General features: G+C 44.4%; 1 long non-coding RNA gene across 1 annotated transcript; it reads right to left on the reverse strand.

The window, feature by feature from the left end:
- Window positions 1-22,555: 22,555 nt before the first annotated feature.
- On the reverse strand, window positions 22,556-50,209 carry LOC142070768 (uncharacterized). The gene is made up of 3 exons (XR_012666710.1): window positions 50,097-50,209; window positions 26,979-27,019; window positions 22,556-22,974 (listed from the first exon to the last, which is right to left on the reverse strand). It is a non-coding gene; the product is annotated as an uncharacterized LOC142070768 (long non-coding RNA).
- Window positions 50,210-72,089: the final 21,880 nt, after the last annotated feature.

Here is a 72,089-nt window from a genome sequence, read left to right on the forward strand (position 1 = left end):
AGCTACACATCAGTGTTCTCATGTTTCCTCTTCCTTTTCCTGAGACGTCACTGTGAATCATCTGCTTGAACGGACAGAATCCTCAGAGATTCTGAGCAAACCAGACAAGTTACAATAATAGTTCAGAGTTTCTTTTACTAATTTATTTTTCTTGATCTTTAAGGCTGTCTGTGTCCAGAATGCATAAATACATTCTCTCCACCTGTATCTGTTATCCGAGTGTATTAACATATAAACCAAAAGCACATTGGAAGCCTTTTTAGAATTAGAAGAGTTATTAAAAGGGGACTAAGAAATCCTACTTAAATGGAACAATTACAGGAAGTTGACACAGCCATTATGATGTTTAGAAGAATGAATACAGATGAAAGTGGTTTTGGGATGGTGCCATATCACATAAGGAAAAGGCTTGTGAGTAGAGATGGTTTTAAAGAAAGAAACAAAGCAAAACAGCAAAAATGGAAAAACTGATTTCACTGAAAGCAGCCTTGCATGATTAAAAATTATCACGTTTGTGTCCTGTTCTGTGACCCACTCTGGTACATCACTAGAAATGGAAAATGGCCACATCTTTCCCAATAGGGATTCCCTCAGGACTGTGAAGTCCCCAGCAGTCAGAGAGCTGGCATAATCTACATCACACCTCTGCCATCAATCCCCAGATTAAGATATGTTTTAGGCTGGTGAGAGGGCGTGTCCAGGATAGCACCATGGCTATCCCCAGATGGGAAATACACAACTGGGATTTGGAGCCTTTACCATCTGGCATATTTTAGAGCAGCTCCCAAGGCTGCCCTGGCTTGAAAAAAAAATTAAGGAAGCACAAGTGGTTTCATGCCCTTTTCCTCCCACCCTTGCTGCCATTTCTGCTGCACCCTGCAGAGAATATGGGCCTTTCTTCCTATTTTGGGGTAGGACAGTGCAGTAGCCAGTTCTTTGGATTCTTGTGCAAGACCCAAAACTAATAAATTCTCACACCAGCTTGGGTTTATTGAACCATGCAGCTAAATGAAAGCAACCTGTATTTTTTCCCCACTCATAGAGAGAAAAATTGAGGAGGAATACAAAAGCAATATGTTAAATTAGGCTGTATTTTAAAGAATCCTTATTGAGATTACAGGGACAAACCATCCCGATGTGTAGAAAGAATAGTAAATATGGCAGGCGACCAGCTTGGCTTAACAGTGAAATCCTTGCTGATCTTAAACACAAAAAAAAAAGCTTACAAGAAGTGGAAGATTGGACAAATGACCAGGGAAGAGGATAAAAATATTGCTCGGGCATGCAGGAGTGAAATTAGGAAGGCCAAATCACACCTGGAGATGCAGCTAGCAAGAGATGTTAAGAGTAACAAGAAGGGTTTCTTCAGGTATGTTAGCAATAAGAAGAAAGTCAAGGAAAGTGTGGGCCCCTTACTAAATGAGGGAGGCAACCTAGTGACAGAGGATGTGGAAAAAGCTAATGTACTTAATGCTTTTTTTGCCTCTGCCTTCACGAACAAGGGCAGCTCCCAGCCTACTGCACTGGGTAGCACAGCATGGGGAGGAGGTGACCAGCCCTCTGTGGAGAAAGAAGTGGTTCGGGACGATTTAGAAAAGCTGGACGAGCACAAGTCCATGGGGCCGGATGCGCTGCATCCGAGAGTGCTAAAGAAGTTGGCAGATGTGATTCCAGAGCCATTGGCCATTATCTTTGAAAACACATGGCGATCGGGGGAGGTACCGGACGACTGGAAAAAGGCTAATGTAGTGCCCATCTTTAAAAAAGAGAAGAAGGAGGATCCTGGGAACTACAGGCCAGTCAGCTTCACCTCAGTCCCTGGAAAAATCATGGAGCAGGTCCTCAAGGAATCAATTCTGAAGCACTTAGAGGAGAGGAAAGTGATCAGGAACAGTCATCATGGATTCACGAAGGGCAAGTCATGCCTGACTCATCTAATTGCCTTCTATGTCAAGATAACTGGCTCTGTGGATGAGGGGAAAGCAGTGGATGTGTTGTTCCTTGACTTTAGCAAAGCTTTTGACACAGTCTCCCACAGTATTCTTGCCAGCAAGTTAAAGAAGTATGAGCTCAATGAATGGACTATAAGGTGGATAGAAAGCTGGCTAGATTGTCGGGCTCAACGGGTAGAGATCAGTGGCTCCATGTCTTGGCAGCTGGTATCAAGTGGAGTGCCCCAAGGGTCGGTCCTTGGACCGGTTTTGTTCATCTTCATAAATGATCTGGAGGATGGTGTGGATTGCACCCTCAGCAAGTTTGCAGATGACACTCTACCTCTCCTCCCAGTTTATATGCTGGAGGGTAGGGATAGGATACAGAGGGCCCTAGACAAATTAGAGGATTGGGCCAAAAGAAATCTGATAAGGTTCAACAAGGACAAATGCAGAGTCCTGCACTTAGGACGGAAGAATCCCATGCACCGCTACAGACTAGGGACCGAATGGCTAGGCAGCAGTTCTGCAGAGAAGGACCTAGGGGTTACAGTGGACGAGAAGCTGGATATGAGTCAACAGTGTGCCCTTGTTGCCAAGAAGGCCAATGGCATTTTGGGATGTATAAGTAGGGGCATTGCCAGAAGATCAAGGGACGTGATCGTTCCCCTCTATTCGACATTGGTGAGGCCTCATCTGGAGTACTGTGTCCAGTTTTGGGCCCCAAACTACAAGAAGGATGTGGAAAAATTGGAAAGAGTCCAGCGGAGGGCAACAAAAATGATTAGGGGACTGGAAGACATGACTTATGAGGAGAGGCTGAGGGAACTGGGATTGTTTAGTCTGCGGAAGAGAAGAATGAGGGGGGATTTGATAGCTGCTTTCAACTACCTGAAAGGGGGTTCCAAAAAGGATGGATCTAGACTGTTCTCAGTGGTAGTAGATGACAGAATGAGGAGTAATGGTCTCAAGTTGCAGTGGGGGAGGTTTACGTTGGATATTAAGAAAAACTTTTTCACTACGAGGGTGGTGAAGCATTGGAATGCCTTACCAAGGGAGGTGGTGGAATATCCTTCCTTAGAAGTTTTTAAGGTCAGGCTTGACAAAGCCCTGGCTGGGATGATTTAGTTGGGGATTGGTCCTGCTTTGAGCAGGGGGTTGGACTAGATGACCTTCTGAGATCCTTTCCAACCCTGATATTCTGATTCTATGATAAATATTTGTGAGCAAGCCACGCCAGTTATACAAGACGACTGAAGTTTGTTAATGAAAGAGACCAAAGAAGGCATATAAATCATAGACCTATCAGCCTTAAATGATTTTGGTCCTGGGTATCACACATTTCCTCTCTTTCTCCATGTGTTCACATACAATGGAGATTGTCCAAGGCACTCAAGAGTCACCCCTGACAGCCTGCAGGCAGTGACTTGTCAATGAGTGACCCTCCCATATGGAATTCACTTCCTCTTTCACTTTGTTCTGGTATGAACATGATGTCATTGCAAGGCACTACTGTTCTCCAAGACTTTTCCTGATAAAAATGTTAAGCTATTGAGTAAGAATAAAAGGAGAATTGATGGGGGTTTTGAGAGTAATAGGAAAGGTATTAATTGCCTTTGTGATTCTCTTTGAATTATTGTTTAATATTTACACATTGTATCTTAAATGTGTGGTTTATAGTCCTGTAATTGATATCAAAATATATAATTTTCAGATGCTTTATTAAGGATCTGATGGTGGTTAAATTTGCAAGTGATACAAAATCATTTGCATTACTCAGGTTAGAGAAACCTCCTGGAGCTTCAGAGGGACCTAACAAAGCAAAGTGAATGGATAGAAAAAAAAAGTATAAAAAATTCAGTGCTGGCAAATGCAGCGTAATGCACATTGGAGGGAATAATATGATTTAGTGATATACATTGATGGATTCTAAATTAACTGCAATCACTCAGGAATACGACCATGGTGTTACTTCAGACCAATCAATTAAATCTCTGCTCAATGTGTAGTAGCAATCATAAAAGTAAATAAAATGTTAGATTATATTAAGAAAGGGGCAGACAACACTGAAAAATATTATAATGGCATTATATAAATCAATGGGACGCCCTCGTCTGGATTATTGTGTTGTGTTATAGTCACCCCCCACATCAAAACAGTGGAAACAGAACAGGTTCGGAGATACGTGATGAAAATTATTACAGACATAGAACTGTGAAGTGAGATGGAAAAGACTGAGACTTTATTTTAGAGAGGAGATGTATAAGAAGGGGCCAGGATAGATGGATAAAAAATAGTGACTGATATGGAGAAAGTAAACTAGGTGTTTCTTTTTACCCCTTTCATAACACAAGAATAAAAGGACAGTCAATGAAATTGTAAGGCAGTACAGTTAATATTCTTAAAACAATATATTTTTTATACAACACATCATTAGCCTGTGAAATTCATTGCTTCAAGATAACATTGAAGTCAATGGCTTAGTAGGCTTCAAAAAGGCTTAGGCAATAATATGGATAACAGAAGCATTCGGTTTATATACACACTCACACACATCTATATATGTGCATCTGCATGATGATACAACCTTTAATTATAAAATCACATATGATTTTTCCACAGGATACCTGCCTCATTCAGCAATAGTACTCTTTCCTGAGTACAGATATTTCTTCATTGTCCTGAGGCCAGATTTTTATTTAATTAAATTTTTAAAATAATTTTAAGGGATTATCCTTTGAGACTGAAACTTGGCAGCGTTCTTTTAAAAGTAAATATTCTTATTATATGCTCTTTTACTAGATTCATTACACAAGTAAATCCAGGGTGGATATTGACATTAGTGTATAGCAAATACAGCATTTGGGCCTTTGATTTTTTGTATCTTTGATTACATTTTTGAATTGTTTATTTTATGTTTTTAAATAATCTGTTGCCATGGCAATGATATTTGGACACAGAACTTCTGAAATAGCTGTTAATAGCACAAGGAGGCCAGTGAGGTCATATGAGACAACATAGAATGATACAACATAATAAAATACCTCCCCTAGCTTCCTTTCTTGCCCTCACTTTTTTACCCCAGAAGCCATTTGGATGAAAGGTCGCACTCAAGGGCTGGTTCATGAATTGCAAAATATCTGGCCAGCCACAGAGTGTGAGTGCCTCTATGTTCTGCAATACAGCCTTGTAAGTGGTTTTACTCACCGCCATAGCACTCCCTGGTATCAAAGTATGGCATTAGAGGGGCCTTCGTCTTCAGCCTCCCTGTTGCCCACATTTTTGGCCCTGTGATGGCCTAGTCTGGCAACATCTTCTGTGGCCTGGCCCTCCAGCCAAGTCACCTATTTCCGGTTCTATTCCCTTCTGGGGTAACAAAAGTCTGACTAAAGTCCCAACAAGAGATCCTTTCACCCCTTCCAGGCCACTCCTTAACCCATATTCTGGGCTCTTTCCTCAGCCTCACCCTGGGATCAACAGTCCTTGTGTTCAGTCTCTAATACTCCTTCCTGGGGGCCGGTAGGAGAACTCAGCCCCATCTGCTGTGCTGGCTTCCAGCCCAGGGACCCTGTGTTAGCAGCTAGGTCCGCTCCTTTAGATGGGCTGCTGCTTCTGTGGGAGACTTCTTGTCTCCAACTGTGCTGTTTCCCAGTATCCTCTTAATACAGCCTCTCCTCTGGTTCCCAGGCCTCACAGACTTCTCTCTAGGTCCTCCCAGCTCCTTGTTCCCCCTGGAATGCCAAGACACAGGACTGTCTCACTGTACCTTGCCCCTTTTCCAGGACACATTGCAGGGACTAACTCCACCCCTAAAGCCCCCTCTTCAATCTTCCTTCACCAGATCCTTCTCAGAGAGAGGCACCAGCCCACCTCCTTTCTCCTTCTTCTCCTAAAGGACTTCTCCCCTCTCTCTGTGTAGTCTATGTAGTATTGCAACTCAGTCCAGATCAGGATCAGCTGGGAGTTAACTACTAGGTTAGCCCAACTCCTCTTAAAGGGGTAGCCAGTCTGTTACAAGTCTATAAGGAAAACAGCACTTTTTTTTTTCTGAAATCGTTCATCCAACTCTAATCCTTTTGTTGCTCCACTGGAGAATACCTTTAACAGGTCTTATCTAAACAAAAAGAAATGTACTGTGGTCTTCCCCCTTTCACAGCTTGCCTTGAGTGCTAAATTGCCTTGACAGGTCAAAAATGGCTAAGAACACTGAATGAAAATTAAAGAAAGGATATTAATGTTCCTGAACTAAAATATCATCTGCTCTTGGTTTTTAATAGAACTTGCAATTTCTCTCTCTTCTGTTAATGAGTAGTTAGGGACTACTAGCGTGAGTGTGGGGTTGCAGAATGAGGCCCTTAGAAGGTCACAGCTGTGTAGTTTAGAAAGCACAGTTTAAAATCACCTTCTGTCTTAGGGTCTTGGCTATTAGTGACACCTGTGCGCGAAACAAGTTATTTTGTAGAAGGTATAGAATTATCATCCAAACCAAACTGATGTCATTTAGGTCTTATCTGCACAGGAAAGCTTTACCAGTTCTACTGATATAGTTGTGGAGGTATAACACCCCCCAATACATCCCCCTGCCCCCCCATACTCTCATTCAGTATAAAAATGGTGGTGCTCTTTGGTTTAGCAGAAGCTCCTCTGCAAGTGACACAAGCTAAACTGAAAAAAAACCTACTTTAAAGTATCTGCATGATTTTTTTTTACCAGTATAATTATAATAGCTCAAATTCATACTTTCGGTATACCTGTATAACTTTCCCATGTAGACATTAAAGGAAATTTCTCTATTATCACAGTCTGGCATGTTCAGACTTTCCACACTGCTGCTTTCACTGAGGGCCTTAAAATAATGGAAAGAGATAAAACCACGCAAACAACAGATAATTACTCTATGTGACGGTGCCCTTCACTTGCCTCAAAGCATGAGCATAGCAGTTGACAATGCATTTATTTGCAGAGGCATTAAATTTCAGAGAGACTATTTTTAATTCTTTTGTAGTAAATTGAAGCAATCAGCCCAAAGATGGAGGAGAAAAGTTTGTTTTCTTTAAAGCAGGTTTAGTTAGTGAAACCGGGGTTTCTCAAGGCAACTGCCTCAAAGTTACTTGCAATAAGGACTGAAATTTAATGGGACAGATTGTGAAATCTGCGTTCCCACTGGTAATTCATACAAGTCATCCCAATTGATTTGTGTGGCTCAGCAGTGGGAGTGAGGCATTCATAGTCTGACCCAATGTCATTCAGAAGCCAAATGGTGCCTCCATGATTGAAGAATGAGCATATTTTATAGAAATAAAGATTTAAATGAATGAAAAATGGCTGTTCCTTTAGCTATGACATGCCTGAAAATTCCCCCCACCCAGCCATAGGTAAGTGTTTGGTTTAACACACATAAATAGAAGTTTATCACTAGTTATCAGAAACAGAAAGGTAAAATAAAGGTACAGTACATAGTAGGTGCTCTATAGATCAAATAAGTAGACATGACAGAGCAAGTGGAAGTCTAAGGGTAATACAAATAAGATCAGAGTGTTACTGTGCATGTCTCAATGACTCCATTAAACTCTTTGTTGGCATGTCTAAATTAACTCACTTCTTGTGGAAAACACAGAAGCAGTGAGTGTTTAGGAAGGATTTGAATAGGAAGAAAACAGCTTGGTAACAGGGACTGACATGAGACAAACACAGAAAAGGTCAAGAAGAAGGGACTAAGAGGAGGATTTGGAGCAGGGACTTGAACCTAGATCTTCTGCATCTCAAGTGAGTGCCCTAGACACCAGGCCAGTGGATATTCTGAAGGAGAGAACTGCCAGTCAGTTCCTGAAATTCCCACTCTGCTTACCGCTGGTTGTCTTTTGTACAGATTAGGTATGCTCTGAGCTTCTGAATCAGGATCCACAGGAAAGATAGGTGAGGAATACCTAGTTCATAGAATCATAGGGTTAGAAGGGACTGCAAGGGTCATTTAGTCTAACCCCCTGCCAAGATGCAGGATTAGTGTATTGGTGTATCTAAACCATCCAAGACAGATGGCTATCCAGCTGCCTTTTGAAAACTTCTAGCAAAGGAGCTTCCACAACCTCCCCAGGCATTGTCTTACTTTGTTCTTACATTGTTCCATTGTCTTACTGTTCTTACAGTTAGGAAGTTGTTCCTGAGATTTAATATAAATCTGCTATGCTGTAGTTTGAACCCATTGCCTCTTGCTCTGCCCTCTGTGGCAAGACAGAACAACTTTCCTCCATCTTTTTTATGGCAGCCTTTTAAGTACTTGAAGACCGCGATCATGTCCCCTGTTAGGAGTGCTAGTGATAAGGTAGGATTCAGGCCTGTATTTTCACCTGAGATAGAATTTTGGGCCTTGTTTGCCCATTTGATTTTTGATACACTTATATCCTAAAGGGATGGCTAGGTGCTTAAATCCCGTTTGTGAAGCTAGTCCTCTGAATGTAAAATGGCATTTCTGAAAAAAACATTTTTCATGGTTAAGTGAAGTGCAAAAAACTGCAAAGTGGAGGGGAGGAGAACAAGCAGAGCAGCTCCATGCTGCAAACAACCTGCTTGCCATAGTAGCAATGGCATAGTTCAACTTAGGGTCTCATGCATAGGACAGGTGGTATCTTTAAGAGGTTCCCATTAGCCAGCAAAAGGAGCATTGTTGCCACCTACTGTCATGGGGCAAAAGTAACAAGTGCCCCTAAAAGTCCTTTCACATAGAGTCCCATAGTTCCAAGAATGATGTTTCAGCATCAGATAAACTGATTAGCAAGCAATGATCTATCCTGGGATGAATGAGCAGAGATCATTCAGAAAAAGGCATCACAATGTATTGTATTTGCTTGCGATGCAGGTATTTTGGGAACACCTCTGGATGCTAACAGATATATTGCAATCTCTTAAAGTATATTTCATAACAAATAAAAGAGGCATGTTTTATCATATATTGCAGAGTCTGGCAGCAGTTTCAAAGCCAGAGCTGAGTGCCAAGAGGGGAATCTGAGAAAGACAAGTAGTAACAAGTTTCAGAGTAACAGCCTTGCTAGTCTGTATTTGCAAAAAGGAGTACTTGTGGCATCTTAGAGACTAAATAAATTGGTTAGTCTCTAAGGTTCCACAAGTACTCCTTTTCTTTTTGCAAGTAGTAACAAGTTTGAGAAAACAATGTTACTCATTTAATTTCTTCTGCAAACAAACATTCTTAAGCCAGAGAGCTTAGAAATACTGTACACTCTGTGACAGAGCTCTGTCCTTGCCTCCGTGGGTCCTGCATTTCCTGGCAGATTTCGCTAGCCTCAGAGGCTCACTGTGACCCTCCACATAACCCTTCTCTCTCTAAAGACAAGGGTCACAGTCTACTGAGCCATTTTCATCATAAGCCAGCGGGGGAGGTGAGGAGAAGTTATCTTTCCTTGCACAGTCTCTGTTGTCTGGGCCCACCCTCCACTCCGGGCTCCAGCTCAGGGACCCTAATAGTATCAGCTATGGTAGCTGACCTTTTAGAAACATGACATGTACAATTCCCTGGGCTACTTCCCCCACAGCAGCCCTCACTTCCTCAAGCTCCACTTCACCCTTACCTCAGGGCCTCCTTCCTTGTGCCTGATATGGTGTGTACTACTCAGCCTCTCCAACAGCACAACTTCCTCCCACAACTCCTGACATGCACACCCACCTGACTAACTGGGAGGCTTTTGACCAGCCCCTGATGGGCTTCAGGTGTCCCAATTAACCTAGCCTTCTCCCTGCCTTCTGGAAAGTTCTTAATTGGCCCCAGGTGTCTTAATTGAGCTGGAGCAGCTGCCATTTCACTTATCCTGGTACCAGGGATTTGTTTAACTTGGAGCTAATATATCTATCTCCCACTACTTTTCTATAGCCATCTGGCCTTGCCCCGTCACAACTCTTAAACTAAGTATTTCCCAAGAAGTTTTGACTTTTGTATAACCCTCTTTCTTAATAGTACTCCTAGCAGTCTGCGGTTTCTGTGGGCAGCTCCTAAACCAGTAGGACAATATGTCATCAGATTGCAGCCCATAATCCAGCTACCCTTATGTTTTGGTTCATTTCAGTTGTGAACATGAATCTTTAGGATTCAGAGTCCATCCTGTCATAAACTGGAGGGAATGGAGCAGCTTTACACTGGAAATGCCTAGGTAGGACCCTATCAATCACCTGTGACTATTGCAGCATGTGGCTACCAAAAAGTAATGAGACATTCATCAATGACTTACAGCCTCTACAATTGCATTGACTTCACTTTTATTGATATCAGTTGCCCAGGGATACCAACTTGTAATGACTCTGCAACTCCACCCCCGTCTATTACCATCAGCAAGTGGCATTCTATCCCAGGAGGAGGAGTAGGTATGACTAGTCAGTCAAGGAGTCTGGCTCCCACAGAAAACCGGCAGCAAAAGAGATGAATGGAGAGGACCTACCAGTCCTTCCTTCCCTATAACTCCCAATTGTTTCAGTGAGACACAACACCAGCTAATTAGGGGACTAGGGCTAGAGCCACAAAGGTACTTAGGTGTCTAAATCCAATATTCAGGCACCACTGACATTCTTAAACCCCCTGCCCAGATGTCCCCTAACTCTGTAAGCACCTAAATCCCCATAGATACCTAAGTTTCCATCCACAGGCATACACACAGCTGCCCAAGTCCTGATGCCACCCCAGAGGTTAATGGACTGCTAAGAGCTCTTGCACATGTCTCTGTCCAGGGAATTATTCTCAGACTAGGCAACCCACTTCCTATCTTGCCTGTGGGACCTGATCTGGTAGGTGTTCTCACACAAGAAATACCTAGGGGCAAGCCGGTCAGAATTCTTGGGGGGATGGCTAGTGTGTCCATCCCACAAAATGCTCAGTAGCCCAAGGACTAGGGCACTCACCTGGATGTGAGAGACCTGTGCCCCACTCCCTGCTCCATAATTGCTAGAGGAAGGATTTTAACCTAGGTCTCCCACATCTCAGGGGAGTGGCCTAATTATTGGGCTATGGGTAAAAGGGGGCATCACCACTTCCTCCTTAGTTTTTCTTGACATAGGGCTGACCTGGTTTAGGCATCCAATTCCAGGAGAGGGGTCATGGCTCTGAATTCCAAGTGGAGATAGGGGCCTACTTCTGACCAGAGTTATATACCTAACTACCGTTGAAGAGCTGGCCTTAAGCCACACCCCTTTGCTTGGCATTTCCTATTGGCTAGCTTAGGTGGCTCCCTGCTCAACTTGCTGTCTTTTGTGAATCCCCTTTTTAGGCACCTAACTCTCCCCATGCATTGTGTGGGTAGCCGGGGCACCTAACTTGGGGCTGTGAATTCCACTAGGCGGCCGGGCATCTCAAAGTTAGGTACATCAACATGTGGCTATGCCACACTTACATCCCTACTTGTGAATCCAGCCTAAAGAACCTATAGACTTTTCTGCTGGTTGGAAAGCAATGCAGTAATGACCGGTGACTCACATCCTCATGTAGGGAGGGAAATTCCAATATCAGGGCTGCTACTTTTCTTTAATCCAATATGGTGCAGATTTACTGTGTATCATCCAAGCGAAGGGAAGTAAAATGGTCACTTTGTGTTACATGGCAGTATGCCGTGAGAGCTCAGAGAGGCCCATGCAGCTGCTCCTTGAGATAATTTAGCCACAGGTTTTATAACCTGTGATTGGAAATCCCCATAATGTCCTTTGCAGTACATTAATCTACTACAGTAACCTGTGTTTGGTACATTACTGTACAGTACTATACTTTGGAATGCTCTCCTTAAGGGACCCATTATTGACCTAGGGGATCTTGCCCAAGCTCTGAAAAAACTGAATGGCCTGTACAATCTTGCCGTGAATGCTAATATTCATGGAAATGCTGTTGGAATGCCGAGCTCTGCTGTGAGAGGCTCTCCAAGTTTTCTATTGCTATTTTAAATGCCTGGCATTTTGCTGTAAATTATCTAGGATAAGAGTATGCTTTGTATGAAGGTCAGAGCTAAGCTTGGTGAGTTTGTTAACTGGAGATTTACACAGCTCATTATTGATAAGGTCTGGGATTTTCAAGGGAGTCAAATACCCAGATCCCAGTGAATTTTAATAGGAATTGGACACCTAACTCTCTTAAGCGCCTTTCAAAATACCATCCAAAGTCATATTGAAGCCCATGTTAATGCTTTGCCGTGTTCCCCTGAGATATGCTGAACTGCGTACTGTGATCATGGTATCCACTTATTGCTATTTCTGCTCCTGTGCCATTGCTTATTTTAACTACTAGACTGTACTCCGGCACTTTCAGTAAACACTTACTGCATCAGTATCCCAGTGTTTTTATTTTAAAATAAAGTACAAGATGGGGAAGAGCAGGTGAGGAATCAGGACAATAGTAGGAATTGAGTACTCGTGGAGATATCAACACTCCCAACCACATAGGCCCACTTGGACTCTCTCCTTTCTTGCGGGGTGTTCTTAGGGTGCCACACTGATCATAGTACATTGAGGATAGCTATGCAAATGTTTCTGGGAAGTGGGATATGAATTAGGGCTCAGCCTGATCTGTCTTGGGCACCAATTGGCAGGAGCTGAGCATGAATGGAACTATCTGAAAGCCATTTTGGGTATGTCTACACTGTCACAGGGTTCACTCACCACTGCAGAGCCCCCAGCTGGCTGTCACAGGGATTAGTGCTGCTAGCTGGTGCACCCTCTCCTGGTGTTGCCTCGCTCGTCATTGTCACTGTCTGCAGACCCGCCTGAGTCCAAGTACTGGAGCATCCTCTTCATGACTCAGCCCTCCAGCCATATCACTGTTCATGTTTTCACCTTCTGGGGAAACAGTTCTATAACTTAGCCACTTCCCCAGTGATGATCAGGGGAGACCCAGGCCCACTCACTACTCCACGTCCCAGCCCAAGGACCCTGTAGCTAGCATCCTCCTACTGCCTCTTAATTTCTCACCAGTGCTGCTTTAATTCCCTGAACCACTTCCCCATGGCCCCATAACCTTTTCCACCCTCTTCTCAGGACTCCCTGTGAGTCCAAGTAGTCCAGTCCCTCTGTCCCTTATGAAGTTTGTCAGGGGTCCCCAGCCCCCACACTGCAATTCTTAGAAGGTTCATCAGGGCATCACACCTCTTGTGAACATTAGGATGCTCATTGGGCGCCCAACCAATCCCCCTTATGAGTCTTAGGGATGTCTACACTACACACCCCATACAGCGGTGTGCAGTGTACATCACTGCCCCTTCCCCACACCCCAGCAGAGCTATAGATAGCAGTGTAGATGGTGAGGCACTGCTTAGGGGACTAAACACTGCAGAACCTTAGGCTGCAGGAAGGGCGGCCACCATGTCTCTTGGCCAGCGCCTCTTCCCGCAGACCCCATTGGCCTGGAGCGGCGAACTGCAGCCAGTGGGAGCCACGATCAGCCAAACCTGCGGATGCGGCAAGTAAACAAACCGGTCCAGCCCACCAGGGGCTTTCCCTGAACAAATGGCAGACCGGCTTAGAGAACCACTGCTCTACATGACTTTCCACATGCCCAAGCAGTGCCTCCCCCATCTACACTGCTTTGTTTAATAGTGTAGTGTCCCTCCCACTGCCTCACCACTGCCGGAGCATTTCACTGATGTGTGTAGTTACATACCGCAGTGTGGACACAGCCTGCTTTTCACTGCAGTGCATAACTACACCTGCCCCACACGTCACTGCCAGCAGTGTGCAGTGTAGACATAGCATTAGCTTGTTTTCCAGGTCCCCTCCATTCCCTAGCATCAGGGGGTTCCTATACCCCATGAACCAAAAGTCAGTTTTAGTCAAAATTGGTTCATCAGGCCCCCAAGGATCCAGCATACACTCATCAGTTCCCCAAAATTATGAGGGGGCTAACAAGCTCCTTGGGGTTTTGGGAGAGCCCGTATTGACATGCCTAAGACTCAGAGGGGGTGGTGAACTCCCAGTGGCTTGATGGGATTTCTCCCCTTCTGCTGATCTCAGGAAGTCCACAAGGAGTAGCTGAATTCCATCGTGATCCCCTGTATTTATTTTTTTAAATGAATAGCATAGCAAAAAATGCCACTGAAGTGATTTGGAAGCAGAACTAGCTGCAGAGGGAAATTAATTGGTGGTCAGATTGCCCTAAACTCCTCAGTTCCTCTAGAATCCACAGGAAACCAGGGCCATTCCATGCCAGCTCTGAGGCCCCTGAGTGCCCAGCAGCACACCCCTCCAGGAGTCACACACTAACCAAGTTCCTCTGTGCCGAAGGTGCACCTCTGAAAAGACAGATACAACCCCCAACCTCTTTCCCAGGTAACGCCCTTGGGGCCATTTAGGGATTTGATGCGTCTTCCCTTTAGTCCTGTTCCCATCCCCAGACCAAACCAAAGTGGGCCCACTCCTAGTGTTACTCTTTGGCTGCAGCTGAGTCTCAGAGGACAGACAGGGAGAGCAAGAGGAGAGAGTGAAGACAAGAAAAAGGAAAATAGATTTTTAAAAAGTGCTTAAAATTAACAGCACTCCTAATTCCTACCATGCTGATTCCAATATATTATTTATATATCTAATCAGGTCTCCAGTCCATTACTTCAAATGGACAAGAAATGAATATAACTGCAACCTGCAAAGCCTCAAGCAACCAGTGAACTAGTGTATTATATATATAAGAAGAGTAGGTATTGACAAAGGCTTTGCTCCTGGACTGTGCTGGAGGACTTAGCATTCCACAGACCAGATACTCTCCCACAAGGGCTATTCAAAATATGTAAAGTACAGTTTCAAAATTATTCTGCGGTTTTGGGACATGAACACATGCCCACTGAGTACAAGGTTGATTCCCACCAAATACATTTTACTTGTGATCTGGTTCAGATTTTAACTTAGTTATCTTGACCTCCAAAATCTAGTTAGTACCTTACAAGGACACCGTCAATTTAGTAATTTAGAAAATTGAGAAAAACTCTTTGTTGTTCCAGTTTGTTTCCTCTGTACATGTGACAGAACTTTGTATATAGTAGTTAAGCACTGATCCTGCAGAATGATGCAGGTGAACCCCTGAGTCTGTGCAGAGGCCCATCAACTTCACCTTACAAGATCAGGGTCCTTGTTAGTTAACTACCCATATTGTTTGTGTCGGTCTTTCACACAACAACAGGAGTGCGAAAGACATTTTTAATAGGAGAATGTGATTATAAAACCACAGAAAAATTGGCCTGGGGAATTAAGAGCAGAGGTAGTATCTGAAAATACTTGTAACTCATATTTTGAAACTGACTAGTTGTCAAATTGCACCATCCCTTTAATATCTCATAGCAGCACCTAACTAACATGATTTATGTATCCTGCACATATTAACCATCATTCAAGAGAAACTGGCCAATGATTTAAGAAAGGCTTTCTTATGGGAAGTAGATCTCCCAGACATTGCAAAACTAATGAGAGACTTGGATTTCAAGGTCTTAGAAGATAGTGCCTTATCCAGAACTAATGCCATATTTAAATATTTTCTTCTAGGTGGTCAGGGACTAAAGGAACTGTCATTACAGTAACAAATGGCATCCTCTGGGTGTATTACCACATTCATAATAGGATAGAGTATGAGCTATTTGCTTCCAAAATTGACTCAGATACCCAAGTACAATCTGTTTAGAGGAAAATGAGCCAATTTAACTTTCAAATTGAGTTTCACTGTATGATTTATTGTGATGTTTATTCCTTTAGTAGTCTTGCACACTCGCCCATAGCTCCCAAGAAGTTCAGATGAACTCATTGCCTCCAAGATCTAGAGTGCATTGTGTATTAAGGGTTACACTTTACTTGACAATATATATAAACAATGGTTGCCCTTTCATGGGTACATTAATGGGGACGCTGGAAGGAACTTCTCTCTTCAGCACTTCATAACAGTAGACAGGCATAATGTCATCTCAGAGGCTCCTGTGACAGCTCCCATCTTGGCCAACATACTGGAACTTTAGGTCTGGAGGTCCCTGGTTCAAAGCATAAATTGCTACAGCTTGAGTTAAAGTGAGATAGCCCAGTGGAGAAGGGGCTGTAATAATTCTTAACCTCTGTAGATCTGCACAGGGTGGTCGGTGGGGGCAACTCTCACACTCACACAGAGTTACGCTGCTTCAGAATAAGAGGGCCTAATAATGCTGCTGGCAGTTTGTTTGGGTAGGCTGAGTCCAACCTTCTTCCACCCTGCATTCCAGCTGTTGCCTGGAGGCCAGCTTTGGGAACAGCCTTACCTTCGGAGTATATCTTCTGATGTTGACACGGGTTCATTCCAGCACTTCTGGAAGCACTATGTTTGCCTCTGCCTCACACAAGAATAATGCCTCTCCTCCCCTTGAGTGGCTTCACTCAAGTTTTATGGCTACTCTCTCCCACTTGTGTACCAATGGCTCCAAGGGCCATAAATTAGCCTCTCTTAGTTTTCCAATTAGGTAATGCAGGATAAATTGTTCCATGGAAAAACCCACTGGAGCTTGCAGCCCTTTTCCACTGACCCAGTCCTTTCCCCCTCCCCTCACATACTCTCTCATGGAGGAAAATTAATCTTAGGAGTAGCAAAGATCCCAGTGTTTTTTCTTTAAAAGGTTTTCATAATGTCTGCATCTTATAAATTTCCCCTGCTGTCACTGCCAATACACCTGAAGCAAGAAGCTGAGGGAGCTGTACCAGACACAGGGCCTCCTCTCAGCTGCAGAGGAAAGGTTGCATGCTGTGGGGCAGGCACATTGTGTGTAGGAAAGGCAGGTTGGTGTTGGAGGGAGGATGTCTTCCACTTAAATGAGATCTTTAAATATTTGCCCTGTGTGTATTTCAATTGAGTGAAGTACAGAGGAGAGGAGGGTAGAAAAGAGTAAGTGGCAGGAAGGACTGGGAGAAGATAGTAAAGGGTGGCCCGCTACGTTGCATGTTGTGGATGCCAGTGTCACAGCCTAGAGGAGTCTTCTTGTGCCATTTGTACAACACCTGAAGACTGTTTAGTACTTTCACCCACCAGCAACCCCACTATAATCACCTCCTGCTCCTGCGACTCGTAGTAAATGTTACACTATTTTTACTTCATATTTGAACATTCAGGCCCAGATCTTCAAATGGTATTTAGGCACCTAGCTCCCATCAATTTCAAGGGTGTTAGGCACCTAAAAACCTTTGGGAATCTGGGCGCCAGTGATTGGGGTGTTCCTTGAAGAGATCAGTGTGTTCATAATTGTGGCTGGTGTGCATTCCTTCTGGAGGCCAGACACAGCAGACTTGTCAGACGTAATCCCTATTGTGGGGGGTTTGTCTTGCTGTGTGACATGCACCCAGCTTCAGTTATGACTTAAACATAATCCCTTCTGGTGTGCAGGCAGCAGTCCTAATAAGATTCCTAATAGGAAAACTCCCTTTAATTCAACAGGTAACAGCTGAGGTAGAGAGGTCCCCATTAGGGAAGTCTTTCTTACATGCATCAGACTAGCATAACTGGCAGCATACATTGTGCACCATATTTTTAACCCTTGAAGTTGCCTGCATACAAACGAGGACACCAGGGGTGCAACTGCATTTTCTTATGAAAGGGGCCTAGAGCTCTCTCTCCCCTGTGCTGCACCCAGCCCCAAGCTCTCCCCCTCGCAGTCTCACGTTGCGCTCAGCTCCACACTCTCCATCCCCTTCCTGCCCCTGCACCCACCCATGAGGTCTCCCCTGCTGCCTCCCCCGCTGCCTCCCCCACACCCACTCCTGACCTCTTTCATGCTGTCTTACCACCCAGTCCCGCATTGTCCCCTCTGCACCCAGCTCTACACACCCTCACCTCCTATCCCACTCTCCTCCCCCTACACCCAGCCCCCAGCTCTGACCCGGAGAGGCCATCAGGCTAAGAGCACCATCCCCACCCATGGGCCAGGTAGTTCTGGGAGTCCCAGACCCCATCTTCTTTCTGTGTCTCTACTTCCTCAGGAAGCACAAAAGCCTGGATCTAATCTTCCTGTCCTCCTGGGCACAGAGGGTTCCCAATGTCCACGGACAGTGGACTGCCTAGATGGTAGGGGGAGGAAGGAGAAGCAGGTATATGGGGTTTTAGTGCCACTCAAATTTGACCCTGACACTTCTCCATTACAGAGTGGGGCGGCCAGGCCAAATTTCCAGCTGTGGTGGAGGTGGGATTGGGACATCTGTGTCTCTCCACACTCCCAGCCCCTCATTGCACCCCTGAGCAACACCATGCTGGTTAACTAACTGCATACATGCAGTAGAGACCAGAAATTTTGGGACTTTCTGCTCCAAAAGCCTCTACCCAGAGAGCAAGGGCCAGCTCCATTTCAGACCTCACAGTATCCACATGAGCAGGAAAGATCTGAGACTATAGACAGTGGGACATTAGTACACTGTATGAGCTTGACTGTGTACTGTGTTGCCTCTACTGGGCTAAACCTAGAGCGACAACATCCCTATGTACTCAAAGTGGGTGTAAAATGCTTCTGAGTCAGAATTCTCCACTCCCTCCCAGAGGTCATGTTTTACAGCCAATTTGATCTCACTTTCCACAGGTGCAAACAACTACGCCAAGTTCAAGGCAAAGGAGAATCAGACTCTGCAAGTTTAAAGCTATGCTATCAGTAATGACCCCTTTTTGTAGTAGTATAAGATTAGCTCTCATGTCAGCTGTGAGCATCTGGTCTTGGCCATATTTGGTCTATTACAAGTTGTTGAATGAACAAACTGGGCAGCTGTGGAAACCCTTGTGGGACTAATATCTTCCAAATAAATGTCTCAGCAAAATAAACTATCAAGAAGAAAGCCTGTTCATTGCACTGCTCCAAAAATAGATGCACATTAAAAGAGAGTCAAGTGTTTTACAAAGTGCCCTGGCAACAAGAACTAATATTGCAGTGAGTTGTAAGTCCTAGGAATGCAAAGAGAGTTGAGCAAACTGCTAAGTTATAAACAGAGGTTGCTGCAGAGAAAGACAACACCCATAATGAAATGTGTGAAGGGAACCTCTGCACACTATAAATCTGATGCACTAAGTTCAGGAGGCAGCAAAATATCAGAAGAAATAAAAGACTGACTCTTCTGGAAGCAATTTACAGGGAACTTCACATAAGCTTCGGAAGTACAGTTGAAGCAGCTGGAACAATTTCATTCCAAAGCATTGCACATATTCCAATCCCAAAATAATGTTAATAATTCTTTTCAATATAGGTTTTAGATTCTACTTCAGAAGATCCTTCTGATTGTCAGGAGGGAAAATTTTCCAAACTGCCACAATCCCAATATATTTCCTGCACTGAGACAGGCTACATTGAAGTCAGTGCTTGATTCTGCTATTTGTGTCTTTGGAGTGCATTGCTGGATAGCATGCAATAACAGCCAAAATAGCTGATTTTGTAAGACACAGTTTGTGGTGATGCATGATTGTGTTCTTCTTTGTAAAACTAGAGCTTCCGGAAACAAACACATTTATTGTAGAAAGGCAGAGATGAGGATTATTAAAAGTCACAACAAAGCAGTTTAAAAGGCACCCCAGGTTGGAGAATTGAGAGGACATGGCTGTCCATCAGTTCATATTGTACCATGGGGCACGTCACAGCAAGCATTTAGTGAGGCCTGGGGCTTTGGCATGAGCTGGCACCTGATCTGCCAGCATCACAGGCAGTCAAAAGGATGCTTGAGGAATCTGGGAGATATGTGCAGGATGTCAGGAAGTTACAATAGGCTAATTTTACTCACACAGGTATACACATGTGCGGCAATACATACACACCCCTACACAAAGACACACAGTCTCTTACACACATACAATGCATGCATGCACACACTTGTCTACACAGAGACACCTTTTCATACACTTTGCCAGGGTCTGCCTAAATCACGTAGCTGGGAAGGGAGGAGCGTGGGCTGGAGGAAAAAAGATGGGGGTGGGGGTGGAGGAGAGAGGATGGGGAGGGAAAGAGGTCAAAGATGAGAGCAGGGTGGGGGTGAGAGGGGGCAGTGAAGGTGAGAGGAGGGAGTATGGGGAGTGTTTGGAGTGGTGGGGATGCAGGGGGAGGCAGAAGACTACAGGTGCATGAAGATGTTGGGGGCACAGGGGTGTATAGGGACATAATGGGAGTGCAGCAGTGTATGGAGGTGAAAGGGGTGCAGGGCTATGAGAGGTGAGGAACATGGGGGTGGCAGCTCTGGGAGATGGAGAGGATGGGTGGGAGAGCACTGTAAAGGGTACAGAGCTGGGATGGGTAGGTGTGGGGGGCAGGACAGGATGGGACAGGGAGGGATTCAATGACGGGAGGATGGGGGTATGGGGGGGGTTGGGGCTGGGAGGGATGCAGTGAGGAGGATGGGGTTGCAACTCCATTCCCAGCACTCGGAGATGGGGATACACATACCTCTAACTCCTGGGTGCTGGCGATAGGGCGACAGACTGACCGTGGTTCACCACAGGGCATGCGCCACAGCTCAAGGCCAGCCACACAAGGAGCAGGAGGAGAAGAGAGCCAGGCAGCATTCCTAAAGCAGGAGATACCAGAGTCGACCCTGTCTGGTTCTAGTATCAAGGATCGCATGGACAATATACTCATCATGGTCTTAAATGTGTTAGTGGGGTGATTGGGAGCAGTGGGGAAATCGGTCCTGAATGTGGGGCTTCAGGAGTGATGTATAGAAAATTGAGTGCATTCAAAGACAATGGGGTAAATCAAGTTCATAGGTGAATGGGTTAAACTTTTCAGTGAACTTGGTAGAAGCCAAAGAACTGAGAGTCCAATTTACAAGAAGGCCTGTTCACATGTAGGCGTTTCATTGGAGACATGCCTTCTGGATTACCAAAAGGGCCAGGACTCTTCTGGTGTTGAAGTTCTGCATATTGTTTGTAGCTCTTCTTGGCATCCTCCAGGTGAACTTTTAGGTCATCTTGTGTTTGACGTATCTGTTGTATCCAGTACTGGGCTGCTGGGTTATGAGAAGTTGTGAGTAGCCCCAGGTAGAACTGAGGGTGGAACCTCATAGTTTGTGACGGGGGGAGTGGAAAGGAGGGAGGCTCTGTCCCTTAGCAGCAAGTTCTGCACTATTGTTTGCGAATTCTGCCTGAGGAAACATCAAGGAGCAGTCATGCTGGTGGAAGTTTATGTAGCACTGAAGATTTTGCTCCAGGATTTGGTTGGTTCTCTCTACTTGAACATGTGTCTGAGGCAGAGGAGAGGGAGGAGCAGATGCCCAAAATCTGGAGAGCTTCTTGCCAGAAGCGGGAGCTAAATTGTGCACCATGGTTGGAGACAATGTGCTCCAGGAGGCCATGGAAGCAGATGACTTTGTTCACTCAAAGCCAGGCAGTTTCCTGGGAGGATGATAGGTCAATTCAGGGAATGAAATGTGTCATATTTGTGAAGTGGTTCACAACTGTCAGAATGGTCAGACTCACTGGACTAGGGTAGCTCTGTTACAAGATCTAAGGTGGTAATTGTCCAGGGGGCAGATGAAATCTCAAGGGGTTGCATGAGTCTGAGGGGTTTATTGTATGGCAACTTGGAGCAGGCGCATACAGTCACATAGGCCTGCACTGTGGCCCGATGAGACACCTCCAGAAGACATGAGAGACTAAGCTCTGAGTTTTAAAGTGGCCAAAATATCCTGTCAGAAGGGTGTCATGTCATAGTTGTAGGGATGTAGTCCTCAGAGGCCCAGAGGAATATTATTACACCTCTTTACTTACATTACTCCATCTTGGACATTGAGGGACATTGTGGGGTTCCTTACTTATAGCTTCCTTCTTGTCAATCAATCAAGCATGAAAAGAATAAGGCCCATTGAACTAATCACTGGTTGAGGGCTTTGGCCATATGCAGATATTCAAGGTTCTGTACACCTGGATGGGTTACTGGACCCCTTCTAAATAGTGTTGCCACCCTCAGTTGCCCAGAGTTTTGTCCAAAATTTCATACTTTTGTTCGATGAGTGAGAGTTTCCTGGAATAAAAAGGCACAAAGATGTAGCAGTTGTTGAGGACTATATCTTTGGGAGAGCACTGCTCTGATTGCCAAGTTGAAGGGTCCACTTCAATGTTGAAAGCCTGCTTGGAGTCAGGGTGGACCAATATGAGAGTGCTGGTAAACATGTGTTTTACTTGCTCAAAGGTCTACTGGGCCTCAAGAGACCAGAAGAACATGGTGGTGTTTGAGGAGCAGAGCAGCGTGAGGGGCAAGCCACTCAAAAAGCTTTGAGATGAACCACAATAGAAGTTCACAAAACCCAGAAAACTATGTAGTTCACAACTGTGCCATGGCACTGACCAATCAAGGATTGCCTTTACCTTGTATTGGTCCACTTTGATACCAAGGGGAGATAGGATGAACCTTAGGAACCCTATGGGGGAACGACCAAAGGGAAATTTTTCTAGTAGGCACATTTGTCAAACCACAGGGCATCAAGAATTATTTGAGGTTACCGTAATGTGTTTGAAAGGTGGTCTTCTATTCGTCCCTAGCTCTAACATGTATGAGGTTATACTCCCTCAGAGGTCTAGATTTGTGTCTATCTGGGTGGAGCTCACATTGTCCATTAGCTCAGGGATCTATGTTAATGGGTACTGGTTTGTAACAGTGACCTGATTCAGGGCCCGACAGACCACACATAGTCAGAACTTCCATCCTTTTTTTTTTTATTTTTTAACAAAAAGAGGACTGGAGCCCCGGCAGGTGAAATGCTCTTATGAATAAGGCCCTGAGTGCACTTCTTCTGAAGATAGGTGTGAAATGTGGCTAGTTTCTGAGAAAAATTCAACTTGTAGTGCATGCCTGCTGATAAAGGGATTGTGGAGGGCCAGCCACGAGATACACAGGGTCAGAGGAAAGTGTGGGGAGTGAATGGCACTGAACTGTAAGGTTTCTTGATGCCCTTGAGAGGAACAGTTTCCATAGCCACTGGTCTGGAGGATAAGAGGGACATGTTGATCTCCTCTACCAGGTCTGGAAGGGACGTAGGCTACAGAGGAATCTGTAGTTCCTGGGCTGCTTCTGCGTTGATAAAAGTTGTCTGCTGCACCCAAGTCAACGAGGGCCTCCTGTGGAGAGAGAATTGTTAGGAATGCACAGGATTTGTAACGCCTCGACTGCTACTTGTAGGTGCAGTGCCAGTCGAAGGAAGCAGTACTGTGTTCATCTAAGGACCTCAGTTTGGGTTTCAGGGAAACAGTGTTAGGATGCCCAGGCTATCCCTCTTCACCAAACCTGGGCTGGCTCATTTTCCGCATTCTGTCAGACTGGGTTCCCTAGTGTGGCCTGCTTTACCACAGTAGTAACACAGGTTAAGGAGTCACTATCACTCTCTCACTTTCAGGCTTGAGTTGCTAGCAGGTCAGGTCTATCTGCATTGTGTCAACTGGTGGGGAAGAATCCAATAGTGGGGGGGGCATGGTTGTGATGCCCCTCTTTTTTCTTACCATTGCTCGTGAAGATGATTAATAATATGGATAACAAATTTTCTAAAGGTGTCCAGACCCACCGAGGTCTTGATTTGGGCCAGTTCATCCTTGACCTCATCCCACAAGCCCCCCATTCCATTCCTTGTATCATACAAGATGGTTGAAGTGAGCTACATAGAAAGCAGCTGTGCCCCAAACCTGCTGGTGTTTCTGCAGGATGCCCTCAGCAGAAAGGGTGGGATTGGAGTAACTGAAGATGGTTGATATCACCTGCTGGAAGGCATCCCAGTTGGATAGAACTGGACTGTTGGCTTCCAACAGGGGAGAGGCCCAGACCAAACCTCTAGCTGCAGGAAGATTACTAAGACTATCTTGGCATGGTTGGAAGCATACTCCTGTGGTTGAAGCAATAACATGAGGCAGCACTGATTCATGAAGCCTGGGAATTTAGAGTGGCTTCCATTGAAGCACTCTGGCAGAGGGACAGCAGTTTCCAGCTCAGGTGACAGAGCAGCCAGATAGGCACAGGGTTCTCTGCCTGGAGTTGAGGGACTTCCTTCCACAATGTCTGATTCTCAGTGGCCAGCTACGTGTTCGGCACTTTCAATGCTCTGTTGTCTGCTTGGAGGCAGATCACCTGCTTGTGCAATGCCAATGCCCATCTGGGGCGTGGGGAACTCCACCAGGTTCATCCTTGGTTGGACCCATTCAGGAGTTGGTAGTGGTCTGAGCAAGCTGTAAGGCATGGGACATGGGTGTCCAGCCCTAATGGTCAGTATCAGGAGCCTGGAACCAGAGCCAGCGTCAGAGCCAGAGACAGTCAGGAGTCAAGTTAGGGGTTGAACCTGGAGTCAGCATCAGGGGTAAGGCATAGGAGCAGGGACTTAGAGTCAGACAGGAAAGCAGGAACCAAGAACTGATGGAGGTCTGGGATTAGGAGAGCAGAAACCAGGAATGTGTGGGAAGGCAGAGTCCATAATAGCAGTCTGCCAAGTATTCACCTAGGTGTCATACAACTTTCTGTGCCTTTTTCTGGTTTAAATTGTGCATCCCAGTCAATCAGTGAGGCTGGAGGTCTTTCCCAATCAGGAGGAAGTGATCTCTTTAAATTTTTTCTCCCATCTGATTTGGCTCAATTGCTTTCTGCTTTGTGAAACTGGCTCTTTTAAAACAAAGTATATATTATTGGTCTGGACTTTATTTTGCTTGCATTTAACAGATGTAATCAAGTCATAATCACTTGCATCTAAACAACCAGTTTTGTTCAATATCTTCATAAATGATCTGGAGGATGGTGTGGATTGCACTCTCAGCAAATTTGCGGATGATACTAAACTGGGAGGAGTGGTAGATACGCTGGAGGGGAGGGATAGGATACAGAAGGACCTAGACAAATTGGAGGATTGGGCCAAAAGAAATCTGATGAGGTTCAATAAGGATAAGTGCAGGGTCCTGCACTTAGGACGAAAGAACCCAATGCACAGCTACAGACTAGGGACCAAATGGCTAGGCAGCAGTTCTGTGGAAAAGGACCTAGGGGTGACAGTGGACGAGAAGCTGGATATGAGTCAGCAGTGTGCCCTTGTTGCGAAGAAGGCCAATGGCATTTTGGGATGTATAAGTAGGGGCATAGCGAGCAGATCGAGGGACGTGATCGTTCCCCTCTATTCGACATTGGTGAGGCCTCATCTGGAGTACTGTGTCCAGTTTTGGGCCCCACACTTCAAGAAGGATGTGGATAAATTGGAGAGAGTCCAGCGAAGGGCAACAAAAATGATTAGGGGTCTGGAACACATGAGTTATGAGGAGAGGCTGAGGGAGCTGGGATTGTTTAGCCTGCAGAAGAGAAGAATGAGGGGGGATTTGATAGCTGCTTTCAACTACCTGAAAGGGGGTTCCAAAGAGGATGGCTCTAGACTGTTCTCAATGGTAGCAGATGACAGAACGAGGAGTAATGGTCTCAAGTTGCAGTGGGGGAGGTTTAGATTGGATATTAGGAAAAACTTTTTCACTAAGAGGGTGGTGAAACACTGGAATGCGTTACCTAGGGAGGTGGTAGAATCTCCTTCCTTAGAGGTTTTTAAGGTCAGGCTTGACAAAGCCCTGGCTGGGATGATTTAACTGGGAATTGGTCCTGCTTTGAGCAGGGGGTTGGACTAGATGACCTTCTGGGGTCCCTTCCAACCCTGATATTCTATGATTCTATGAACCACTGATATTTACATCTGTGATAAATTCATCTTTATCTGTCAAGATGAGGTCTAATATAGAAATAGGATGCAACACCTGTGTTAGGAAGTTGTCAGCTATAATTTTTAGAAATTCCAAGAATGTTTTAAAATTGGCAGCATAAGACTGCCAGCATGTGTCACTCAATGTAGCTTGTTCTGCCTGCATATTATAGATAGGTGCTTAAGGAGCCATGATGCTTCCCAACTCTAATTGTCCAGAATTCCTTAGCCTCTCTGATGCTCCACAGTCTCTGTACTTTTCCTTCCAAGCCACAATTTTTTTACTCTAGTATGGGCACCAACTTGTTCTTCATACACAGGCAGGAGAGAAAACTTGGCACTTCCATTGCTGGTCACAGCCACAGTTTCATGGCTGGCCATTTAAAATCCCCTCTCCTGCAAAGTTCAATGACATTCAGATTCAGGGTTTCAGTTTAGCCTACTACACATAGTGGCCAAAATTATGAACTTCTGATCTGGGTCTGCATTAGATGACAACTCCCCTTCCTCCTCAAAAGCTCTGGGGTGTTTGAGTTGAGGGATTAAAATTGGGGACAATTCTAATGTTAATAGAAATTTCTATTTCAAAATGTCTGTAGTACCTTTCCCATTTTGTCCTTGTTACTATTTGTGCAGACCAAGAAGTGAAAGTGGCTGTTTTTAAATGCCTCATCTTTAGGTCTTGTGGATTCTGAATGTCAAGACCCTAAATTGAAAGAAACTGCCTGATGACACCTTGCCACTGTTGATTTTGAAGTATGAACAGTTATTACCACCCCTCCTGCTTCATGAGCCAGGTGACAATGAAACCACTTTCACTGATTTTTAATGAAAACTTCACACTAATATTTTTGTATGGAACATGATTAGCTAGGAGGTACACATGCTATATCTGTATCAGCGTCAGTATTAGCAGTATAGCCTGCTAGTGCACCCCTTCCTCCCCACAAACCGAGACATATTTTTCTTGTAGTCTCAGAGCATGCTCACTTAAAATGTACATATTCATTCAGGAGAATTAATTTTCAAACACTGGACAATTATAGACATTAACAGCTTCTAAACCAAACACACACCACGCACCATTACATCTGTGTGGCTCTCTCGGTTTGTGCTTGAAATCAAGGATTGCCAAGGCTAAGCCTAACCAAAAGAGCTGCAGAAAGGTGTGTCAGCTAGACATACTTCACAAGAAGGCACCTGCACAGACATTGACAGTTCTGCAGATCTTTGGGTAGTATGCTGATCAGCAAGTAGTATTTTCAAGGGCTTTGTGACCAGTTTTGGAGTCTACACTGAACACAAGCTACTAGCAGGTGAGTATACCTGGTCTTTGACAGGTACAAAGACTTCAACAAAGGATCCAAGCTGAAGCAAGGCTACAAAAGCAAGCAGCATGCATCAGTTGCTTACCCCCAACAGCCACCTCCACCAGAAAGTTGCCTCGATGGTTACTGAAAATAAGAAACAGTTGATTGACATCATTTGTACAGAACTCATTCAAGACAAGAAGTTCCATTAACAACACACACTAAAGCATAAGCTAGCCATCACAGGCAAAGACAATACCCCAGCTGAAATAAACCAGGGAAGCACAGTGATCTACAGAAGCTCTGGCCACCTCAAATGAGGAAGTCAAGAACATCTTTGTACAACAAATGTGGCAGGGTGGGATGAAATGTCCCTATTTCAAAATGCTTAACAATGATAGAATGTCATTAGGCAGATTCCTAAAATCTTGAGATACAGAATCCACAAAAAACCTTGTATAGATCTTGAAGGAAGATCAAAGTGGTTGCTGGACTGAAAACCATTATATTTTTACTCCCCTTTTTCTCCTCCCCTCCCAACCCTACTAGGAAGGTTTTCAAAGCAAGATATTCCGAGGCAATTTTCAGAAATATATCAACAGGAGTGAAAGATAATCTTGTAAGATCTTGTACTATAATTGAATACTGTGGTAAACCCAGGACAAACAGCTACAAAAGGGGGGTAGTAATTAGTCCCAAGGGATTAAAAGGCCCCTTCCTATCCACTGAGGAGACAGAACCAGGTGGCAATAAGGTTCAGCTGAAAAGGGGTTGCTAGAGAACCAATTAGGTTCAGCTGACTCCAACTACTTGGGACCTTTTTAAACCCTCTCCTGGGTGGTAGGAGGGAGAGAGTGAGGGGGGAGTAGGGAAGTTGCTAGTAGGCTGTTTGCAGCAAGACACCAGACCTTCCCAGGAGGGAAGGAAAACAAGCACAAGAGATTAACTGAGGAGAGGAATAGCAGGACCCTGTGCCACCTATAAGGATTTGCCTTGCCCCAAACCTGAGTCTCCAAGGCTAAAAAGGACAGCCTACTGAGGCGAACAAGGTATTTTGCCATAATACATATAATAGCTGTTCACACAAATGGCCTAACAGACACCTTGCTAGTTATTTGTGTGTACATTTTCCTGACTTGCATTCACAGGTGTGGTCTAAAATTTCATTTTAAAATGTGTTAAAATATATGCAGAATTCTGAGTGGATACAACAGCCAACAGGTGAGACTAATAGCTTGCTACAAGTTACCTGCCTAGTGAACCATAGAAACAATATGCTGTAATAAACTGCAGTGCATACAACCATGAGTAAAATAAACAGTTTGTAAAGAGTGAAAATGTTAACTTTCAAAATGATGGACTGAAGATGAGGAATTAGATTATGTTCTTTGGCTAAAAAAAAATATTAAGCACTTCAATTAGTACAGATTGGCTGTAGTTACTTTGGCATATGAATGGAGTCCACTGTAAAGATACATTTGAACAAGCCTATACATTACACAAAGAACAGATGCTAGGTCAAAACAAATGCTATATTTCTGTCAGATCTTATTGAGATATATTACAAGTAAATATTTTGGAGTTAGTGGAAATGGTTGAGAAGATTTACAACTGTTTGTTTAGGTTACTATTTGTCATGAAGGCAGAGATTTTGAAAACAAAAAAGTGAAAAATGAATCTAAACTTAGTGCTCTTGATTATAATTTTGGAAAATTATGTTTTGACTGCACAGAGCAGAGTGGTCCCAAATAAGAAATACCTAAGACTGGAAGAAGCTAGGCAGTGTTTTGACAGGAGGATACCAAGGCTTTTATTTATGCAGCTTTCTGATGGAGAATAAGAAAAGTTCTTTGGAAGAAGAGCAGTACAAAGGGTTTGATGTCTCATTTGAGATATATGAGGGTATTTCTCATGAAAGAAAACATAAATTCCTGGGAGACAAATTGTAGATTAGAAAAGAATGTGTCTTCCAGTCACATACTATGTTGATAGCAGCTAAGAAGATATATAATGGGGCTAGGCACTTCCATCTGCCAAGGTAAAGGTCTTAACATGGAGCTAATAAGGTCAGTCAGGTCACATTAAAAAAAATCTTATTGAAGATAGTCACTGTCTTGGGATTTTCCTGATTGAATTATCACTTTAATTTTTAATCCTGACTATGGTAGGAGACTATACTGTAATAGTAAACCAGAGTAATCCCAGAGAGACTGAGAAACTCTTACCTGTCAAGAGGAATGACATTTGAGAAGCTGACAGACAGAATCAGAAGCTACAGAAGAGCTAGAGCTGCCTTTAAAGTAAATAGGAAAAAGTAAACCTGGCATGACCCAAGCATATGATACACAGAAGCAATAATTAACATGGGGTTAAATTAAATATCAACATAAATTGCTTTGATTGTTTTGGAACTGATACTAAGTATATTTCACAGGGGTTGACTCCTTTACAACACTAGACCACAGGAAGATATGTAATTTTCAACACTTTGACCAAAATACATTCTGTATCACACTAATCTGCCAAGAGTCTTTTTTTAAAAAATCTCTCATTATGCAGTATTCTCAAAAGGTACAGACTAGTTCTGACATCCTTTTTGAAAAGATATCAACTTCCATATGGTACCATTCATGGAGTGCTGAAATGTATCAGTGTCATAGGACCACTAACTAAACAGATCGTTGACTCAGCAAAAGCCTCAAAGCGTTTGTTTTATCCATTGTATAAAGGCTTTTCCCTCTTAAAAAAAAAAACCAATTCTAAAAAGGTACTAAATATTCGCTCATAGCTAAGTCTTAAAGATTCTTCTATCATTTTTGTTACCATTTCTCAGCTACTTTCAGTGGAGCTTCTCATTCTCTTTCCCTTGATTTCCCCCCACTCTTTTAATCAGTTCGCTTTCCTGGTTCACCTCCAACCTTGCTGATCATTCCTTCATCTCTTTTGGTGGTTCATCCTCTCCCTTTCATTCCATCTGTTGGTGTTCCTCATGCTTCTACTCCTCAGTCCCTTCCTCCTCATTCTCTAAACTTGCCATCCACAAATGTTCTACTGGCTTCCTCTACCACAGTTATGTGAATGATGCCCAAATCTACCACTCTATCCTTGACTTCTCCTGCTTTGCCCAGTCTCACATCTTCAAATACCTTTCAAACTCTCTTTTTTGGCTATCCCACCACCACCTGTAACTCAGTCTCCTCCAAACTCAACTTCTCTTCTTGATCCTACTAAACTTCTTTCTCACACTGTTATTTTTCATGTCTCCCAAATCCTCAGCCTCTGTATCATCTCCAGTTCCTCTCCCCCCCCTTACTCAGTCTTCTGCTAGGCCCTATAGCTTTTTCCTCTTTCCTCACTATTCCCACTAGAAAAATCTTGGCTCACACCTTGTGCCTTGATTTCTTTAACCTTCTTTCTGGGATTCTGTGATGGGGTTATATAAACCCCACACTGGCCAACCAGGGATTAATGTGCTGCTCTAGGCTCAGCCTGTCCTGCCCCACCAACCCTACAACAGAGGCACAGACTAGACAAGAAGTCAAAAAGGAGCACAACAGCTCACTTGGAGGCAAACCTTTTATGTTGGATCATATTAAAGAAGTTCTGTATTAAAATCACAAATGAGTTTGATACCCTGGAATTTAAATTATGGGGAATTACTAATTAAGAGGTCTCTTGGTCTCTTATTTTTACTGTTTCTCCCTCTCTGTGAAATTTGCAAGCTGCTAATTGTCAATACATCCTAAAACAGTCTGTTCTCAAAGCAATACTTTGTAACAACAGAAACAGCACACAGAGACTCCCTGCCCTTTTGTTGTATTTAACGCTTTAACAATTGTGATTAAAATAGAGAGGATGTATGTGGATGGATGCTTGGTGTGAATAATAAATGATCACAGAAGTGCCAGCCTAGGAGTTCAGTATTGATCAGCCAAAGAATGCGCAGAGTGGAGACAAACAGATTGGAATCCACCCAACAGCCTCAAGTATGGGAGAACCAAAGAACAAGATAACATCTGGCAGCATGGAGCTGTCAGGAATGTGCCATCTGCTGATTGATTCAGCAACATCCTGCTGAAGCAATTCCCATAGACTGGCATAGGAAGAAATTCCTATAAAAATGGACTTTGGGGTCTGATTCTGCAAACCAACTTCCAGGAGCATCAGATGAGCATCTGACAAGGCCCTGCTCCCTCCTCATGTCCAGGCCACCTGGCCAGTGGCTTGGCATGAGCAACTCTAAGGCTGGCAACTAGCAGAACCTGTGTGTGCGTATGAATGAATGTGTGAATAAATATGAAATTGAATGGAATGTTATAGCTATAACTGCTTACTATGATTCTTTCTATATTCAAAACAAACGTGGCATTTTGTCTTTTCCCCTTTAAGATTCTGCTGGTTTTTATTTTATCGGTATAACAAACCTGCAGCTCCTGAGAGAAGAGCTGAGGGAAAGCGGGATCTCTCCCTACAACAACTGCATGAAGGTGCCTCCCTAAGGGAAGAGAAGACGTGCTGCAGATACACCCTGAGAGCGTGGCATTTCCATCTCACCTACTCATATGAACTCAGTTGATTTGAGTTAAGTTCCCCCCTTTTTGTCAAGGACTACCCCAGCAGGGGAGAGACACTTGGAACTAGGGTTGCCAACATTGTATTTCAAAAATAAGAGTGTTTTCTTAGCACCCATGCCGCACCCCTCTTCCAGATACTATCAGTAATAAGCAGTACTCTGCTACATTCACAAGTGGTAGTTTCTGAGTGCTGCAAAAAGCAGGAAGAAATACCCATCTTGTACAGAAATGAAGAAACACTTCCAGTTATCCTGCAAAGTTATGTAAACTTTGAGCTGGCTTTTAATTAAATCTATGTTGCATCTGTATGAGACCATTTATTCCCCATTCATAAAAAAATTCTCTCTACAACTGCATTTGATTCCAGTACATTAAATACAAATGACATCATTTAGAGCAAGATTTAAAAGTTTTCTTTTCCACACTTCTGAAACATATACATCCACTTTCACTGATAGATTTAGAAATGTCATTTCTTGATGACTGACTGACTGACTGGTGCAGTATTCCTTCTAGAACTGGTCCATGTTAGGATTTCCCTCATTTTGAATGCATCTGTTACATCCTCAAGCTCTGAGAAACTAAGCTTCTTGCAGAGACACATGGGTTTCAGCTTCATCACTGAGTGTCAGTAGAGAAATTAAACCATTTATCAATGTACAAAAGCATATAGTCCTAAAACTTCATGAAGTCGTGCATTACCTTTGCTTCTTCTTGTAGTAGTAGCTTTCCCAGCAGTTGTTTGGCTTTGTAATAAATGAAAGGAGCGTCCTTTTCCCCTCAGGGTCTTAAAGTCCAGCAATGCAAAAGTCCCTTTAACATACCTGTCCCTTCTCTGACCCCACTCGCAGTTGCTGTCTTTCGCCAGTGCAGCCCCAGACTTTAGAGATTCATCTGCAGAATTTACCTCCCACCCTAGGTGGGAGGGGGAGTAAGAAGGCAGCTTACACCCTGCGCTGCTCAGGCACTAGCTCATCACTCCAACAGCCAATTGGCATGACTCTGCAGGGCTCTGCTCTGGCCCCCTCCACCAGCTACGCTGCTGGCCACTTGCCAGGCCTCTCCACCAGTTGCTCACTCACCAAGATGTCTTGAGGACCACAATTTCAGCTGTTAGTGGGGGAGCCTTACTGCTAATGCACACTGCCCAGTCTCTTGCAATAGAAACACTGTCCCAAAGTAAGTATTAGACCTAGGTATCAGTAATTTCAGCTCTGCAGCATGTAACAAGACTCTATATTGAGTCTAAATTAGATCTTTTATTATATCATGAAGAGAGGAAGGGTTAAATGGTATCTGGGACCCTTAAACAACACCCACACCACCAAACACCTCTCCCCGTTCATTGGGCTTTGGAACCCATGTCCCCTACCTAGCACGTGCTGCTCTGTTGAGGGTGAGTCCCTCCTTTGGGGTATGCCAGGTACAGTTCTGCTGCCCTCAGATCACACAACAAGGATAACACTTTATTACTCGTACCCCAACAAACAAGGAGACTGGGGATCCAACACCAGCCACAAGTGATCATTTGGGCACGCAATCCCACCATGCTGAGCACCTAGGCAGGATGGGTGTGTCTATGCAAACAAGATCAGCTTCTGAAGTCTTTCCATAGCTCACCACTAGAGGTCAGGGGAGAGCTCATCCAAACTCTGCTTACACATTTTTGCAAGTAATGTGGGCTATGTGTGCAGGGCAGTTTGCCTTCGAAATGCGGTCATTTTCAGTACAGAACAACGGATACACCGAATTGTGTTGGCATAGTTCACATTAATGCAATTAACACTAAGCTGGTGTTTCTCTAGATAGGTCGTTACAGTACAATGAATGCCTTTTGCAGATTCATGACTATCTTCACAAAAATTGAGCAGCTTGCACTAAATGCTGTCTGATACAGTGATACATTGCAGGCACATTGGAAACCTCTTCCTGTTCCCCTTATTTGAGACATTGGTCACTTCAGAGAAATACACGTACTGTTCTGGTGGTAATAAATCCCATAAACAATCCCCCCTCAGACTTTGGGGTCAAAACATTGGTCACTAATAGCTCCTGCTTGGGTTCTTCCCCAACACAATTTGTTTGCAATATTTTCAGTGCATCCCAACCCTCCTGCACCCCACAGTACTGCTAGTGCAGCCCAAAATCTTTGGGGGGAAATTAGACATGTGAATGCTTCCACGGAGAGGTAATTAGAGCGTGGAAATATGGGGAAATAGGAGGAGAGGGTTTGGGGGTTGAAGTGGGATTATGAGGAGGTGGATAAATAGGGACTGGTGGCAGAAGAGGTGAAAGAGGTGAATGGAGACTTGGGGGAGTGAAGGGGTGGGATACTGGGAAGGGGAACATGGATTGAGTGGCAGGGCTTAGGAAGACTAGGGAGAGGGGTACCTGTCCTCTCCAAATTCTCCCCTCCTGTGAGTGTACGCACTCAGATCTAGGGGGCTCTGAATACCCCTTCCTGCACTGCACATCTGACACCTTGCCCCTCTGGGTGTCTAAAATCTTCCTGCAGCTCCCCATGTGTGAACCAGGATTTGGGGGTCCCCTTGCCTGGAGTTGAACACCCCCTCCCTATCTTCTCTCATGCATTTGGGAGGGTCTGAGGCCTCCATCACTATCCCTCATATAAGCTAGGATCTGGAGAAATCCTGCTCCTTTGAGTGGGGAGCTGAGAATGGGTATATTTCACGTCTATCACAGGCTCTCTAAAGCACTCAAGGAGGGGGAAGGGAACATCCAGTAAAATGAATGGAGCAGTTTGCAGGTCTCAGAGCTATTGTTTCAGTTTGTATTCATCTCCTTGGGGTGTTCTCATTCAGCTGAGAACATCTCATTGAGGAGAATGAGTCACTTCACACCTTTCAGAGCCCCCTATGCTGCAAATGGAAGTGTAGAGGAGTCTGCCCTCTCCCGGCCATGTGCCTCTATCCCTTGTCTATCTTGAATGGAAACTCTTCTAAGGGCTAGTCTACACATCTGGGGTCATTTCCCTTGGGCGGGAAAGCTGGATGCGCTGCAGCTGGACTTTGTCTTTGTAGAAGACCGTATAGGGTAGTTCCAAGGTAAGCACCCTAATCTCAGAGACCCAGTGGGTGGACGTTATCACAACTAGGAACACGACCTTCCAGGACAGGAGGAGAGAGCAGGAAGCCAGAGGCTCAAAGGGGGGTCCTGTGAGCTGTGACAGAACAAGATTCAGGTCCCATGCTAGAACGGGGTCCCTGACATGCAGGTAGAAGCTCTCTAGGCCCTGGAGGAACCTGGCAGTCATGTCCTGGGTGAAAATGGACTGACCCTCAAGCAGTGGATGGAAGGCTGAAATAGCAGCCAAGTGGATCTTGATAGATGAAAGGCACAGGTCTTGGAGCTTGGGATGCAAATAGTCCAGGATCAACTGCAGCGAGGCCCACTTGGGCTGAATACCTTTATCCAAGGTCCAACAAGCAAACCACTTCCGTTTGGCCAGATAGGTTGTTTTGGTGAAGGGCTTTCTGCTGCCCAACAGGACCTGCTGGACAGCAGCTGAGGACTCCTGCTCCTCCACATTTAACCATGCAGCAGCCAAGTAGTCAGGTGCAGCACTGCCAGGTTTGGATGCAGAAGACTGCCATGGTTTTGGGACAGCAGGTCCAGCCTGAGTGCAGCTGTAACAGAGCAGCCACTGAGAGGTCCAGCAGCGTGGCACGGCCACACCAGTGCTATGAGGATTACCTCTGCCCTGTCCTATTTTATTTTCATGAGAGCTCTGAATCGGCAGCACTGGAGGGAAGGTGTAGAACAGAGTCCCTGACCACAGGAACAGAAAAGTGCCTGACAGGGAGCCTCTGTCGATCCCTGAATTGAGCAGAAAACGTGACATTTCCTGTTCTTTCTGGATGCAAACAGATCCACCTGGGGAGTTCCTCACCTCTAGGAGATGAAGCTGATCATTTCTGGGGGGAGGGACCACTCGTGGCGAGACAAGAAGGTCCTCATGAGGCAATCTTCCAAAGTGTTCCTGGCCCCGGGGAGGTGATACGCTTGTATCGCATTGATGCCATGTTGTCCACAGTAGTTCCAGAGCCTGAGGGCTTCCTGGCAAAGGGGCAGACAATCTGGCTCAACCCTGCTTGTTGATACAGAACATAGCCCCTGTATTGTCCATCAGGACCTAGACCACCCTGTTTTTTATGTGAGATAGGAAGGCATGGCAGGCCAAGCAAACCACTCTGAGCTCCTTGATGTTGATGTGTAAGGAGTGATTGTGACTCAACCAATGATATTGCATGCTGAGATCACCCAGACAGACTCCCCACCCCAGGTCCATGGCATTAGAGACAAGGGTCACTGACAGGGACACAGCTGTGAAAGGAACTCCCTCCAACACCAATGCAGGACTCTGCGACCAGTTGAGTGATGACTGTATGTGGTCCGGAACCCTGACCTCAGTGTCCATGCTGTGTCTGTTGGGGACGTTGACCAATGCCAGCCACAAGCTGCAGGGGACTGAGGCAGAACCGTGCGTGCGGGATCACATAAATGCAGGCCACCAAGTGGCCCAACAAGCACAGGCACATATGAGCAGTGGTAAGAGGGTGGGTTTGCATGCATGATATGAGGTCTGCCATAGCTTGGAACTGAGCCTTGGGGAGGAAGACTCTACCTTGAGTAGAGTCGAGGATCTCTCCAATGAATTCTATGCATTGTACTGGGATTAAGGTAGACTTTTTCTCATTTATTAACAGCCACAGGTCGTGACAGGTGGAACAAACCAGATTGAGATGCTGCCGCACCTGATCCCGGGACCAACCCTTTATTAGCCAGTTGTTGAGGCAGGGGTAAATTTGAATACCCCGGCACCTCAGTTAAGCAGCCACTGATGCTATGAACTTTGTGAATGCTTTTGGGGCTAACAAGAGACCGAATGGAAATGTTGTGCAGTGGAAATCATGCTTGCCCAGTGTAAAACAAAGGAAGTGCCTATGCCCTGCTGTCAAGGTTCCTTCCCCACTCTGAACTCTAGGGTACAGATGTGGGGACCTGCATGAAAGACCCCCTAAGCTTATTCTTACCAGCGTAGATTAAAAACTTCCTCAAGGTACAAACTTTGCCTTGTCCTTGAACCCTGTGCTGCCACCACCAAGTGTGTTAAACAAAGAACAGGGAAAGAGCCCACTTGGAGACATCTTCCTCCCAAAATATCCCCCCAAGGCCTACACCCCTTTTCCTGGGGAAGGCTTGATAAAAATCCTCACCAATTTGCACAGGTGAACACAGACCCAAACCCTTGGATCTTAAGAACAATGAAAAGCAATCAGGGTCTTAAAAGAAAAATTTTAATTAAAGAAAAAGTAAAAGAATAACCTCTGTAAAATCAGGATGGTAAATACCTTACAGGGTAATCAGATTCAAAACATAGAGAATCCCTCTAGGCAAAACCTTAAGTTACAAAAAGACACAAAAACAGGAATATACATTCCATTCAGCACAGCTATTTTACCAGCCATTAAACAAAAGAAAATCTAATGCATTTCTAGCTAGATTGCTTACTAATTTAATAGGAGTTCTGAAGAGCATTCCTGAACTGGTCTTAGCAAAAGCATCACACAGACAAACAGACCCTTTGTCCCACGCCTCCCTCCCCCCCGCTCCTGCTTTGAAAGTAACTTGTCTCCTCATTGGTCATTTTGGTCAGGTGCCAGCAAGGTTATCCTAGCTTCTTTACAGGTGAAAGGGTTTTGCTTCTGGCCAGGAGGGATTTTATAGTTCTGTATACAAAAAGGTGGTTACCCTTCCCTTTATATTTATGACACCTGCGAAAATGGAAACACGCATCCTTCAAGTCGAGTGCAGCATATCAGTCTCCCGGATCCAGTGAGGGGATGATGGAGGCCAGGGAGACCATGAGAAACTTCAACATTTTGAGGGACTTGTTGAGATGATACAGGTCCAAAATGGGTCTGAGGCCCCCTTTTGATTCCTGGATTAGGAAGTAGCGGGAGTAGAACCCCTTTCCTTTCATGTCTTGAGGGTCCTCCTCCACCACCCCCACGCGCAAGATGTTCTCAACCTCTTGGACGAGGAGTTGCTTGTGAGAAGAGTCCCTGAAGAGCAACGGGGAAGGGGACCAGTAGAGAGGGACAGTCGGCCACAAACTGCCCGGTGTAAACCTGAGGATATTACTTTGAGCACCCAACTGTTTGAGGTCAGCTGAGACCAGGCCGACCGGAAGGGGCAGAGACAGTCAAGGAAAGAATGGGAGGAGTGGATCTGGGAAGTGACAGGGACGTTGTCCTCAAGCGCACCCTCAAAATGACTGCTTCTGGCCTCCTTGGTTCCTGGAAGGGCCAGGCTGAGCAGGCAAATGGGAAGATGATGAGTGTCACAGTTTATATGCCTTGTCTCTATCCTGTCTCCTGTAGGTGCCCAGCCATGGAGTCCCCAAATACCTAGACTGTGGATGTGGAGGGCAGAACTTCTTCCTTGCCTGCTGAGGAGTATGAAGGCCCAAGGAGAGGAAGGTGGCACGGGAGTCTTTAAGGCCATGGAGTCTTCAGACTGTGAACTCAGAGAAGAGCCCCACCCCCTCAAACGGGAGGTCCAGTATAGTGGCCTGCATCTCCTGGGATAACCCAAAGGACTGCAACCAGAAGTTGTACCTCATGGCCACCACGGAGTCGACCACCCTGGCCACTGAGTCAGTAGCATCCCAGGCCATTTGAAGGGTACCCTTGCCATCGCTGTGCCTTTGTCCACTAAAGTGGCAAACTCCTGGGCTTGGTCCTGTGGGAGGGCCTCCTTGAATTTGTTAAGGGACTCCCTCAGATTAAAATTGTACCTGCCTAACAGGTCCTGGTGGTTAGACATCCGAAATTGCAGGCTGGCCATCGAATAAATCTGTCTGCCAAATAAGTCCAGTCTCTTGGCATACCACTGACTCGGTCCTGCCTGTCCTTTTCATTAACAGCGGACATGACCAGTGATGCCGATGGAGGGTGTGTTTACAGATATTCAAAACCAGGAATGCAATGCTTCTTTTCCGCCTTCTTAGAAGTAGGTGGAATTGAAGAGGAGGTCTGCCACAACGATTTGGCAATCTTTAGGATGTGGAGGCGGGGTCAGAGTTCAAATATTTGCTGATTGGAGCACCACTCTACCTAAGGCTGCACCGTCTCTGGCCTGTTGGGTGATTGCGTAATGTGATGTAAAAGTAAGTATCGAGGACCACATCACCGCTCTGCATATTTCCTGGGTCGGAGCCTGCCCCTGGAACACTGCTGACAAAGCCTGCGCCATGGTAGAGTGTGCTGTGAGTGAAGGGGCAGGCACTTCTGCCAGGTTGTGAGGAGACTGGAAGCCTCTTCATCCTGTCTGCTATGGCAACAAACAGTTGAATTGACTTATGGAATGGTGTCATTTGCTCAACGTAAAAGGCTAATGCCCTGCAAATGTCCAATGAGTAAAGCCTCTGTTCCCTGCCGCTTGAGTGTGGCTTAGGATAAAAAACTGGGAGGAGGATGTCCTCCTGGTTGATGTGAAATTGGGAAACAACTTTAGAGAGGAAAGCTGGATATGGCCTGAGTTGAACCTTGTCCTTACAGAACACCGCGTAAGGGGGCTCTGATGTTAAGGCCTTGAGCTCAGACACCCTCCTGGCTGACATTATCACTACCATAAATGCCACCTTGTATGAGAGGTACAATAGAGAACATGTCACCAGTGGTTCGAATGGTGGTCCCATTAGTCTGGAGAGGACCAGATTCAGATCCCAGGCTGGGACCGGCTGTCAGACGTGTGGGTACAACCTATCGAGACCTTTCAGGAAATGGGTGACCATAGGGTTGGCAAAGACTAACCAGCCCTCTGTGCCTGAATGGAAGGCAGAAATGGCGGTCGAGTGGACCTTTATTAATGACATGGACAGTCCCTGCTGGTTAAGGTGGAAAAGGTAGTCCAGTATAAAAGGTATGGACATGAGTGTCGGAGACGGGTGGTGTTGCGCTGACCAGATCAAAAATCTCTTCCATTTGGCCAGCTACGTAGCCCTGGCGAAGGGCTTCCTACTGCCCAGGAGGACTTGTCTGACCGGGTCCAAAGAAAGGAGCTCCATCAGGTTCAGTCATGGAGCTTCCATGCAGTGAGGTGCAACGACTCAAGGTGCAGGTGCTGGAGAACACTATGATCCTGAGTTATCAAGCCCAGGACGAATGGCAAGGTGATTGGGGCTTCCACTGACATTTCCAAGAGAGATGTGTACCAGTGTTGATGGGGACAGGCTGGAGCTGTCAATATCACTGAGGCCTCGACCCTCTGAACTTTGAGGAACATCTTGTGAATGACAGGGATAGGAGGAAATGCGTAGAGGAGGTGATCCCCCCCCAAGGAAGGAGGAACATGTCCGCGATGGAGATGGGCTGTGATTCAGGAAGGAGCACAACTGCTGGCACTTCCTGTTGTGTCGTGTGGTGAACAGGTCTATTTGGGGAAACCTCCACTGTTGGAAGATAAAGTTCACGGCATTCGGGCACAGAGGCCGCTCATGGCCATGGAACGACCTGCTGAGAGAGTCCACCAACTCGTTCTGTACTCCAAGTAGGTACAATGCTTCCAGGTGTATCAAATGAGCTACACAAGTCCCACAGCTTGAGGGCTTCTTGGCAAAGGGGAGAGGCTCATGCACCCCCATTTGTTTATGTAAAACATTGCGGTAGTATTGTCTGTCATTACCGATACACGTTTCCCTTCCAGATGAGCTTGGAAGGTCTGACATGCTAGAAGGACCACTCTCAGTTCTTTGACATTGATGTGGAGCACGAGTTCTGCCTGAGACCAGAGACTGAGTCCTGAGGTGTCCCAGATGTGCATGCCATCCCAAGGCTGAAGCATCCATCACTAGTGAGAGGGATGACTGAGGTTTGGTGAAGGGGACTCCTGCACACACTACCTGCAGATCAAGCCACCACAGGAGGGAGTCGAGGACCAGGCGAGGTAGAGTGATGACCCTATCCAAATTGTCCTGAACCAGCCAATACACCGAGGCTAACCACAATTGGAGTGGCCAGAGTCTGAGCTTAGCGTGTTGCAGCACATAGGTACGAAGGGCCATATGTCCCAGGAGTTTCAGGCAATTCCTTGCTGGAGTGGTAGGGAATTATCTGAGACTTTGAATGATATTGTCTAGGGCTCAGAATCTCAATTCCAGGAGGTATGCCCAGGCCTGTGTTGAGTCCAGTACTGCCCCTATAAATTCTATCCACTGAACCAGGGATTCCACCAGAGCATTGATTTTGCCACATTCAGGAGAAGGCCCTGTTCATCGAATGTCATTCTTATGAAGTCGACTTGTGCCTCCCCTTGAACTTTGGAGTGGCCCGTGAGCCACATGTGCAGAAATGTGGTCATGACTGCCGTGCACCTGGTAAACAGTCAAGGCACCGCTGACAGGCTGAACAGGAGGACTGTGAACTGGTAATGGGTGTGGTTGACCACAAACCTGAGGTACCTTCTGTGAGATGGTGTGATCGCTATATGAAAGTACGCATCCTTCAAGTCGAGTGCGGCATACCAATCCCCTGGATCCATGGAAGGGATAATGGAGGCCAAAGAGACCATACGGAATTTCAGTTTCTTCATGAACCTGTTGAGATCACGCAGGTCTAAGATGGGCCTGAGGCTGCCTTTGGCTTTTGGTATTAAGAAATACTGGGAATAGAAGCCCTGGACCTTCAGCTTCTGATGAACCTCTTCCACTGCCCCCAGCGATAGGAGCAAGTGCACCTTCTGGATAAGAAGGATCCCTGAAGAGGGATGGGAAAGGGGGGTGGAAGGGCGGGGAGGGCTGAGAATTGGATGGAATATCCCAATGGAATAACCGTGAGGAGCACCCAGCAGCCCAATGTAATACGGGACCGTGCAGGGTAGAAAGGGGATAGTTAGGACAAGAAGGTAAGGTAAGGATCCAGTTGTGGCATTGGTGTGTCGTCCTCAAGCACACCTTAAAAAGGCCTGCTTCTTGCTCAAAGATGACTTGGGATGGCCAGAACCTTGGCCTGAGGGCTAGTGTGGTCTCTTCCTGCCACTCCTGTTTCTCCTCTGGGAACCATCCTGTAAGTTCTCTGACTGGTAGAAACGTGGAGGAGGCTGTGGCCTGAAGTGCTTCTGCTGAGTCTGGAGGCCCAGCGATTTGAGGGTGGATCTCGAGTCCTTTAGACTATGAACTTTCTTATCGGTCTTTTCCGAAAAAAGAGCTGAACCCTCAAAGGGGAGGCCTTGAATGATCTGTTGGACCTCATAGGGCAGACCAATGACTTGTAGCCAGGAGCTTCTTCTCATGGCTACAAAATAGGAGCTTCTTCTCATGGTACAAAATAGCATCTCTCATTTTGCTTAGCCATAGGGGGAATGAGGCTGGGGTCTGCCAAAAGGTTTGTTTTAATTAAAGGCAGGGCAATGTGGTCAGGCCTAGAGGGGGTGAGGATGTCCACCATTGGATTGGTGTTCTCTACCACTTCCACCACCTGGATCCCCAGGCTTTGGACTACCCACCATAACAATTGCTGCAAAACCCTGCAGTCCTCTAAGGCTGGGGCCCCTGAGGTGCCTGCCACCACCTCATCTGGGGAGGAAGATGATGATAACCCTGGAAGAGGTGGCTGCTCTCCTCCTGTGTCACCTGGGGTTCCTGGGATGCCATGCTATTTAGTAAGCTATTTTTAATGACTGTATGCATGAGTTACCAGGGGAAATGCAAAAGTTATTTACCAGAAAAAGTCCTAGGTATCTGATGCAATAGAAGAAAATGAGTACTTATATAATTTTCTTTAGCACTTCTAGGTGTTAATTATAGCCCTTTTGATGTCAACAAATATCATTTAATTTCCCCTGCAGTCATTGCAAAGGCGTCTGTGATAATAAAAAATATTTTCCCATAGCGCATTTTGAGCTTTCAAACTAAGCATCTACCAATCTAATTCCTTGTTAACTGTACTTATCTTCTTTGAGTAAAGTTTTATATTTAAAGACATGCTAGTAATAACATATTTCAAATAAATTATGTTTCCATGAGAAAGCAACAGCACGCTCATATGCAACATATTTGGAAAGCAGTTTTAGTATTCTCTCAGAATTTATTTCCATAGTTATTAATTTTGCTTCCATTTTATTTGAAGAGTACCTAAAACATTTATCATTCAACATTGTCATAAGTATAAAGGGAAGGGTAACCACCTTTCTGTATACAGAACTATAAAGTCCCTCCTGGCAAGAGGCAAAACCTTTTCACCTGTAAAGGGTTAAGAAGCTAGGATAACCTCACTGGCACCTGATCAAAATGATCAATGAGGAGACAAATTACTTTCAAAGCTGGAGCGGGGCCGGGGTGGGGGGAGGGACAAAGGGTCTGTCTGTGTGATGCTTTTGCCGGGAACAGATCAGGAATGCAGCCTTGCAACTCCTGTTAAGTTAGAAAGTAATCTAGCTAGAAATGCGTTAGATATCCTTTTGTTTAATGGCTGGTAAAATAGCTGTGCTGAATGGAATGTATATTCTTGTTTTTGTGTCTTTTTGTAACTTAAGGGTTTGCCTAGAGGGTTTCTCTGTGTTTTGAATCTGATTACCCTGTAAGGTATTTACCATCCTGATTTTACAGAGGTGATTCTTTTACCTTTTCTTTAATTAAAATTCTTCTTTTAAGACCCTGATTGCTTTTTCATTGTTCTTAAGATCCAAGGGTTTGGGTCTGTGTTCACCTATACAAATTGGTGAGGATTCTTATCAAGCCTTCCCTAGGAAAGGGGGTGTAGGGCTTGGGGGGATATTTTGGGGGAAGACGTCTCCAACAGGGCTCTTTCCCTGTTCTTTGTTTAACACGCTTGGTGGTGGGAGTATAAGATTCAAGGACAAGGCAAAGTTTGTACCTTGAGGAAGTTTTTAACTTAAGCTGGTAAGAATAAGCTTAGGGGGTCTTTCATGCAGGTCCCGACATCTGTACCCTAGAGTTCAAAGTGGGGAAGGAACCTTGACATGGTGGCAGAGCAGTGGGATTAATTTGAGATTTTTGGGGGATCATTTTGAACCAGAAGCACAGTAGGATTTTAAAAGGACATTTTTTTTTCTTTGGGCTGCTTGAAAGCAGGTTTCAACCAGAAAGCAATTAGAGTTTTTCTGTCTCTGCTTGGGGGCCAGAGCAGCAGGCATAACAAAAGGGATCATTCTTTTTGAGCTGGAGTTTTCTCTACCTGAAGGCAGGGTAGTTAACCTCCTGCAGGGAAATTCACAAGTTTTTCACAGACTGAAGAGGTTGTTGTTTTTGTTTTTTTAGCTAAGAGCAACTAGAGGGTTTTCTGTCTATTTGCTTGGAGACAAAGGATTTTTCTGTAGGCTGAGAATAGCTATCAGAGAACATAGGTATCACATTACAGCACAAAAATTTTACAAGCCAGTTTTTTGGGTTTTTTTAACTCTCTGGTGTAAAGTTAGTTAAAAACAGAGAGGCTAAGATGACAGAATCCAAGGCAGAAAAAGCCAAAGAGGCTGCCCACAGGAAAGCTATGGAGGTAAAGGAAAAAGAATGGAAGCATACTGAGGAGGAAAGGGAGGCTGCCCACAGGAGAGAACTGGAGGCAGCGAAAGAGCCAGAAAAAACCCAAGAGCCCGCCCACAGGAGAGCTATGGAGGCAAGGGGAAAAGAACTGGAGGAAAAGGAAAAAGAGAGGAAGCATGCACTGGAGATGGAGAAGGCAAAGGCTCAGCAGAATATACTAACAAACCCTAGCAATCCTTCTCCAGGTACTTCTTCACAACCGGGAAGTTCCCCACCTACAAGGCAGGCAATGATACTGAGGCCTTCTTAGAAAACTTCAAAAGGGCCTGCCTTGGGTACAGTATCTCTACAGACAAATACATGGTAGAGCTGAGGCCGCAGCTCAGTGGACCCTTAGCTGAGGTGGTGGCTGAAATGCCTAAGGAACAGATGAACAAGTATGAACTGTTTAAAACCAAGGCGAGAGTCAGAATGGGGCTAACACCCAAGCATTCCCATTGGTGGTTCAGAGCCCTAAGGTGGAAACCAGACGTGTCATTTACCCAACATGCCTACCACATTGTGAAACATTGGGATGCCTGGATATCAGGAGCAAGTGTTAAATCTCCAGAAGAGTTGCCCTTCCTAATGAAAACGGAGCAGTTCTTAGAGGGTGTTCCTGAGGAAATAGAAAGATACATCCTAGATGGGAAGTCCACAACTGTAATTGAGGTGGGGGAGATTGGAGCCAAATGGGTGGAGGTAGCAGAAAAGAAAAAAACTAGTAGCACTTGGGGTGAATATCAGAAGAGGCAAACCGGAACAAAATGGGTGGAGGGAGGAGAAAGGAACAATACTGGTCGCAGTTGTAGCAGGGACCAGAAGGGACAACTTCTGACCTCACCCTACTACTGGGGACAGCCTAAGGCCCCAACTACACACCAAGGAACACTCCAGACACCTTATTGTCCTGCCACAACATTCTCCAGCAACCTGCCTCGCCCCAGTGACCTGTCAGCTGGACGATGTTTGAAATGTAATGAGCCAGGGCATGTAAAGGCCAACTGCCCCAAGAACCCCAACAGATTACAGTTCATTAAACCAGAATCACATCCTCAGGCCCAGATGCCTCCCAGACACCCTCAGAGCAGAGGGAAACTGTGAGTGTGGGCGGGAAGAAGGTCACTGCGTGGAGGGACACTGAGCACAAGTGTCGGCTATCCATGCTTCCTTAGTGGACCTCAATTTAATCAATCCAGAGATCCAAGTGATGATTCAACCCTTCAAGTCAAACTCTTTTGACTTGCCTACAGCCCAGTTGCCCGTCCAGTACAAGGGCTGGTCAGGAACGTGGACTTTTGCAGTCTATGATGATTATCCCATCCCCATGCTGTTGGGGGAAGACTTGGCCAATCATGTGAAGTTAGCCAAGAGGGTGGGAATGGTCACCCGTAGCCAGGCTAAGCAAGCTGTCGCACCTAGCTCTATTCTGGAAACTTCTACCAGAACCCAGTCAGAGGTGATGGAACCGGACCCCATGCCAACGTCAGCAACAGCAGTAGTGGATCCAGTCCCAGAGACCCAGACAGAGCCAGTCCCAGAACCGGAACTGGCAGAACAACCAGCACCAGAACCAGTGCCCGCACTGAATGCAGTGCTTGCAACCCTGTCAAGGTTCCTTCCCCACTCTGAACTCTAGGGTACAGATGTGGGGACCTGCATGAAAACCTTCTAAGCTTACTTTTACCAGCTTAGGTTAAAACTTCCCCAAGGTACAAACTATTTTACCCTTTGCCCTTGGACTTCCACTGCCACCACCAAACTTTATCTGGATTCCTGAAAAAATGTAGTTTGGAAATGTCTTTCCCCCCAAAATCCTCCTAACCTTTGCACCCCACTTCCTGGGGAAGGTTTGGTAAAAATCCTCACCAATTTGCATAGGTGACCACAGACCCAAACCCTTGGATCTTAGAACAATGAAAAAGCATTCAGTTTCCTTACAAGAAGACTTTTAATAGAAGTAAAAAAGAATCACCTCTGTAAAATCAGGATGGTGAATACCTTACAGGGTAATTAGATTCAAAATATAGAGAATCCCTCTAGGCAAAACCTTAAGTTACAAAAAAGACAGAGACAGAAATATTCATTCTATTCAGCACAGCTATTTTCTCAGCCATTTAAAGAAATCATAATCTAACACATACCTAGCTAGATTACTCATTAAGTTCTAAGACTCCATTCCTGTTCTGTCCCCGGCAAAAGCATCACACAGACAGACACAGACCCTTTGTTTTTCTTCCTCCTCCCAGCTTTTGAAAGTATCTTGTCTCCTCATTGGTCATTTTGGTCAGGTGCCAGCGAGGTTACCTTTAGCTTCTTAACCCTTTACAGGTGAAAGGATTTTTCCTCTGGCCAGGAGGGATTTTAAAGGGGTTTACCCTTCCCTTTATATTTATGACAAACCCCAACACCAGAGGGCCCCACTGAACCTGCACCAGCAGATAACCCTATACAAGAGGCTCAGCCGGAGCCTGAACCCCAACATAGTGCACCAGCAGAGAGCGGTTCACAGTCAACAGAAACAGCCCTATCACCTGCATCGCTTCCAGGGGGACCAAGCCTAGGTTCACAATCCAATGAGGAACTGATGTGTCCAGCATCAAGGGAACAGTTCCAGATCGAACAGGAAGCAGATGAAAGCCTCCAGAGAGCTTGGACGGTGGCACGGAGCAACCCACGACCTCTCAGCTCTTCTAATCGATCCAGGTTTGTTGTAGGAAGAGGAATTTTATACAAGGAAACTCTTTCTGGTGGACACCAGGAAGACTGGCATCCTCAAAGACAGTTGGTAGTTCCAACTAAGTACCGGGTAAAGCTCTTGAGCTTAGCCCACGATCATCCTAGTGGCCATGCTGGGGTGAACAGGACCAAAGACCGTTTGGGGAGGTCATTCCACTGGGAGGGAATGGGCAAGGATGTTTCTACCTATGTCCGGTCTTGTGAGGTGTGCCAAAGAGTGGGAAAACCCCAAGACCAGGTCAAAGCCCCTCTCCAGCCACTCCCCATCACTGAGGTTCCATTTCAGCAAGTAGCTGTGGATATTCTGGGTCCTTCTCCGAAAAAGATACCCAGAGGAAAGCAGTACATACTGACTCTCATGGATTTTGCCATCCGGTGGCTGGAAGCAGTAGCTCTAAGCAACACCAGGGCTAAAAGTGTGTGCCAAGCACTAGGAGACATTTTTGCTAGGGTAGATTGGCCCTCAGACATCCTCACAGACTCAGGAACTAATTTCCTGGCAGGAACTATGGAAAGCCTTTGGGAAGCTCCTGGGGTGAATCACTTGGTTGCCACCCCTTACCATCATCAAACAAATGGCCTGGTGGAGAAATTTAATGGAACTTTGGGGGCCATGATATGTAAATTCGTAAATGAGTACTCCAGTGATTGGGACCTAGTGTGTCAGCAGTTGCTCTTTGCCTACAGAGCTGTACCACATCCCAGTTTAGGGTTTTCACCATTTGAACTTGTATATGGCCGTGAGGTTAAGCGGCCATTACAGTTGGTGAAGCAGCAATGGGAGGGGTTTACACCTTCTCCAGGAACTAACATTCTGGACTTTGTAACCAACCTACAAAACACTCTCTGAACCTCTTTAGCCCTTGCTAAAGAGTAAAAAGCCTGGTGTGATAAACATGCCAGAGAGTGTTCCTTCAAAGTAGGGGACCAGGTCATGGTCTTAAAGGCGCTCCAGGCCCATAAAATGGAAGCATTGTGGGAAGGGCCATTCACGGTCCAGGAGTGCCCGGGAGCTGTTAATTATCTCATAGCATTCCCCACCTCCAAATGAAAGCCTAAGGTGTACCATATTAATTCTCTAAAGCCCTTTTATTCCAGAGAATTAAAGGTTTGTCAGTTTACAGTCCAGGGAGGAGATGATGCTGAGTGGCCTGAAGGTGTCTACTACAAAAGGAAAAGTGCTGGTGGTGTGGAAGAGGTGAACCTCTCCATGACCCTTGGGCCTATGCAGCGACAGCAGATCAAGGAGCTGTGCACTAGCTACATGCCGACATTCTCAATCACCCCAGGACTCACTGAACGGGCATACCACTCCATTGACACAGGTAATGCTCACCCAATTAAAGTCCAACCTTACCGGGTGTCTACTCAAGCTAAAACTGCTATAGAAAGGGAGATCCAGGATATGTTACAGATTAGTTTAATCCGCTCCTCTGGAAGTGCATGGGCATCTCCAGTGGTTCTAGTTCCCAAACCAGATGGGGAGATACGTTTTTGCATGGACTACCATAAGCTAAATGCTGTAATTCGCCCAGACAACTATCCAATGCCACGCACAGAGGAACTATTGGAGAAACTGGGACGGGCCCAGTTCATCTCTACCTTGGACTTAACCAAGGGGTACTGGCAGGTACCGCTAGATGAATCCGCCAAGGAAAGGTCAGCCTTCACCACACATGTCGGGCTGTATGAATTTAATGTGCTCCCTTTCAGGCTGCGGAATGCACCCGCCACCTTCCAAAGACTTGTAGATGGTCTCTTAGTGGGATTAGGAGAATATGCAGTCTCCTACCTTGACGATGTGGCCATATTTTTGGATTCCTGGGCAGAACACCTGGAACATCTACAAAAAGTCTTCAAGCGCATGAGGGAGGCAGGATTAACTGTTAAGGCTAAGAAGTGTCAAATAGGCCTAAACAGAGTGACTTACCTTGGACACCAGGTGGGTCAAGGAACTATCAACCCCCTACAGGCCAAAGTGGATGCTATCCAAAAGTGGCCTGTCCCAAAGTCAAAGAAACAGGTCCAATCCTTCTTAGGCTTGGCCGGATATTACAGGCAATTTGTACTGCAATACAGCCAAATCGCCGCCCCACTGATAGACCTAACCAAAAAGAAACAGCCAAATGCTGTTCAGTGGACCGAAAAGTGTCAGGAGGCCTTTAACAAGCTGAAAGCGACACTCATGTCTGACCCTGTACTAAGGGCCCCAGACTTTGACAAACCGTTCCTAGTAACCACAGATGCGTCCGAGCGTGGTGTGGGAGCAGTTTTAATGCAGAAAGGACCTGATCAAGAATTCCACCCTGTAGTGTTTCTCAGCAAAAAACTGTCTGAGAGGGAAAGCAACTGGTCAGTCACTGAAAAAGAATGTTACGCCATTGTCTACGCTCTGGAAAAGCTACGCCATATGTTTGGGGACGGCGTTTCCACCTGCAAACCGACCATGCTGCACTACAATGGCTTCATACCACCTCGGGAAATAACAAAAACCTTATTCGGTGGAGTTTAGCTCTCCAAGATTTTGATTTCGACATCCAACAAATCTCAGGAGCTTTTAAAAAAGTGGCTGATGCACTCTCCCTTGAAAGTTTTCCAAAATCAACTGGTTAAAATCATCCTTGAGATGTGGAAAATATTGTTAGTCTTTATACACTTGGTAGTATATTTAGAGGTGCATGTGTCTTATTAACTCTGTTTTCTCCTGGAGCTCCAGGAAGAAATCACAGCCGGTGTTTCACCCTATATGTGATTTGGGGGGCGTGTCATAAATATAAAGAGTGGGGAAGGAACCTTGACAAACATGATCATCAATAATGATACCTTGCACTACTATGGAACTTTGCATCTTCAAAGTTTTGTGAAAATTAAACCTCAACGTATTGTTATGAGATCGATCAAAGCTGCAGAATTTAGAGCTAGACTTCAAATATCAGACCAGTTGGGGCTTTACAAGTTATAGCCAAACCTAAATTCCACATGGAAACCAATAGGCAGCCAGTGCAGATCCTGGAGCACAAATGTTATATGCTCCTAGCAAAATGCACCGCTTAGTAAATGTGCTACTGCATTCTGCACCAGCTTCAGTCTGAATGGTTTAAGTTGTAGCCCCATGTAGACTGCCTGGCACTAGTTTAATCTCCAGGTAAAAAAAGAATGGATAACAGAAGCATGGTATGCGTCCAAAAGGAAAGGTCTCAACTTCCTAGCTGGGTGCAGATGATAAAAAACTGATTGGATTACTACTGTAATATGGAATATTGACCAGCAGCTGGGGTTTCTAAATTGTGAACCCTACTTATTAATGGTAAAATTACTCCCTCACAGGGAACCCACCAGTTATTACCTCTGCTATCTCCTCCAGCAGCTTCCCCCAACCCACCTTCATCACCTCAGGTGGAGCTTCAGCCAGCTTTCTCTCATCCATGCCTCAGACTCAGCGAGGCTGTCAGCATACTGAGAACACCAGTCTGATGCCTCCTTACTAACCCTCCTACTGGCCCCTTAGGCATACTGAAAAGGCAGGGCAACAGAAATAGCATCTGGCACAATGCCATATCTGAGAGCACTTCAGGAAGAGTAGCAGTTGCTAACAACTGCCAGTTGAGATCTGTCTGAGAAAAAAGAATGAAGCCAGTGAAAAGCAGCCCGGTCTGCTTCTGCCAGGGTCTGCAGGCACCACTTCAAGACAACTGTATTGAAAGCAGCTGATAGATTTAGTAATCAGCATGGATGCCTCATCTTTATCCATCCCCATCCCCTCAACCCTAATATGCTATTTTCCCCATCTCTAAAATTCCTCAACATAAATGATCCACTATTAATATCATTTAAAACACACGCACCACAAATAAAACCAGCACCAGGCAGGAGTAGAGGTACATGTCCAGCTGTCTTGCTGAGTCCTTACTGGCTGGAAACAACCTCCTATTATAGGTACAGCTGCCCAACAGCAGTCAGTATTTGTAGGTTACAAGCTGATGCCATTTTCAATACAAGAGCACAGAGTTTCTCTCTACCATTAATAAATAAAGCAACTTTTAACAAGTTATTTGAAAAAGATCACAGACATTAGTTGCAGTAGAGCAACAGGTTGAGATAATATTGTTCAGAAGAGTGAAACCATAGCAAACCGTAATCAGCCCTGTGAATGCTTGGGTTGAGCTGATAAACTCTTATTTTGTAGATTGCCTTTGTTGATTTAAATAACCCTACCAGTCTTGGTTGAAGCATTAACATGTTGGATTTTCCCGTATTTTAGAAAGTAATATAACAAAATACCTTTGGACTTGTTAGCACTGCTGTCAGACACCTTGGGGATATATAATAATTGCCTTTGGAGTTAAAAAAAATTCATTTACTCATTCATTTGCATAAAAATTATAAATATGTGCTTGCATTAAGGTTCCTTCCCCACTCTGAACTCTAGGGTACAGATGTGGGGACCTGCATGAAAACCACCTAAGCTTATTCTTACCAGCTTAGGTTAAAAACTTCCTCAAGGTACAAACTTTGCCTTGTCCTTGAACCCTATGCTGCCACCACCAAGCGTGTTAAACAAAGAACAGGGAAAGAGCCCTGTTGGAGACGTCTTCCCCCAAAATATCCCCCCCAAGCTCTACACCCCATTTCCTAGGGAAGGCTTGATAAGAATCCTCACCAATTTGTGTAGGTGAACACAGACCCAAACCCTTGATCTTAAGAACAATGAAAAAGCAATCAGGGTCTTAAAAGAAGAATTTTAATTAAAGAAAAGGTAAAAGAATCACCTCTGTAAAATCAGGATGGTAAATACCTCACAGGGTAATCAGATTCAAAACATAGAGAATCCCTCTAGGTAAAACCTTAAGTTACAAAAAGACACAAAAACAAGAATATACATTCCATCCAGCACAGCTTATTTTACCAGCCATTAAACAAAAGGAAATCTAACGCATTTCTAGATAGAGAGAGGGAAAGAAGGGTGAAAGTCACCTTCTGATTGGCCATCTGCCTTACTGCCCTGCCTCCTCCAGATGCAGAGCAACCAACTGGGGCTCAATCTCCCTTTCCTCCCCACTCACCCTCTTGTAAGCAACGGGTTGCCTCCTCTGTCCCTCCCCCTCCCTCCTGCAGCTGTTGACTGGGGAAAGAGCCTGAAAGGGGCGCAGGGACCCTGCTGAAGCCCCCCAGGGTTAGGAGGGGAGAAGAGCCTCAGGAGAAGCAGAGGTGGGGATGGGGGGAGCTGAACTGGGGGGCTGGGAGCTGGGTGTGAGGTGAGGGAGTTTGGAGGAAGATCTGGTGAAGGTGTGGGAACTGGTGGAACAGAACTGGTGGGGCATAGGTGTGGAGGCAGAATTGGTATGAGGTGGGGGTGGGAGAACTGGGGGGCAGAATTGGTATGAGGTGGAGGCTGGGGCAGAACTGCGGTGAGGTGGGAGCTGGACTGGTGGAGAGTGAGGCCAGAACTAATGAGGTCCTTGGTGCCCGCAAACCACTGGTGGCCATGTAGGAAGGCATGGTCCAGTCCAGCCCAGCACGCACATGGCCACAAGAAGTGTAGCTGCCCCCACTGTGCCAACTAGAAACTGAGCACATGGCCGGGCCCCGCATCAGCAGCACCTCCTCAGACACAGCTCCTCGCTACACCCTAAGCTACCCCATCTCTGCACGCTAGCTTTCCCCTGCCTACATCCTGAGCTATACCCCTCCCTGCAGACTGTGAATGGTAAGGGTAGTAAATAGCTTAAACCAAGGCAATAAGAGGACAAGTTTATTTGGAGACGATATGATGGTGCACCTGAGAATAATTAAATCATAATCATAACACAGAAAAAGTTGGGAACCACTGTTCTAGAATAGCCTCTCACTTTCTTTCTCCCCTTCTCCCTAGTGTCTTAGAGTCACCTTATCTAAGGTTGGTTTGCACCACAAGAAGTGTCCTGCAAAGGAAATTGCTTCTTTTTCATTTACAAAAAGCCCTATAAGTGTTTGAATTATTTTTTCTCTTCATAAAGTGTGAGTCCCGTCCCCCCGTCCCCTGCTTGTTTTTTCACATTAGAAATCCAGGTCTTGCACACTATGGAAGATTTATGGATGACTGGCAAACAAAGTTTATGAAATTGGAGAAATAATCCAAGTGAAACCTGGTTAACTGAAAGGGGAAGTGATTTTTATTTGGTCCAATTAAAATTGTATTGGCCTGATTCGCAGCTGCGCTGAGTTTGCCCTTAGTGTAGTTAAGAAGACCATGGGGGAAAGGTGGGTCCTGGCCAGGAGCTGAAAAGACCCAGGACATAATATCAATCAGCCAAGGGACTCCTTTAAATTACACTGTCTGTAGCAGTTCTACAGGGACCACCACATTGGCTAGCCGTCCAGTTGAGTGCAGTTGAGGTATGCCACTCCAGGGCAGTCCTCTGCTGGCTGTGAGCTGCTTCGGCTGTTCAAAGCAGACAGAATTGGGGTAGGCATTTTCATTTTCATGTTGGCTAACACCTATTTAAATAAAACACCCAGGAGTAAAGTCCTCTATGTATTCCTGCACTCTTATTCCTTTAGTTAAAGCTTACAAGTTCTCAGCACCCTTCTCCGAGTCAAGCAAAAAATCAAAGGAGACTAGAGCTGATGTTCTATTTTTAAGGTGAAAAACAAGCACAATTTTTTCTCTTCTTCAAACATAACCTTCCAGGCCCTTTTATATATAATAACTGAAGGAACAGGCTTTTTTTCTAAACAAACAGTATGTCACTCTTAAAAGTGACCAGCGCAAATCCTACTCAGCTTCAGCTGCTTATTTCACGATTACATATGATAATGCTGAGCGACCTCCTGTTCTTTAAAAGAAGTGCCTAATTTTCTAATCTGGAATCATGACACAGTGACAACATATTTGGGGTGCCCCCCCTCAGATAATCTAGTGTTAGTGCCCAATACTGTTGTCATTTTATAAACTTGAATAACAAATTTGGTCTTGTCCCCAGTGTGTGCTCCAGTAGCCAAACAACGTGCTTCCTGTTGGGATTTTATGCTTAATCGTCAGAACTGTGTGGGAGAGTTTACACACAGTGGGATTTTCAGAAGCACATAAAGGATGTACCTACAACCCCTGTACCTAATAGGCCTTCCAGGCCTGCAGCTTTCCTAGGCCAGAGCTTCCCGGCTCCCTTGGTGTAGATGCACAAGTTCCATTGACTTTTCATGTGGCTTTTGTTCCACAGTCACTGAGGAGCTTTGAAAAATCTCACTCACAACCCTCATCTGCACTGCAGTGTGTCTTGTAGAAGCTACATGTACTTTCCTGAGCACTAAGGGCTGGAATTAAAGGGGGGTTAGACTGTGTGGCAGCCCTAATGTTTAGGTTCCCTGTTGCCTAGTGGAATCCACAGCCCTGAACTGGGTACCCAGGCTCTCTATAAAATGCAAGGGGACTGCTAGGCACCTAAGAAAGGGATTCACAAAAGCCAGCATGCTGAGGAGGGAGCCACCTAAGCTATCCAGTGGCCTAAGCCCCATGCGTAACTCCGGGCCAGAGAAAGGTGCCCATCTCCACTTGAGGGTCACACACACACAAACCCTCTGCTGGAGTTGGGTGTGCAAGCCAAGTCAGGCCTTTCTTGTGACAAATAGTCAAGGTGCTGCTGCCACACCCTTGTTTTTGGTACTACCTATAGCCACTGGTTAGTGCACTTAACTAGGATATGGAAGACCAAGTTCAAGTTTCCATTCTGCCTAATAGGGAGAAGGGGCTTGAATGCAGGTCTCCTACTACCTAGGAGCATGTCTTAACCTCAGAGCTATAGCCTCTCTTTGGCTTAATGAATATTTAAGTATTTGTACAAAGTTGAACCACTCCAGCGGGTGAGATTAAGAGACACTCACCCCAGACTACCCTATAGCTCAGTGGTTTGGGCTCTCAACTATGAGGTGAGAAAAGGTCTTGCTCCCAATGAGACACAGTGGGGACTTAAACCTGGGTCTCCCACCTCCCTGGGAAGTGGTCTTATCACTGGGCTATAGGGGGCAGACCCTTCCTCCACATCCTGTAGGCTTCCAAGATTGCCTATCAAATTAGGCCCTGCAGGAAAGAGAGGTGAGGAAACACAGAGTTTGAGGATCCCTCCAGGACCCAGGCACTGAGCTGCTCAGCAGCAACTGTGTGCGTGCCCCATGCATACTGGGTTAGGCGGCAGCTGAGAAGAATTTTTAAGAATCTAAAGTTTAGATTTAGCCACCTAAAGTGGCATTTTGACACCTAAATCCCTTTGTGGATCTAGCCCTAAGGGTGAGATACAATTAATAACTTGGCACCAATGAAGAAGTTAGTTCTTTTGTTCACTCACAAATCTGTACAAAAAAAAATGCAAACTGAAGAACCAAATGCAGAGACCATGACAGTAACAGAGGACCCAATCCTACAGGCGCTCCACATACAACTACATACTGAATGGAATTCCCTTGAAGTCAAAAAGCAGCTGGAAAATCCTGCCCACATGTTGTGATTTGGCAGAGAATGAACACCACTGCATTCAAGTCCCTATCAAACATGCCTTGCAAAAACAGTTTCTTATTCTCTTGGTCCTATTTTATGTGACACAAAATATCACTGTGTAGGATAATAAATGAAAAAGATCATATGAATCAAAAGGTCACTTTAATTCATATATTTGTGACTCATGAGAAATAATACATGAGTAATGACCTTAAAAAAAAAACAAACAGAAGAATCAGTGTTAATATTTTCCTATATAGCTACCACTTGAACATCAACAAAACTTCATAATCTCACAAAATGAGCAACATCCAGGCTGGAAGGCTATGCCTGTCCACTTTTTTATTCAAATCAATTAACTCCAGACTTCCTGAGTGAGAACATTTCCTAAGGAAACAAAGGGTGGTCCCGCTATGTTATCTAAGTAGCTTGGCCCTTCTTGGATTCTGAAAGTTTGAGATATTCCTGTCATATTTTTTCCTAAAGGTTCTGTAAAAGAAGTGCCTGTAGTGGTCTTGAAATTTGTAAGTGTAATGTTCTTTCAGTGACAAGTTTCAGATCTCTACAAAGGTTCAGACCTAGAGAAGCAGCAAAATGATCTCACAAGTATCTTAATCTCCACATTTCTTCCCAGTTAACAAAGGGAGAAATCTAGTCTGAAACATTTCTATAGGGAACATTTCAGTATTGAGTTCCCTTGGTGCATTTGCAAGTGTTGTGTGTTTTGCTCCTTACACAATATGAAAGTTTGATGGGGTCCAAATAACTATGTTTATAATAAGCAACGACTAGCTACATAGACACACTGTTGCTCTGTCGGCTTACAGAACACTGTGAGTGCCATTAAAAGGGCTCACAAACTATTTAAAGGAATTCTATCATATTTTGGTACACCACAGCAAGTTCTAAAAAAGTCCAAGAATGCCTGTATCAGAAACCTATACAAACTGAGAAATAATTAGAATGATAGAGTAATAAGCTTCCTTTTGTGAATGAAGCCTTTGTTAGAAGGGGATTTCAGGAGCACATGCCTCTGGGTAAACATATAGGGCCAGAATGAGATACCTTACTTATAGTGAATAGCAGATTAGTCCATAAGTAAACTCATTTTTCCAAATGAAATTATTCAAGTTGTAAAGTATTACATAATGTGACTATGAATAAAGGTGGCAAAATCTGGCCCTTTGAGTGCAAAGAATGGACCTGCTTTGGGGCTAAATCAAGTTCATGTCCTGAAGGAGGCTGTCATCTGTAGGTTCCCAGCTTCATTTGTTGTAGAAATTGGATGGTGTATAGTGAACGAGGAAGGGACTAGAGGAACAGAAAGGATGCTGTCATTGTTCAGGCAACTAAATGTTGCCCAGGAGAACTGGATTCTATCCCTGTCTGTGCCAAAGAGTTACTATGTGATGCTAAGCAAGAAACTTAAACTAAACTTTTCATGGGTGGTCACTAGGTGTGTGTTCCTTTTTCTCTGGGTGTCCAGCTTTATGTTTAGGATCAGATATGCAGAGGTGCTGAGCACTAACTGCTGCAATTTCAAGTCAATGGAAGTTGTGCTTTGAACATATAAAGTGCCAAATTATACTAAGTCCTCTGAAAAATCAGGTCCTAGATGTCTCAAATTGGGCACCCAAAAGTAGTGGAAACTTTTAACTTAATCTTTCTGTGTCTCAGTTCCCTATCCATAAAATGGGGATAATACCACCACCACCCTATACCTCACAAGGGCATTGTGAGAATAAATATTTATGAAGCTCTCAATTACTATAGTGATGAGACCACAAAAAAACTCAGAAGAAATTAGAAGAAATTTTGTCTTCAGAGCAGGGCGTGAATAGTATACAATAAATAAGGTCTTGAGCCACACTCCAAATAATGAGAATGAAACAAAATATTGAAGATCTGCTCCTTAAGTGAGCACCAGCCATACCATAGATGGAATGAATCAGGAGTCCTGTGAAAAATATAGTACGAGATCATGTAATGAAAGATTGTGTCACCTTCTGCCACGTGAAACCAGCAGCAACAAGGGCCGGGTTCAGTATCTAGGGGTTCCTTGTCAACAATGCTACAGAAAACCGGCTTGAGCTCCCATCCAGTGACCTAGGAAAATTACACACCACCCCCTGAGTGCCTCTAAGAGGCAATACTTCCCCTCTTGCAAGCACAGAGTCTGAGTGTAGCAAAAACTTTTACTACAAGGAGGGAATTTACTCAGTATTAATTTGGGAAAACATCGCAACTACAGCTCATAAACACAAATCATGAGCAAAAGACGCACCCCCAAGTAAGTTGGGCAGTGTCCTTTCCCCCTCAGAGTCTTAAGTCCAGCAACGCAAAAGTCCCTTTAATGTGCCTGTTCCTTCTCTGACCCCACTCACAGTTGCTGTCCTTGGCCAGTGCAGCCCCAGAGTTCAGAGGTTCATCGGCAGAGTTCACCTCTCACCCTGGGTGGAAGGCAGAGGGGGGTGGTAAGGAAACACTTTAGCGAGTGCTGTTCAATTGAGGGTGAGTCCATCCATTGGGGTATGCCAGGTACAGTTCTGCTGCCCTCAGTTCACACAACAAGGATAGCAACACTTTATTACTCCTGCCCCAATAACAAGGAGACTGGGGATCCAATACCAGCCACAAGTGGTCATTTGGGCAAGCAGTCCCATCATGCTGAGCACCGAGGCAGGATGGGTGTGTCCATGCAGATGAGATCAGCTTCTGAAGTCTTTTTCCACAGCTCACCACTAAATGTCAGAGGAGAGCTCGCACAGCCTCTGCTTACAATTGTATCGTAATGCCTATGCACGATGGGGCTAAATTAAGGTTGCCGGAATTAAGGATGCATGGGCATTTCCTAACTTCTGAATGCTTGACTCTGCAACCTTAATATTATTATTTTAATATAGGTTTTTTTTGTGTGTAATAGTCTGTAAAGAACAGGTGAGGTTTTAAAAGATTTTTGACCAAGAGGAAGGGGGTTTAATAAACATTAACTATGAGGCAGCTCTAAGCAGAGAAACAAGATACAAAGTAAGAAGCGAGCACTGTAGACAAAGGGGACAATCAGCAAATAGGCTTAGGCAGAGCACAAGTAGTGAGATGCAGAGTAAAAACGAAGTGATAAAAGTTGCTTCAAGGAAAAATTTATTCTTTTACTTACTCTTCCTCAATCCAGTGGATGGAGTGAAAAAAATTAAACAATGTCTATACTTCATAGGTAGAGTAATTTGCATTTTAAAAATAATTTACTTTCTAAGAATTGTTATATTTCAATACAGCAATGAGGAGAAGTCTACCCATACTGGGAAATTATTACACAGAAAGGACCCATTACAATGCAAGAGAATGTATGAGTATATGTTAGGGGGCTTATTCCTTCACCCACTTACTTCCCTGGTCCTTCTCGCATGAACAGAGAGCAACAATACCCGAAGTCCAAAGGTGCAAACAATTCGATGTTTATTGGGGTGAACTTCCATCAAGCATGATTCCAGTTTCCTTCCTTAGTATCCTCCTTCCCAGCTCTGACACCACAGTGCCTTACACCTGTGTCCCTGTTCCCATTCCTGCCCTTAGCCAAACATGATTCCAACTTCCTTACTCCCATTCCCTGTTCCCATTTCCCCCTTTAGCAAAACATGATTCCAATTTTCTTACCCCCATTCCCTGTTCCCATTTCCCTCACTCGCATGCCCACCCCCACCCCCCTACTTCCTGATTGACTGCAGACTATATAGTAAAACTTGAGTTCTGCTTTGCTATACCTTAACCAATCATGTTCTTGAAAATTAACTAACCAATCCTAACATATTGTAACATGATTATGTACCCAATTATATCCCAACACCTTAATTAGTTTACACCCAGCAAAATTAATTATACAGCAGACAGAAACAATCACAGAACCAGACAGAGATTATACAGACAACAACAGCAAAGTGGGAACTATAATGACAAAACAATACAGAAGTGAGGATTTCACATCCCAGCTATTGATAAGTGAGTTCTTGCCAGACAGGATGCTATCAAACTAAGTTTCCTTTTACATTTTCTAGGCACTTCCCTTTCTCTGGAGGTGATAGGGATACAATCCTGTCCTGATAGTGCCTGACAGCCCAATAGCATCTTATTTCAATGTGACTAGTTTGGAATGTGAGGATGTGACCGGTCGCTTTCTAGCTTATGGCGGCCTCTGCTGCTTAGCCAAAGGCCTTAGCCTAAGAACAGGGCCTCAGACTGTCACAGTAAGAGAAGGCCCTTACACCAGCAGACAGTGATTTTGATTCTTCTTTTATACCTCTAGAACTAGCCAGGTGATAAGAATACACCTAAATTCTTAAAGTACAGGCCTTTGCAGACAGGCCTGAATATCTTTATCCTAACAGTATACACATATAAACATCTGCACACATAATACGAGTCTAAACATAATCTAAAATGTAATCCTTATATTTTGTCATAAATCAACTTATATATAAAATACATAACAGAAATAGAAAATATTATACGTGACATAAGATTAAAAGAAATAAAAAGAAAGTTGAATAATTAGCATTATTCCGTCTCACCGTGTTTTATTTTACATACACTATAAAGCTATAGAAATTAACATAACTTGAGAATTTTTGTCTTTGACAATATTAAATACTCCCTGTGCAGAATTCTCTCATATTTCTGCTATAGAGTAAGTCCTCCAGGAAGTGTAGAGATGCCACACTTCTTGTACATACTTTATGCAGTCTGTTTTTCTGAGAGGTGCTGCATGCTAGGACAGAAAAAACAAAGAACACCAGAACATGGCAAGCATAGGTTACAGCTAAAGAACAGTAGGAAGTTTTGTCACCTTATCAGTATACATACTTTCCATATCTAGTAAAGGGTTTATCTTGAAGCCTGTCTGCTCATCAGTAAAATACTACATGGTCCCAGAAGTGGAAGGCATGAAGTTCTGGAAGACCCAATGAGAGAGGTAACTTGAAATGGTGGCTACAGACCCTGCGCAACTGCGAGTAAATCCCCCACCAGCCCTGAGAATGAGGGGAAATGCTGAAGATGCCTGGAAAAGGCTCAAACAGAAATTTAAACTGTATATAAAATAAACTAGAGGATAAGCAAAAGATTGCTCTGCTCTTAACAGTGGCAGGCACAGAAGTGCTAAATGTATACATTTTGTGGTGGGCAAGGCTGGCTCTAGGTTTTTTGCCACCCCAAGCAAAAAATTTGCCGCCCCAAGGAGACTGAATAATTTCACTGTCAGCCAGGAGCTTGCAAAGATGTACAGTTTGTCTTCCATAGATTATTCTTCCAAAAACAATTTTCTTCATGAATCCTATGATTTGATCACTCAGCTGAAGGATCTGTGTGTTCATTCTTTGCAGACCAGTATTCAATTCATTACGTTTCCCAAATATGTCTGTGATGTGGGAAAGAAGGGACAACTTCCTTTGGACATTTTGGCCTTTCATCATTCTTGACCAAAACACTGGTTAAGCCACAAGCAATGAAAGCCTCATCATGTGCGCGAGCATGTCGTGGACTCCTGTTTTTCATTCATAACTACATCACTTGACTCACTGCTGGAGGCTGAAGCAGATACTCTGTGTAAAAATGAGTCCATTGAGCCTCTTATCACAAATCAGAAAAAGGAATTCACTGTTAAGCCAATGAGGTCAGGACTTAGGAAGGCCCTGTGTGGTGATGCCAGGGCAGCACAGAGACAGAGACAGGAACTTACAAGGATTCCTTATCCTTCAGTGCCAACAGGGTATTCGGGGTGCCATAAAACAAGATATGGGCCCTTCTTTAAAGAGCTTACAAGCCACTGCAGATTCCCATCTCAGAAAAGGCTATCACAGGCTCCTACCAGCTCAATCAGAGAGGATGCTCTGTTGATGAGGCTGCTGCCCATAGATAAGTATCTTCTGCATTCGAGTCCTTGAGCTGGATGCCTGCACAGCCAGATGGTGCAAATGGCCAAATTGGCATCTGCACAGCCACCTCTGCAAAGCCAATGTGTCTGGTCCTGCTCCACAAACACTGCACTAGGAGGTCACTGTTTTGATCTACAAAATGGCAGCCTCCACAAAATGTGACCTCACATGCACCATATGTGCAAGATCACACTGGGTAGAGGCAACCATTTTGTAGATCAAAATGGTGGCCTACTGGTGCAGTGTTTGTGGAGAAGGTCTGGACACATTTCAGGACACATGGCATCATCTCAAGAGCCATATCTGGCCCGTTGGACTCTTGAACTCATCTGCTGATGACACAACCTAATCTGGGGTTGTAACTCACAGTTTGGGAACCTATGTGAAGGACATAAATCCACACCGTGTAGAGGTCAAGCATAGGAGTTTATTACATACAGCACTGACGGAGTGTCACCTCGCTTATTAGACTCAGAGACACTGTGAATCAATTGATTACAATGGAATATATGGATTTTCCATGGGTAGGGAAAGTGACGGGGTAGGCAGTTCCACACCCTGGGATAGGTCTAGCTGCAAGACATGATAGCACAGTAGCCAATGGTCAAAAGGTTCCATAATGTCTCCGCCCATGGACTCAATGTTAACAAATTAACATTTAGCATTTAATTAGTACTTTAATAAATGTATTAGTATAGACTATACGTTGAATTCAATTTGGGGTCCGTAGGAATGAAGTAGCTTCTTTGATTGTCCAACAGATACATATCTAGGGGTAAAAGAAAGAAACAGTGAAAGTATATGGCAATAAAGATTGTCTTTCAAGTTGCTTATCTGTGTTTTAAGGCAGGCATTGGTTCCTGGGAAAGGGAGGTGGGAGGAGGCCATATCTTATACTGACATGCTTGAACCTTTTATAAACTCAAGGTTGGATGTGTGGGAAGAACATCTCCCTACAGAAGAAACTAACACAACAGAAACAGGGCTTCTTTGTTCTATTTGAAACTTTGAATAAGACACAATTATTGCCCCCAACAACTGGCGTTTTGCTGACCAGGCATATCTTAGCAAAAGCAAGGTTATCCTGCTTTCTCTTAGCTATTGCTATGCCTCTGTCCTCTTGACCAAACTCTGGACTTTGGGCCCATACACAAATCCATATATCAGGTTATTACAATAGCAATGGATTTTAACCCTTCACTATGCATTACTGTAAAGGTGTGAGCAGTTCCCATGCACTCCCTTGCAGTCCTGTGTGGCACTTCAGGTGTGCCCCTCCTTAATTTCCCCCAGTGGGGCAGTAATGGGTTCCCTTTTGTAAGTAGAGTCAGGATGAGTTCCACCCTGACATCTGGTGGTGAGTTGTGGCAAGTTGTGGAAAAGAACTTCAGGGGCTGATCTCGTTTGCATAGGCACATCCACCCCACCTAGCATGAGCCCATAGCTGCCCAAATGGTCACTTTGGCTGCTGTGGGATCCCCAGTTTCTCTGTTATTGGGGCAGGAAAAATAAATTGTAATTATCCTGATTATGTGAATCAAGGACAGTGGAACTGTACTTGGCATTTTGTTATGATGGAGGGACTTGCCATCAACTAAGGAGCACTTGCTAGGCAATGGATATGGGTTCCAAAACTCAGTGAATTGAGAGGTTAGGAACAGGTATTAATATCTGGTGTCTGTTTGCCATGCTAATCACATCTTCTCCTCTTTCCACTGTAGAATATCAGAGCTAATTTTGATTCTATTAGGAGAGTAGTTACAGACTGTTAAGCTGAATTCACTTTGGGCCAATGGTGCACCAGCACTGAGGCTCCCCTACTACAGGCTGAAATCACAAAAGAGCTAAAATCACTGAGTGTTGTGTTAAGTAGTGGGGGAGCCTGAAGATATATTGCAGAGCAGTTTGTGGGACACCTGGCAGAGCAGAGCGGCTCGTGGGGTGGCTGCTGGAATGGAGCAGTTTGTGGGATGGTTGGAGCAGCTCATGGGCCGCGGCTGGCAGAGAGGAGCGATTCATGGGATGGCGAGCGGAGCGGAGCCCCATAGAGAGGTGGGGCAATCGGCTTTGGACCACGTAAGGTGCCCCAACCCCCTCCCTGTTGGGAGGTAAAACTCTGCAGATAAACTTTTGAGCTCTGGTGCTGCACTGACCAAGGACAGAGACTTTTGGGTTGTTGGACTTTTGGGACTTTGGGTGACTTTGTGTTGCTGGACTCAAGAACCAAAGGGAAAGGACACACCCCAAATTGCTTGGGCTGGGTTTTTTTTGCTCATGGGTTGTGTTATGAATCCTGTTGGTGGTGTTTCCCCACATAATGCCACATTGTTTCTCTCTGTTATTAAAAGGCTTTTGCTACACTCAGACTATGTGCTTGCGAGAGGGGAAGTATTGCCTCTTAGAGGCACCCAGCAGGGGTGGTATATATTTGTCCCAGGTCACTGGTTGGGGGCTCGAGCCGGTTTTGCATTGTGTATTGGAATGGAACCCCTAGATACTGAACCTGGCCCTTGTCGCTGCCAACTCTGATGGGCAGAAGGGTTACACTTTAAGAGCCTGGGGCCAGGAGAAGCCAACACACAGTAACAAAATAGCATGTCCTCTTTTAATAAGGTTTCAGGACAGGAGCAACTACAATACACAGTTCATAAGGTCCTCACCTCAGGGCCCTGGTTAAAGTCCATAACACATAGGCCTTGTCTACACTACAATGCTTTGTCAGCAAAGCTGCTTTAATTAAAGCACTTTATTTAAAACTGCTGTTGTATGTCCACACTAGTTCCTTGTGTTGGCAGAGTGCATACACACTAACAACTCTTGCATCAACACAGAGAGCAGTGCACTATGGTAGCTATCCCACTGTGCAACTGGCTGCAGGGTGCTTTGGGAAGGGTTTGCAGTGCCTCATGTGACAGGTACAGCATCACATGATGTAGGTTTCTCAATCCCATCATTCCAGGGGCCTCCTAGTAGACTGTCAGCCACTTTTTCAACTGAATTGTGTGGGGAGAGGGAGAGGAGAGTGGTGTGTGTGGGGCAGGGGATACAGCAGTCTGACTGACCTATCCTGAGGCAGGGGGAGGGGAACACCCCAAAGTCAGCCCCCAGCTCTGCTCAGCAGTCTTTCCCGAAGCATCCCGCTCTGCCTGCCTGCCTGCCTATGGTTCTGTGATTCCCTCCCAGTTCTCCCACAGCCTCCTCAGCTGCTGGGAGCAGCATCCTGAGCAGCTCTGTGAGCTCTCCTTGTTGAGGATTGTCAAAGCAGGACAACAGTCCCCCTGACCCAATCCTCCAGCCCCCACTCTCTGCAGCAGCAGTCTGTCTGCCCCTGTGTATCTAGTGCAGGGCAGAACAGGACCATTCCACGTTAACGATTTCCTCTTTGCTCCCCAAAGGAAGCAGCACGCTCTGCTCTCAGATATTTCTCTGGAGCTTTGAAAGGGGAGGGGCGCATGCCTGCAGGGCAGCAGAGATCAAAACAGTGAGCAGAGCGGTCAGGGCCAGGGCCAGCTGTAGGTTTTTTGCCACCTCAAGCAAAACATCTTTTGGCCACCCCCCCCCCCCTTTTTTGGGGCTTTTACACATGCTTGCACTTTGCAATTTTTTTTGTTTTGTTTTGGGGTTTTCTTTGACTGTTTAAAATTTTAAAATAAATGAAAACAGAGAATGTGTAGTTAGTGAACTAAAACAATTTCCTACTAGTGTACTCATTTAATTTTAACAAAATCACAGATCACAGTTAAAAACAATTTGGGTTCAACTATACACTGTAATGAAAAACATTAGTGTCTTCCGGTGTGCCCAGCTTCTCATAAATTAAAAGAATTTATATGAACAGAATTTTTCTGGTTTTTATACTTGCATAGTCTTTTAATAATTCAGTGAAATCTAAATTTTTTGCAATGGTACTTTCAATTGAAATTAATGCGAGTCCTGACAAATGATTTTGAGACATGGTGGACCTCAAATAATTTTTTAGCAATTTCAGTTTTGAGAAACTGCACTCACCAGAAGCCACTGATACTTGTAATGGGAAAAAGAATGTGTAATGCTATAACAGTGTTTGGAGTGAAAAAAAATTATTTCTTGCTATAAATTCTAATACTTTCAGAGGAGAAGTTTTAGGACTTATTAGCTCAAATAAAGCTATTAATTCATCATACAATTCTATTCCATCAGTGTCAGCAGCGTTATCAGTACTGAGCGCTAAATGTAGGTCTTGGCAGTGCTTTATGAGGTCTTATTTGGAAAACTGATTTTTAATATTTCAAAAAATAAAAATTCAAAAGTTTCACAATGACCATGCAACTGATAAAATCTTTCTTCAATGGAAGTTATAGCTACAGCCAAAACCAAAAAACTACACCTTTGGTCTGTGAATTCACTAACCACAATCTATTAATTTGTTCCCCGTTTTTCATTTTTTTCTTCATAGTGGATGGCATAAATTGACGATTTGACTCATTAAATGGATATTCCAATGTAGGATCTAGTTTTGAAGAACCTTTTTTCACAATAATCATTAGCATTGCTTCGTAATTATTGTCAGCCATTTACTTGGATCCGATCCTATGTCAGTCTCTCCACCTTCCAATAATCATTCTTCATTTTTAGACTTGGATAACAGTTCTTCATTTCTGGACTCTTCAGCTGAAGAAGTAAATCTTTGGATGGATTGTGATTGTTCGTCTTTATCAGTTACCGAAGATAATCTTTGGTCGGATTGTTGTGCATATTTATCTGTTGATAAAGATAATCTTTGGTTCGATTGGTCTTCATCAGTTGATGAAGAATCACTTTCAATGCATTGCTTAGAACTTTCTCCTTGATTATCGACTTTTTAAAAATACCTATTTGAAGCAAGAGATAGTTTTTCTAATTCTCTTTGCCGTTTCTCTCTTTGTTGCTGGTAGGCAGCACCAGAAAGTTGTTTTTGTTTTCGTCCAGGCATTTTAGCCCTATAACCACTGGCACTGATGCAACACGGAAATTGGCGCAAATGGCGCCGATAGGGCGGCACAGTACACACAAGTAATCATGATTCCTGATTTAATCAATCAATAACCATTAACGTTTACACATTTACACACTTTCACATTATGAGCGACCATGTCACAACGTGACACGATATTTTTCATGTCACGCTCCTATCGCACAACTGGAGATTTTTTTGATTGTCATGTATTATTTTTTTTTGGTGGATTTTTCCGGAAAAAAAAAGAAAAAAAAAAGGATGGCTGGAATGCTGCCACCCCTGGAAATGTGCTGTCCCAAGCACGTGCTTGCTTTGCTGGTGCCTAGAGCCGGTCCTGGTCATGGCAGGCATTGTGGGATACTGGTGGAAGCCAGTTCTGTCACTAAAACAAACAGCAGTGTCTACACTGGCTGCTGGTGGGTGCACTAATTTTTCCCTGTGGGTGCTTCAGCCCCGGAGCACCCACGGAGTCAGCGCCTATGGGCAAAAGAGTAGTTTTGCTACCAAAAGTAGCTTTGTAATGTGTACACCTCCCCTGTTTTGTCGGCAAAAGCTGCCTTTTGCCAACAAAACTTTGTAGTGTAGACCAGTTCATAGTCTATGAGTTTGGTTAGGCTGGTCTCCTGGAACCTGAAAGAAACCACCATTCACTGCAGCCTGCCTCACTTTCCCTCTCTTGCTCAACTTTCTTTTCCTGTTTATATAGCCCAGCCCTAGGGCAGGGCCTCCTTGATTTCACCCTAGGCTGTCCTAGACCTAGGCTTCAGCCTGTCCCCTAAAGAGGAGGTACACTTCTTCACAGTTACCTTCACAGCATTTTTTAAATCACTTTTTTTAACTTTGTCCCTCTGCCACTCACTCATTGCTCTCACCAAACCATTCTTCTGTATCATTGCATTCATCCTCTTCCTTCCTCCTCCTTTCCCCCCACTATTCCTTTTGCTCAATTGCTCCATCCTTGTTACCCTCATCCCTCCACAGTTCCCACCAGTTATGCCTGCTCCTCTTTCCCTCTCCATAGTGATCTCCCACCAATCCAAAAACCATGTCCACATCCTCCTCTTCACCTCTGATGAGATTTTCCCCAATCCTGGCCTTCCCTCCATCACCACCTCCCACATGTGTCCCTGCCATCACCACTACCCCTCTCAGACCACCACTCCTAACCTTATTCCCATCCCCCTCCAACCCCTCCTTTCTTTCTCTTGCTGTCTCTGGAATGCCCATTCCATCTCTAAGAAGATCTCAACCATCCACTTCTTCATACTTCACTTCCTTCAGTACTTGGTTGTTATAGATTCTAGATCTGGATCCCTTCATCTGACACTACCTCTGCAGCTAGCCTCTTTTACAGAGGCTTCTACTTCTCTTGCAGTCCCTGCCCTGGTTCAGACCAAGGCTCTCTCTTCTTCTTCTTGTCACAATCTCCCACACTTATCCTTGGTGACTTCAGTTTACATGCTGATGTCTCTACTAGACCCCTTAACTGCACATTTTCTTGTCCTCACCTCTTCACTTGACCTGCAGTCCTCGTTCAACTCTCCCACTCACCAAAAGAGCCACTCACTTGACTTGGTCTTCGCCAACCATTGCTCTCTCTCTGGTCTCTCTGATTCTGAATTCCCCTTTGTGACCTTAGGCACCCCAGTATTCACCCCTTAACCACTATTGCAATAATATTTGTACAAAATATACCTTGTGAGGTATCATTTGAAAACTAATAGCACACTGGTCAACAATATCATTGAGAAATATCTGTGGCAGTGTTGTATGTGGAATTATGGATACTCATTGATATTATGCCTTTAAGTCCCCAGGCATGCCAGGGGAAGTGATAAACAGCTTTTCTCCTGGCAAAGGAAAGAGGCCAACACCGCAAATCAGCTGTGGCCAAATTCAATGGTCTAGTCATTTGTATCTAGGTTGCAAGAAGAGGTAATTTGCATTGTAAAAATCACCAGCAGTGGAGTAGGCAACACGGAGGCTACAACAGACTGCTTTGCATCCACACCCAGCGGGGAAAAGGTACTTTATCTGCGGATACATTTCAGAAGAATACTTTTCAAAGGTTTATTGAACTAAAAAGAGAGGGGGAGTGAACTCCCTAAGTTATTCTTCACTTGAAAAGACAAGGAAAACAGCACATTGTACTCTAAGGGGACCTAGGCAGAAAGCTCATCGTCTATTGCTGGGAAAGGGAAGATTGATGAGGAAATACCTTGAACAAAGACTATAGCTTGTTAAGTCAGGTCTTAGCCATTAAAAGTATATTTGTATTTTTGTTTATTTGTAACCCTTTCTACCTTTATTTCTTCTACTTAGGAACACTTCAGCCTTTGTCTTTTGTTTAATAAACTTGTTTTACTTTTATGTTTGAAGGGAAAGATGTATTTACTACAGTTAAATTAATAAGCTGGAATGTACTGACTCTTTAGAACAGCAGCAAACTTAATAAGCTACTGTACATGTACAGTGTTAGGGGCAGAGTACATCTAGTCAAGTTCAACATGGCTAAAACAAAGCTCTTAATCTTCCCCCAAGCCCTTCCCGCTACTTCCTTTCTCAATCACTGTGATCAACACCACTATGCTGTCTGTCACACAGGCCCATAACTTGGGCATCATATTTGACTTAGAGCTCTCTCTAGGGCCTCATATTCAGGCAATGTCTAGGTCGTGCATATTTTTTCTGTATAATATCTCTAAGACAGAAAAAATATTCCTACATATTCACATAGCTAAAGCTGTCATCCAGGATCTCATCATTTCATCTCTCTATTGCTGCAATAACCTCTTCTCTGGCCCCAATAAATGCATCTTACCCTGCTCATATCCATTCAGAATGCTGCTGTAAAGAACATTTTCGTAGCCCATCATTTGGACCATGTCACCCATCTCTTTGCATCCCTCCACTGGCTCCGTATTCTCTATCACATCAAACATAAGCTGCTTGTCACTTTCAAGGTCCTTCATGGTGAATCCCCATCCTACCTATCATCTCTCATTCAGTGTCAAGAAATTGATGCCTGCCTCAGTTGGTCCATGGTCAGCCTCCATCACCCACTTGTTACATTGTCAAATAAGCACCTTCATGCGTTCTCCCATGCTGCCCCTCATGCTTGGGAAGACCTTTCCATAAACATCTGCAAAGCCATTTCACTGTTCTCCTTCAAATCCTTTCTTTGCCACAATGCCTCTAAAACTATTTGATAACAGTTAGGCTGCTGGTGTATAGAGTCATTTAGCTATCATACTGACCAATATTGTCTCATTGTTTCCATGTACTCCCCTTGTGACGGGTTGGGTCACAGAAACCCCCTTGGGACTGCCACCTGATTTGCTGAGACTATTTCTAAGCCCATTTCCCTTGGCAGCTTGGGACTTCAGTACCTTGCCAGGTTGTGCCAGACACGCTAGCCTGATAAAAACACAGACTCAGGTCTGAACCACATCCCCCAAAAGCTGCAGGCTTATCTGAAAACAACTTAATAAGTGCTCCTGTCTCCAACACTCAGATACCCAGTTCCCAATGGGATCCAAACCCCAAATAAATCTGTTTTACTCTGTATAATGATTATACAGGGTGAACTCATAAATTGTTCGCCCTCTATAACACTGATAGAGAGATATGAACAGCTGTTTACTCCCCGAGGTATTAATACTTGCTCTGAGTTAATTAATAAGTAAAAAGTGATTTTATTAAATATAAAAAGTAGGATTTAAATGGTTCCAAGTAATAACAGATAGAACAAAGTAAATTACCAAGCAAAATAAAATAAAACACGCAAGTCTAAGCTTAATACAGTAAGAAACTAAAGCAGGTAAATCTCACCCTCAGAGATGTTCCAATAAGCTTCTTTTACAGGTTAGACTTCCTCTAGTCTGGGTCCAGCAATCACTCACACCCCTGTAGTTACTGTCCTTTGTTCCAGTTTCTTTCAGGCATCTCTTTGGGGTGGAGAGACTCTCTCTTGAGCCAGCTGAAAACAAAATGGAGGGGTTTCCAGGGGTTTATATAGTCTCTCTTGTGGATGGAAACCCCTTCTTCTCTCCTGTGTAAAATCCCGTCCACAAGATGGAGTTTTGCAGTCACCTGGGCAAGTCACATGTCTATGAATGATTCAGTTTTTTGCAGGCCGACGCCATTGTTTACATATTAGTTTGAACATTCCCAGGAAAGCTCAGATGTCAACTGGTGTCTCTCAAGGTCCATTGTTAGCTGTGTACTCCCAATTACTTGAATAACTCCTTCACACTATGTTGACCAAATCTGCCTTATGTGCTTCCTACAGCAAACATTTTAAATACAAGCATAGAGCCAACGCTCATAACTTCAGATATAAAAATGATACATGCATACAAATAGGATTAATACATGCAGTAGAACATAACCTTTGCAAAGATATGCTACACAGCATATCTAACAAAATATATTCCAGTTATGTCATATTTACACTCATAAGCATATTTCTATAAAGCATTATGGGGTGCAACGTCACATCCCTGTCTTTCTGTAGCCATCTGTTGTCTTATACTTATACTGTTTGTTCTGTGTTTGTACAGCACCTAGCACAATGGGGTCCGGTCCATGATTACAGCTCGTAAGGGCTATGGTAATACAAATAAGTAAATAATAATAATACTATCTTACACCTTGCTCAGACATTTACAGCTGTGCAAAATGAATGCCCAATACTGACATTCTAATTGGTAGTGCATTTAAATGGGCATACAAAGTATAGAGAGGAGGAGTATCAGGCCCATAAGCTTTGGACTTTCCTGGATTAAATAACTTCTTTCTACACATTATTACAGAAAGGGGTCCATGTACTTACACAGGTCTTGGAGTAGCAAAGTGCTTAAGCTCAAGCTTAAGTCCCATTCAATAAGACTTAAGCATGTCTTTATGTGCTTTTCTGAACAGGGATGGACTTAAACATGAGCTTAAAGTTAATTGTGTGCTTAAATGGTTTGGTAAATTGCGATAGTTCTGCCCAGCAAAGAGTTAATTTTCCCATGGTACACCAAATCCAGCAAATCCATTAATCAATAAGTGACATTTCTCTTTTGCATATGGCCAATAACATTTTAAACTGTGAGAATAAGATAATTGCAGCATTCTTTACAAAAGAGCAGAGGACTATCTGGATAGAATCCTAGAAGAGAAACAACTGGATTGAATTAAAATTGGGATCCTGTGATCTTGTTTATGATATCACTGACCTGTGACCATAAATGAGATGGACAAAACCACTAATTCTGTTGTATTTTATCTCAGCATTTCTCTGAAATGTCATAATTTATTCCACATACATTTTCATATGTCATTTATAGAATCAAAAATAATTAATATACATTTCTTGAACCATATATGAAAATAAGTACTTTGATGTATGCTTCCAAATGATTTTGCCTTCTTTGCCTGGGGTATGTGGATACCATTTTTTGACAGTGGCTTTCATTTCTGGATATATGTCAAGGATTGTGTTGAACATATTTCCAGTAATGAATTGGGTATACTTGAGAATAAACATTGTAAATTAATATTATGATTTTGCATTCCCATTAAAACAGTTTCCTCATAAATTTTGTGGTATAAAGTTAGAGATAATGAGGTATATGTAGTGAGTCAGAAATTCCGTCTGCCAAATATATTTTCTATATTTTAATAAACAGTTTTAAGATTTGTACCAGGCCCTTAGCTTTCATGACATTAATAAGAGCAAGAGAAAGCTTGTTTGAAATTAGCGTGTGAATCTTTGTAGGGATATAGTAGAGACATAGGAAGAAAGTTTCTTGATAATGTTTGCATGATTACACACTTTGTTCTAGGTAGATATATGCAAAAGAGAGATGAACTGGGATCCTTGATTTAATAAAGAGCAAACTTAAAAAAAACTAAGGGAATTAGATAGGGAAGTGGACTGGACTGAAAAACTCAAGGATTTGAATACAGAGAAGGCTTGGA

The sequence above is a fragment of the Caretta caretta genome, chromosome 1 (genome assembly GCF_965140235.1).
Source record: "Caretta caretta isolate rCarCar2 chromosome 1, rCarCar1.hap1, whole genome shotgun sequence".
Classification (NCBI taxonomy): Eukaryota; Metazoa; Chordata; order Testudines; family Cheloniidae; genus Caretta; species Caretta caretta.